Source organism: Mytilus galloprovincialis, chromosome 2 (genome assembly GCF_965363235.1).
Source record: "Mytilus galloprovincialis chromosome 2, xbMytGall1.hap1.1, whole genome shotgun sequence".
Lineage (NCBI taxonomy): Eukaryota > Metazoa > Mollusca > Bivalvia > Mytilida > Mytilidae > Mytilus > Mytilus galloprovincialis.
Window position 1 is genome coordinate 85,292,396 of NC_134839.1, and position 72,089 is coordinate 85,364,484.

The 72,089-nt window shown below is 33.6% G+C and overlaps 4 protein-coding genes across 7 annotated transcripts; all 4 read left to right on the forward strand.

The window, feature by feature from the left end:
- The first annotated feature begins 2,444 nt into the window (after positions 1-2,444).
- Positions 2,445-16,290, forward strand: LOC143064673 (procollagen C-endopeptidase enhancer 1-like). 3 transcript variants are annotated; one of them, XM_076237666.1, is made up of 7 exons: positions 2,445-2,645; positions 8,270-8,327; positions 9,998-10,113; positions 11,722-11,862; positions 13,364-13,457; positions 14,294-14,421; positions 15,788-16,290. In XM_076237666.1, the coding sequence occupies exons 1-7, from the start codon at positions 2,588-2,590 to the stop codon at positions 15,943-15,945; spliced, it is 753 nt and encodes a 250-aa protein (XP_076093781.1). In that variant the 5' UTR covers positions 2,445-2,587; the 3' UTR covers positions 15,946-16,290. The 3 variants fall into 3 exon arrangements, with proteins under 3 accessions (XP_076093781.1, XP_076093783.1, XP_076093782.1); XM_076237667.1 differs by having other exon boundaries at positions 2,630-2,645; positions 10,057-10,113; XM_076237668.1 differs by lacking the exon at positions 15,788-16,290 and having other exon boundaries at positions 14,298-14,421.
- A 13,297-nt stretch (positions 16,291-29,587) lies between these two features.
- On the forward strand, positions 29,588-30,868 carry LOC143062565 (uncharacterized). Its single transcript, XM_076234229.1, has one exon. It carries the CDS (start codon positions 29,588-29,590, stop codon positions 30,866-30,868), a length of 1,281 nt encoding a protein of 426 aa, XP_076090344.1.
- A 1,486-nt stretch (positions 30,869-32,354) lies between these two features.
- Positions 32,355-42,463, forward strand: LOC143064674 (uncharacterized). Of its 2 annotated transcripts, none has more exons than XM_076237669.1 (7): positions 32,355-32,473; positions 35,091-35,237; positions 37,815-38,191; positions 39,762-39,926; positions 41,064-41,150; positions 41,455-41,501; positions 42,312-42,463. In XM_076237669.1, the coding sequence occupies exons 2-7, from the start codon at positions 35,186-35,188 to the stop codon at positions 42,430-42,432; spliced, it is 849 nt and encodes a 282-aa protein (XP_076093784.1). In that variant the 5' UTR covers positions 32,355-32,473; positions 35,091-35,185; the 3' UTR covers positions 42,433-42,463. The 2 variants fall into 2 exon arrangements, with proteins under 2 accessions (XP_076093784.1, XP_076093785.1); XM_076237670.1 differs by having other exon boundaries at positions 32,407-32,443.
- Positions 42,464-55,030: 12,567 nt separating this feature from the next.
- LOC143064675 (carbohydrate sulfotransferase 11-like) lies at positions 55,031-56,026 on the forward strand. Its single transcript, XM_076237671.1, has one exon. It carries the CDS (start codon positions 55,088-55,090, stop codon positions 55,895-55,897), a length of 810 nt encoding a protein of 269 aa, XP_076093786.1. The 5' UTR covers positions 55,031-55,087; the 3' UTR covers positions 55,898-56,026.
- The last annotated feature ends 16,063 nt before the right edge of the window (positions 56,027-72,089 follow it).

Consider the following 72,089-nt stretch of genomic DNA (forward strand, 5'->3'; position numbering starts at 1 on the left):
GAAATTTCAAGAGTAATGAGTTCTTATTTGTTAACAGTTTCGAGATAAATTTAGCTTCTAACGACGAAAGGCTTCAAGGGGACTAGCTTTAAACGCCCAGTAATAAATAAAGAAATAGCGCAAATTTCCCATTCATAAAGACAGATTTTTTTGTTCTAACAGTGCATCTGTTTATGTGTTTCTCAAAACGGGAAAATGTAACTGCCTTGTAAAGTGTTTATGACAAAATCACTAGCGCCAATATTTTTCAAAAATTCAATATGTTTAGTATTCTGAAAAGTGCTATTATGTTCTGCATTTTCAGAAAAAAAAAAACTTTATTTGTTAAGCAATGCTCTTCGACTTATTTCTATTTGCTTAAGTTATAAGCTCTGGCACAATACTGTTAGTGGGAGAATCTAAAGAGGAGGCTTTCTTATGAATGTTCAAAAGTCTCTTCAGAATTTCTTAATTAAAATGATACTGAATTCTGTTCCCTTCTTTCTTGAATTTAATTCCGTTTTGTTCTTTTATTTTTCGAGTTTATTTATCTTGCTCAGAAGTCAAAGCAGTTTTTTTCAGTTACAAGTTTTTAGTCCAGATAGTGCATAATTAAGCGAATTTTCTGCACCAAGACTGAGTTTTATTGTACATAAATTAGGCCGTTAGTTTTCTCGTTTGAATTGTTTTACATTGTCATTTCGGAGCCTTTTATATCTGACTCTGCGGTATAGGCTTTGCACATTGTTGAAGGTCGTACGGTAACCGATAGTTGTTAATTTCTGTGTCATTTTGGTCTCTTGTTGACAGTTGTCTCATTGGCAATCATACCATAACTTCTTTTTTTATATGAGCATGGTCTAATGGTCAAAATATGAAAATTGTATTTTCAATATAAACTTTTACCGCAAATGACCAGTCCGTGTTATCATATAAAGAAACTATAAACTCGTGAACTTTGTTAAAATGTGACTTATTGTTATGCTAAAACAATTCAAATATATTTGTAAACAATGAACACATGTTCCCAATATAACAACAAATCCATGTGCTGTTGATAGTTAATAAATACATTAAATGTTTGATTTCTTCCGCTGCTGACCTGCAGTCAGAATGATCTATAGAGGAGCTTGCAACACGAGCTGTTTATTGTTATTGTCAAACAGTTCTATTAAAACATTTTTTTTAATATAAGACTGTTAGAAATTTATAAGTTTAGTTGTTGCATGGCTTTATTCACTTGTATGATCGATATAAGCAAGATGCTTTGTTTTGGTTTATTTTAGACACGTTATATGTACGGTTTAGGTTTATATGTTTTATTGTGGACTTACTCACTATATTCTAATTTTAACCGATATTTCGCTCTGAAATTTCTTTAACGTCATAAGTTTAGCGCATTTGTATCATAGTATTAATGAAGGGGTGTTTATATAATGGCCCTGTTATATGTTCAAGGTCTGTAATAATGGTCGAGGAAGTCTGTAATGGCCCGAGGCAACGCCGAGGGCCATTACAGACATTCGAGGCCATTATTACTGACTGAGGACATATAACAGGGCCATTATAAAAACACCCATTTCTTAATACATTTATTAACCAAATGAACAAAAGTGTTTGGTTGCTGCCTACTTGATGTACTCTCTACTCTTTTAATGACAGTTTAGTTTGAAAAAAAATAATTTGTACGTCACCATCAGAAAGCTTTTAATATACCATATATCCATGATATTAAGTTGACAGAAGTTATGTGTTGAAAAACAGGATGAACAGTGATCCCTATATTTGAAAATCGGCGGACATGTTAAATTTATTATATTTGATATTAACACTGTTTTTCTGTAATTGCCCTGTTTTTCTGTAATGGCCCTGTATTAATGCCCAGTTTGTCTGTATTAAGCCCAATTAGGGTTTATAATAAACAGTCATTTTTGGCAATAATGCACTTAGTTGGTTAATAATTAGATTTGTTCTCTTATTAAAGTCGTCATATATATTACTAAAACGGCCATTAAAAGAATAGCCAGATTCATTTAAGGTCCATTTTGCCTAAGGGAGTTCAAACCTATATGTTTTGGTTATTTTTTAATTTATCAATGCAGAATTTGAGAAATTTTTTTTTTTTATAAATGATGCAAGTACCGAAACACTGGTTACTGAGTAGATATATTGGCTATCATATTTGAGCTGTTGAAGAGGACTTGGTTTGACAAACATTTCCCTTCCCAATGTCAACATATTGAGCCATAACGAAGAGTCGTCACATTAGTTCTTTGTCGTGTTGAGTAGGGTAACTTACAAGCACATATATAGGGATACAAACATTGTAAAACAATTTTATGATTTTGGTAAATATGTTAATGACTTTAGTATAATCAAATCCAAAACATCCGTTATATTAGTTAAGTGTTAATCTTAGTATCCGCGTTGTCCGCTTAATAACATCTAAATATCCGAATCAGAAATTATACGTGTCCACTGGTTATTTTTCTCCTTAACACTAAATGTGCGGATAAAGTACCAATCAATAGTACAACCTAATACATAGAAACATAAAAACAACCTGTTACATGTATATACAACTTTTAATGTTTTAAATAAGATATAAATGGAAAATGTGATGTCTTCGTTTCAATTAATCTTCGTCTTATTACACATATTAAAGGGTAAGTTAAACCATGATTTTATAATTCATAACATTTTGTTTGTATTGTTTTCGAAAACAATTATTATATGTGGAACAAATTCAAACTATTTTCGATTTGAAAGTAGATTTTTCTTGAACTTTTTTGTTAAATCAATTGTCACAGTGCCTTAATTGTAAATATAAGTATTTCACATGCATTAGAAAGTCCTCCATTATAATTTTGATAATTTCGCTCTGGAAAAATCATATTTTTTCATTATGTTATAAATAATGTATAAGCAGTACCATCAAGTCTGCTTCATCACCGATATATGAAGCAATGAAAATTTAATCGATACTGATATCTGCATACAGTTCCGTAGATATTAACGGTGTATGGATAGATAACGACCAAATGGTTTCGGGAGGACTAAATTATACAACTGACGTCAGTCGTAACTTCCGATATTGCCTTACATGTATGTAACCCGAATAGTTCAGTGAGTATATTCAGTATGAGTATGAGAGCTTTCTATAAAACAGGCTCACAAAGAAGTGTTAAAATACTCCAACAAATGTGTATAGGTCCCGTAAAATTTATCAAATCAAAATGAGGGTATAATATGGTAAACTACACATAATGGCAAACAATATTTCTTTCTAATGGTTTCAGAGAAGTTGTATTCACAAAGTGTTATTTTCAGTTTCTATCTTAACTACTACAGCTTTTAAGAAATAACCTTGAAAAAAACAAAAATAGGAGACAATTAAAGGCAATATAATTCAATTGGGTTATTTCGGGTATGCTTTTCTTTTCTGGAATTGTTTTATCCTTCATAAGTTGTGCTCTATAAATTATATAGTTTTTACTATCCACACGCGTAAAAACACTACTGCCAAAAATCGTCTTGACGGGCGATAATAATATGGGTGGTTAAGGTCCCCGCTTTCAAATCAGTTGACAATAATAAATTTAAGACTCTTTCCGCAGCACTTCGATAAAATCTCATTAAGGAAAAGTCTTATTTACTCACATGGTCCATTGTAAAATCTGATTGCAAATATATTTGCTGCAACTCATATAAAGACTTAGTCTTCTTTTATTACTATGATAAAGGTAAACATGCTTGAGGCACTTCCGGGTTATTGTAAGTTGCACCTTTTGCATATTTGTAATTATCTTTTAACTATAACAGATGGAAACTTTCCTGCAAAAACGATAAAATCTACAAAAAAAGGCAAATAACAGAAATTGACAATCAACTCCATATATGACATGGATTATTGGCATTTACAATTACATTTGTTTCGGGGGGTTTTCTATCATAGTAGAAAGGGGTAAACTGTGGATGTAAACATTTCAAATGACCAAGAAGATAAGATTTTGACATATATAGGTGAACATATTTTAATGTATTGATCGCTCTCTACAGCCTCTTATTTTAGACAAAACTTTACGTTATTAAACATCAGACAACGAGAATCTGTAAACAACTAGATAATATCTACAAGAAAATAAATTAATAGAAATTTTCAACGGCTCCTTATTGAGATGAGAGCCTTTTAAAATTACTTTACTTTAGCTTTAAATATTCTCCATTCACTAGAGCACATCTGATCAGAATTTTGATGTATGAAACATGGCTACAACTGCTATTTTTAATGTGTCATAGTTGTGCCAGTTGAGGGATTCAAAATTCAGGGAAAGTTTTGTTCTTAATAACCTGGGGCCGGTTTCACAAAGCTAGCCTAAGACCTGTCCTAAGATGTGTTGTAGGACATGTCTTATGATCATCTTGTGACTATCCTAGGACATATCTCAGACCTCGTCTCCAAGCTGTCTTATGATGATCTTAGCTAAGAGATCCTAACCCTGTCCAAGTTCTTTAAATTTTCAAATATCAACATGGATTTATTGAAACATTCATGTAAATGTAGTATGTGGTTCCCATTAATTACTATAAGCGTATTGATTATTATTCCATTATTAAATAATGTGTACAACTAATATAAAATAGTATTGTAATATATAAAAATATTAATAATGCACCAATTTACAAAAATCAAATACATATTTTATTTAAGGAAAATAAATTTTATAAAGTGATGATCTTTTTTTTTTTTTTTTTTTTTTGGTAAAAGTGTGAGTTGAATTCAATTTGTTACTGTATCGGTTACAGTAAATGAATAAGGTTAAAGTACAAAATCGTGCATTATTCCTAAACATATATCGAATGTTGTTTTTTTTTATTGATGAATCATTGTTGATAATTCGTCAACCTATAAAGAATTAGTTAGCAGCAGTAAAGGCAATCGGAACAACTCGGCCTTTCTGGTTGCACGAAGAACTAGCGAGAATGGCCGAGTAGTTACGATTGCAGTAAAGGGAGATTTGCTAATTAGATAATACATAAATAATTTTCAAAATTAATATAGAAAATAAGTGTAAATTAAATAAAAGTATGACTATCCTAAGACCATCATAATGCACCTGTCGTGTAGTCCTAACTTTATGACCAATTTTATAGAAGAGATGTATTAAGTTAGGACCACTTTGTGAAACCCACTTAGGACTAAGATATGTCATAAGACCATCCTAAGACATGTCTTAGTCCTAAGATTCCGCACTTTTTTTTTTGCATAAAAAATAATCCTACGAAATTATAGTGTAGTTATTTGTTAATATATATTTAAAAGAATATGACAAATAATTTAGTATGTTGTCATAATTTTCAATTAGATTAAACGTTAGTAATTGAATATGAATTGACCAACACATAAAAAGGGTAAAGATAGCCATTTAATATTTAAGGAGTCAAATCAAATTTCTTGCAGCGTTGACTCATTTGTAGATTTAGTCTTGCTTATAATCATTTTTTACTATAACAGTTTTTTTCTTTATTTTGCATAGTGTTTGGCATAAAATATGATAATGTTTTACTATAACAGTTTTTTCTTTATTTTTCATAGTGTTTGGCATAAAATATCAAGCATTTGGGGGAAAACATGTACACCCATAGTCGTTAATTTCTGTGTCATTTTGGTCTCTTGTGGAGAGTTGTCTCATTGGTAATCATACCACATCTTTTTTTTTTATATAGTATATATAGAACAGATATATCATGTTTAGGAGGGGTATTTGCGAAAAAAATAACAGTCGAGAGAATGTAAAATTTCACGAGCCGTAAGGCGAGGGAAACTCATTCTCAAGACTGGTATTTTTCGCAACTACCCCTCAAGAACATGCTACATCTGTTTATTATATACTTAGTAGAACATACAGATAAATTGTATGTGTAATACAATCAATGGCCAGCGTGCTGTATCAGCCACCCGTGATGATATCGATATCAGCACGGTTGCAAAAGCTTTATCACACCTTTAATCTGTATGACGTCACGTCATCGATTGCAGTCACTGTTGAAGGCTTTATCAAAACCCTTATCTGTATGACGTCATATCAAACTTATAATCTGTATGCCGTCATTTCAAACCTTATCTGTATGACGTCATGTCACATAAAAAACATCTACTTGAGATATATGTATATAATAAAGTGTATATGATATGGCTTTTTCAATATCTCACACCGTATCAACCCTCAACCAATATAATCCCTCGAGCAGAGCTCTTGGGATTATATTGGTGTCTCGGGTTAATACGGATGCGATATTGAAAAAGCCATATGATATTCTCTATTTAATTACACCGAATGTTAATGTTGAAAAACCCATTGATGATCGTGACGTTACAACCGTCCAGTCGGATAGAGTATTTTTGTCAAATATCACGGCAGAGAGGGTAAACAAAGGCATGTCCTTTTTGCAAATACCACGACGGCGTTAAAAAATTATCGATATTCATTTGATAACAGAAAATTGGTGAAAAATACACTGGCTATCAACCAATCAAAACCAAGGATTCTTACATAAGATGTAATTATTGATAATATAAGTACTATCGTACAGCGTATCTTATGAATATGTCAAGAATGAATAAACATTGCTCCAAATCAAATCATGTGATGTGCTGTTACGCGATTATTTAAGTTGACACAAAATGATTATTAAAATGAGAAAAGGATTTATTTTTCTATTCAATATTTATGATATATAACTAATTTTAATGCGATTATTAGACATATAATGATATTGATTATTAATTAAATATCGTATTAATGAAATTGCAACAGATGTTTTTAAATACATAAATATAATATTTTTGTAATAAATTTTCTAGCTATAAAGATAAATGGGATTGGGGATGGAAATATGAAGTGATGAAAGATTGGTACATTATAAAGTTACAACTAGTGTCTAAGAAATATACCTACTGGTATTCTCACATTAAAGAATCAGTAAAAAAAATGAAGCGTTTATAATCAATTACATATATTTCGGTTAAAGCCGAGTGTTATGCAGCATAACATACTGCTGTTGAAGACGGTGCAATTTAACACTTTTTTACCTGTTTTGAAAATTTTTCCATCAGCGAACATCTTTAACCAAGCACGTATGTTTGTGTCTAAGAGAAAACATCAAATTTTATCTTTTCTACTGATTGTTTTACCTACTAAAAACTTGCCCAACATCCATCAAGACTACAGTTTTAAGCTATTTGTAGACATTTATAATTCGGTCCAACAGATAAGAAAATGGAACCAGACGATACCGACAATACCATAGCAAAAAGTGAATTGACGAACCATAAATCACTTTACAGAAATCCCTACGAAATCTTTGAGGTGAACTCGGTTCCCCGGAAGGGTATAAACTGCGCATGGCAAATACAAAGTAGATGATTCCTCAAACCATGACCAAATTCCAAAATCGTATAAGACAGTAAACGACGGTGTTAGTGAATCGAGACATGTAAGCAAAGACATGTGTTGCTTAATTTAAAGCAATATTATTCACATGTCAACCCTTTCCATTTCAAACTCTATCATTGGAATAAAGAGAGTACAGAACAGGTGTTTCACTCTATAATACTAGTAATTAGATAACAACAAAAACAAATATAATCAATATGTAATAAAAAAAAAACACTCGCAGTTACTTAAAACAAACTTAAATAATTGGAGTCGTTTATATTCAACCGTCTCGCTTTGTCTTTTAATTTCGATGACTGCATGCATTTTGGAGTAAATTGCCAGGGTAAGTTGGTAAATAGAAAAACGGTAACATAAACTCCCATCAGGAATTAAACAATGCTAAAACGGGTATTTTGTCTAGTTGGTATACATAATAACATCCAGTCATATTGGAATTGGCAAACTAAATCTGATGCATCGTGTTAGGAAAGTGTTGTTTTTGCATTAAAGAACACTTTCAACTACTTTTTGAGGTAACCTGTTAAATTGGCAAAATTCCCGCCCAATCCAAATACCCGTTTTCAGAGTGTCGAAATTATCCGCCCTTCATCGTGGTAGGAATACTTAGTAGAAACTGTCTATTAGATTATGTGTTTATGCATCAAATATTTGCCGCTGTACATGGCAAAATATTACGACACAATCTTTCTCAATGCACAAATTATGCAGAATTTTAAAGGAGGCAAAAAAAACAGACATTTAGGTCTTAAAAAAACATCAGTATAATTATTAATAAGCTTTTTTTTATTTGATAATTACAATTAGAGTTATATGCTTGTATTTTTTTACAGAAATCTGCGCTAACAATGTACAACTTCAGCTCTTTGAACCAACCATTATTGCAAATCCGTAAGTAATACATCATATACTTTAGTTATGCGTAATTTAGAATAGAAATGTCAATTTTTAACTTTTTCCTTTCATAACACGTTTTACATGTAAAACCTAATGTTACGAATTTACTGTTTAAGAATATAATAATAGTTCTACAGTTATATATTTTCCGATATCTCTATTAGTTTCCCATATCATCTTTTTATCGTTGACTGAAACTGTATCTAAAATCTTCCCTTTATCCTTGGTTGCTATCAGACGCTTTACCTGTACAGTTGTTGCTAGGGTGCTCTCTTCGAGGTCCGCGTTAGAAGTATAAATAGTGGGTCATTCTTATCGGAGACGTTGTAAGAAGAAGACTAAAAAGTTAGGACCGTTAATATTTAAAGACGAGTAGCAGGATTTTTCAAACAAAGTGGAGTGTTTGAAACCTGTTGAGAAAATATAGATAGTTTCGGTTCCGTAGAAGTTGTATAAACAGGGTTAGTGCTAAGGTTTTGCGTTCCACATCTCTCACTATTGCAGTGAGTGTTTGCTGTTAAACCATACCTTAGTGCAACCCTGTTCAAACAGTTTTATAAACATATTTTAATAAAGTTTCATACGTCGAACGTTTACAACAGTTTGAATAGTTTCCATACATTTGTTTTATATATTCAGGTTTCAGCCCGTTTGATACATTTCAGTTCAGCCCCTTTTTATACATTCAGGTTTCAGCCCGTTTGATACATTTCGGTTCAGCCCCATTTTTATACATTTAGGTTCAGCCCCATTTTTATACATTTAGGTTTCAGCCGGTTTGATACATTAAGGGGTAGTCCCGTTTTAAACATTTAGGTCTCAGACTAGTTCCAAACATTTACGTTTCAAACTAGTTCCAAACATTTCGGTTTCAGACCAGTTCCAAACATTTAGGTCTCAGACTAGTTCCAAACATTTAGGTTTCAGACTAGTTCCAAACATTTAGGTTTCAGACCAGTTCCAAACATTTATGTTTCAGACCAGTTCCAAACATTCAGGTTTCTGACAATAGTTCCAAACCGTCAGACCAGTTTCATACATTTAGGTTTCAGACCCGTTCCATACATTTATGTTTCAGACCAGTTTCATACATTTATGTTTCAAACCAGTTCGATACATTTAGGTTTCAGACTATAGTTTCAAACAGTTGGTTTTAAACAGTGTTAGACTGAAAGTGTTTTAAACAGTTTTCAATTCAACAAGTTCGGGTTAGGTTGATGGGTGTTGAAATTCGTTTTATGTAGTATAGTATTTGTTTCATATTTGATAGTGATAGTGTAAACTTTTTATTGACTTTAAAACTTTTGAATTGCTTTTCAAATCCCAGGAAACTGGTACGAACCCGAGGATAAAAATATCTAAACGTGCCCGCCCGGTTACACGTTACACTAATATTTCAAAATATCAACATTTGGCACCAGCATCAACTTTCAACATAATTTATTGTAGGAAATAAAGTTTCAACTTATATGAATTTACCTTTGATATATACTTTTTTGATACTTTTCACCCGTCGAGCAATTGCAAGTGTCGCCCATATGGATCGACCAATTAAAGTAATTTAATGAAATAAAACATAACTGAAAAATTAACAAATCGAAATTAAGGTAGCATATTTCAGATGCTAATGATTAAAAGTATGTACATGTAGTTCAAATTTGCAGATTTCATGAAGTTAAATACGTTCTACAAAAAACTGACGATAATGCTGCTTTCTTGATAGAGGCAATACCTGGTAAAGAGCCATGTAAAAGAAGTGGACATTTTCGTTTTTATGAAGGTATTCTTAATATACAAATTATAACGTTGTGTAAATAAGTTTATTAAACTGAATGATAATATTTAAGTAAATCAGTATAAAAAGAATCTCAAAACATTCAGTTTTTGTACTTAAGCATGAACCTAAGAAACAATCTTTTATTTTTAATAGGCTCTAAACTTTTAGTTCACCTGGCACTACGTGCGATGTTAGCTCTACTCAGCTCCTTTTTGTTGCATGCAGATGACAATGTGTTTAATCCATTTTGCTTTAATTCAGCAAATAAAATATGTTTAAACTAAACTAAACTAAAACTTAGTCCAGGCATTTCTTACAGAGAATGGTGAATTGAACCTGATTTTATAGCTAGCTAAACCTCTCACTTGTATGACAATCGCATAAAATTCTTACTACATGCATTCACGATAGCTGTTCTGACCCAGGTGGTTGATATGAATTCGAAATATTATAATTTCGAAAAAGGACGAAGTCCATTTGTTCAGTATGGGTAACAAATTTAAAGGAACCTTGAAAATGAAAGATATTATCTGCTAAGGCAGCAACCATTTGATTTTCTGGGGGGGGGGGGGGGGGGGCTATGGGTTTTTTTTGGGAAAAAAAAGTTTGTTTCCATTTTTTGGAGAAAAAAATAATTTGTTTTTGATTCTGAGAAAAAAAAATTGTTTGTTTCACCCTCAGCTGCCACTATATGTAATGCTAAAATTGAAAGAAAAAAATTGTTTTCGACTTGTCGCGAAAAAAATAGATTGTTTTTCGCAGCTGGCGAAAAAAAAAATTTGTCCAGAAAAAAAAAACATAGCCCCCTCTAGAAAATCAAATGGTTGCTGCCCAAAATAAAATAAAATAAAATTACATTTTAACGTTAAGATTATTTGTATTCGTCGATAGTTTTCTGAAGTTACTTTAGTATGCAAAAGACGACAACAAAGGCACATTAATATAGAAATATCAGGCCTTGAATTACAAATATTATTCTGGAATAGCTGATCTGAAATTCTAATATCACGTCCTTATTACGCTTTGTAAACAAAGCCGTGTTCTAATGAGCACAAAATATGTTTCACACATGCGCACGAACTAACTGTGTATATTACATTATTTCCATCGTTATCCTTTAAAATATATACATTTAAGCAGCTAGCATAAACTTTTATTATATATTTTTATAAAACAACATATATTTACCCTTCTCGTAGTTTTTAAACTTATCAAATATGAAATGTAATGCACAGACTCCTCGGGGAGGAAACGGGAAAAGCCAAACATTTTTACGGTATTTTCGTACGCTTCGACCTGTATTTGTCCTATTAGAATCGAACTAATTCCTTCGTGTCATGCTCTATGCTCATTTTAACATGGGTAGGCATTATATTTGCCACATTTTACACCTCGCTAACGCTCAGTGTAAAAACAAATATAATGCCTACCCATGTTAAAATGAGCATAGAGGGTAGGCATTATGATATTTGACCACATTTTACACCTCGCTAACGCTCAGTGTAAAAACAAATATAATGCCTACCCATGTTAAAATGAGCATAGAGTAAGACATGAAGGAATTATTTCTTAAATAACAAAAAGTTAAAACATAATATTTTTTTTCTTCAGGAAGCGGTAACAACGGAATACTTCGTTTTGAACATGGATGCATGGCCGAAGTGAAGACATGGGTTGCTGACAGCAACACTGTTTCTATGGATGTAAATAAACCAGCATTTTATGTTTGGACACTTTTAGCCAAAGATCAATGTAAGAAGAGGACACACTATCTTAGTGATGTATTGCTATCAGAAAAAATAACTAATATGAATATACAATGTATATGGTTTTAAAATTTTAACTTGACAAATTGTCTTTACACTTTAACATATGAATCTTAGTGATATTTAAATAAGGCAGTGGCTATTCGTCTGGCTAGCCGGACAAATAGTCAAAAATGTCTATAGCATTTTTCCGGTTTTTCGCTATTTGTCCGGTCAAACATATAATGATGAAGATATAACATAGTGTGTTGAAGGATATAATAAAGCATGAGTAGTTTTAAAATATATTGTCTCATCGTTTTATGAAAAAGAACTCATTCTAATAAAAAAAAAAAAAAAAAAAAAAAAAAAAAAAAAAAAAAAAAAACTATACATTTGATTCAGATTTTTTTTTTATTCTAAAGTAAGGTCCTCAAATGATTATGCACGATTTTTCATTTAAGTTATTCGGAGAATTTTAATTTATATGAAATTAGAGGAAATGATAGGCACGTGTAACCTGTCCCCAAAAGTAGGATCTCCGTTGTAGTATAACTTGACTTAAAAATAATGCATCCAAGCAAGTTTGATAATTATTTTTTTCCGAATGGGTTTTGCCTCCATAAGGTAAATGGAGGTAAATCATCATTTAAACTTTGATTTCAGGCTTATTCCTCACAGTTAATATGTATACTCTTTTGTTCTGAAATCACTCCTATGGAAATTTGTTTACAGCAATCACAATCTCTCTTGTTTTCTTTATAACATCTTTAGATATAAATCACGATCTCCGATTCTCAAAACGTCCATTGCGTACGCGCGTTTGTTATCCGACACCTCATCCGGGACACTTACCGCGTCACATGACACTTTTATTGCTATTGAAGATGTGCCGGCATCCGCAGACGGATGGCCGGACGAATAGACACTCCGTTTAAATAATGTGGTATGTTATAAAAGCAGCCAGTACAATGAATATTTTATTTCAATCCATATGTAGTCACGTCATTACAGCTGAACGGACGTGCTGGGCCAGCTCTACTTTACCCGCTATCTTCAATGAGGGTTTACAGTTAGATGATCAACGACTTACTACTTTAGACCTTCATTTCACTGCCTCGCGGCTTTGGTCCTGATAATGCTTCCTTTAATACTACGTCCACGATTCATCTACCAGTACTCCATCATCGAGGTTAGCGGGCTGCCAAGCTGACCAAACTGGCCCTGAAAGCAGCCGTTGTGAAGAATAACATCAAATTAGTAAACAAACCAAATCAAAACAGCTCACAAAACCAAGATGGCGACCTCCAAAATGGCGACCACCACCTCTCCCTGACCGATGGCACAAAATTATTTAAATGCTCACCAATTTCCTTCGGGCACCGAGCCGACCGTGCGAGGGCTGTATAGCCAGTCAAGGTCGTTAAACACTTCCATATATATATATATTATTTTATGTCAGCTTTGTAATTCAAATTTAACATATACATAAATATATTGTATTTCAGCTCAAGGTGCATGTTTAGGTGATCCGGTGAATTTATTAGCTGAACGAAGAGAAAAGTTCATCACCACTGCTACTTTTCCAAGGCAGTACCCTGCGTAAGATATATATATTTTTTATACACAAAAAGTACTGGAAATAATATGACTTGAAATATTGAACATATGTTACTAATGTTACAGTTATATCTTGTTTCGTTTTGTGTTAAATTACTGTAACAAAATCAAGATCCATGCACTAGAAAATCAAAAACAGTAGTATACTAGTATATATGAAAATAGGCTGATGTGGTATGGTTGCCAATTAGACAACTCTCCACCAAAGACCACATGACATGCAAATTAACAACTATATGTCACAGTATACGGTCTTTAACGACAAGTTAAACCCATACGACATAGTTAGCTACAAAAGGCACCGAAATGACAAATATATATCAAGTCACGAGAAAGCTAAATGCCTGATTTTTGACAAAACAATGAACGAAAAACGAATATGGTCATTTTCCTTGTCTATATATTTAATGTATGGAGTAGGACACGTCGTGTGTTTACATATTGCATGTGGATGTATTTATTTGATGAATTAACAACATCTGTCATTAATGATATACATATATAAAATTATAAATACATGTATGTGGAAAGTTGCACACGAGATGCACACACTGTCTTGAGGTTGGGCTGCTATGAGCCCGTTGTATTTCCGTTGGTTTCGTAGAAATACAAAAATGTCAAAACTTACTGTGCAACAAGCTGCCGATTACTAACTTTAAAATGAGTTGATTTATTGTAATTACATTTAAAAAGAACTCCTTTCAGATATCAGGTTTATTAATTTGTCCACCAGACATGCGCTCAAAGGAAAAAAAGTTAAATGGTAAAATACAGTCCGAAGTTGATATACTTACATATTAACAACATCTTCTTTCCAGACAGGTTAACTGCACGTGGAGAATAACATCGCCAAATCACAGAAATATAGTACTGACCGTTTATTATTTGGATGTAGAAGTAGGTCCTGAGTGGAACTGCGTGTTTGATTATATAAGAATTCAATCAGGTGAGATGATATGACCAGTTTTATAGAGGTCTGGAGTTGGCATGTCAGTAACTGTTAGTAGTCCTTTGTTAATTTATGTTCATCATTGTCATTTTGTTTAGTGTTTTCTGTTATCTTATGGAACATCGGACTCGGACTTCTTTTTAAACTGAGTATTATACTGTACGTGTTGCTTTGAGTTTTTTTGTTATTCCACATTGGATACATTGTTTAACCCCTCCGCATATTTGCGCCTGTCGAAAGTCAGGAACCACTATCCTTTATTTGATTTTTTTGAATTTTGGTTCATTTATATGTTTTGTAGTTTAGTGAGACATCTATTTTCGGCTCTGAAACTGGTAATATACGTTTAAATAAGGGGCCAGCTGAAGCCCGCCTTGGGTGTGGGATTTTTTTCGGTATGTTAAAGATAAGACCCATTGGTGGCCTTCGGCTCTTATGTCGAGTTGTGGTATATTTTACACCTTCCCCGTTTCCAATATAATTCGTTTTATTATTTTGTTTGCAGTCACATGTTTATATCATCAGTGAATGATGACAACTTGACAAGATGTTTGTAAATTGTTGATGGCTTTTTGGTGACAAATATATAAACCCAGGTTTTAATCCTCAATCAAAGGGTGACTGATTGTTACATATGTTTTCCCGTGTAGCGTCAATTTTACTGTGAGAGATGCATTAATGGTTAACCACGCCCGTTTTGGAGAGGTCGTAGAAGACATCAATACAAGACCGATGCCTTGTTATGTTGGTTCCCTCCGTAAAATATTCAGTAAGCCTTCGGGAAAACTATTAACAGTTATCGTCAAACTTGTCAAATAATTGCTGGGTACCAGCCTAGTGTATTGTATAAGGAGAGTATCAGGATATCGACACGGTATTTAGATAACCATTGAAACAACTCGGACGGTTACAGACCATATGATACCATCATGGGAAGTCAATGTTGTTATACACCCTACTTAGTTCTCTGACGATCCATAAGAAGGGTAGCCTGTCTGGCACAATGCAAGACATTTCAGCGCCTATTTTATATTATACATATACCTCTTTTTCGCGTCGAAATACTAGTTTTAACCTCTATATCCAATTTGACTTACTTTCAAAATTGAATAACACCAATCTTATTGTGTTTCGGTGCTAGTTAAGGGTCTGTTTTGTATGATCGTTGATGGTTACTGAAATCTCTTTATCAGTCAAATTTTTAGACTAGTTGCTTCATGTACGACATAATAATGTTTGACTGCGGCAAGATTTTTCTATATGTTCACCCAAATAAATCCTTTTTACATCTCGCCATTTTATTACCAACAAATGAATGTATTAACAAATGAATTTATAGAATTGTTGACTTTGTCTTTTTCAGATAATAACGAGGACTATTTATGTGGTGAGAATATATGGGAAAAAGAAACGTTTTATGGCGATCATTTTCATGTGGATTTTATAAGTGACAAAAGTGGAGTAAGAAATGGATTTTTAATTGGTTTTCGTGAACTGAATATTATACACGACGATTTATAACAAAAATAAAAAGTAGCATATCTTCCTGTAATTTTATAATATGTGTCTTATAAACAGCATAAAATCGAGCACATGTTTAAGCGAATTCACGAAGTGTTACAGAGGATAAACTTTATTTACTAAGGCGGCTAATTGGCTAATGACTGGTTATACTGATTGGTATTATTGAAGTGGCACTGTTTCCTCATTTACTGGTAAAAAAAACTGTCACTGTGGCACAGAAACTTGTTTTTGACCTTGCTGGTTAGAACGGCAAAATTTCAGCCGGTAAAAAATTATGACGGAAACGCTTTGTAATGTAAAATGTCGAATAAAAAGATGCATGTTGCCTTTCAATCAATTTGACATGGGAACAATTTTCGTTTCTTTCTACTAATTTGTCCGTTATAAACGATAAGGTTTCTTGAGCCTCTTCATACGGTATGTATATTTTACGTCTTGTTCGCTATAGTCGCGGTTTAGATTTCAATTAACGTAATGTTTGTATAACTAGTTAAGTCGGGGATTTCGTCGCCACTAATGAGTTAAAAACTGTTACTGAATTCATTTACAAATATAAATATTTGATTCAGAAATTTGTTGTAACTGTAGAAATCTTATTTAAAACTGTCGTCATATTCTTATGTTAACGGTGATGTTGTTAATAGAGCCCTTAAGTTTAGATACGATTCTTGTAAATTTATTATTCATTTGAAACTTTTTATTTAAGGGTTTAGTCAATTTTACAAAACATCTTAATCCTTAAATATTGTGTTAACGGTACTTACAAAGTATTATGTTCTGAAAGATTAAAACACAACAAACACATTTTGCAGTATGTGTGCAGTTATTAATACTTTAATGGTCCTACATCATGTCGATACTGTATACTTGTATTTTGGCATTTCACAAGGTCATGCATTTCTTGAAGTGTTTATGACGTCTTTATACTTAATCCGTTGGATGTGTACTGTTTAGTCTGAGTGAACATGACACATTTATTAGCTGTGATTGGCTTTGAACTAGCTTTTATCGCACCTCGGGTAAATTGACGATGTGATTGGTTTAACGCAATCACGTCGATACCCTCTATATATGTATCTCGTAAAGGGGGGGGGGGGGGGGTCAGTGGATACCATAGACATAATGTAAACTGTTATTTTTATTGTATTGAATTTATTGTTTAATTTACAACAAAAAAGGCTTTTCAGGAAACGATGCGCATGCAATAACTTTGTTATACGCTTCATCGCTTATGCCAAACCATCTATCGATTTTACTTTACCTCTGTGGATGCAAAGGGGGTCAGTGTCAAACTATATATTTTATATGATACCCATGGCATTTGAACTCGGATTGTAATTTTTCCAAACGGATAATTATACCACATATCCTTATTTTTATACTTAAAATTAAAATGTGATACGGTAATGATCCTTTAGGAAGATAATCAAGTCCATCGTCGTACAATCGAATTGATTGGTATTCGCTAAGCACCGCCTTAACACAAGACTATATTATGGCACAATAGCTTGATATAGCTTGATATATTTGGATTAAAAAAGACATGATGTCTACAAACTCTGACAGAATTCCCTTTATTATACCAAAAAAATCAAAGTACTGATGTACTGTCAACTCAGGTGAACCCAAGAGCTGATGTCTACGTGGCATATAAATTATACAGATTTCCATCTCCCTGCAGACAACTAGTAGAAAAAACTTGCTGTGTGAAATATTCCGGTCATATCAAACGATAAAATATTTCACATCTAATCGATTGGCCAAGTTCTATGAGCACAGAAGATCGAAAGGGACAACTTAACTAGCGCTGACCTGTATTTACTGATGCTTTGGCAATCATGTAAAATAAAGTTAAAATCATAATTTATAGTATAAGATATTGTCAGATACTATAATAATATCTAAGATAATAGCAGAAACCTGCAAAATTGCCGTAAAATTACTAACTCAGGGGCATCAACCTAACAACTGGTTGTCGGATTTGTCTGAAAATTTCAGGGCAGATATATCTAACTCTGATGAACATTTTTGCCACCAAGTCAGATTTGTTCTAAATGCTTCAATTTCAGAGTTATAAACCAAAAACTGCATTTTACCCTATGTACTATTTTTAGCCATGTTTGCCATCTTGGTTTGCGGGCAGGGTCATCAGACACATTTTTTTAAACTAGATACTCTTATAATGAATGTGGACAAGTTTGGTTACATTTGTCTCAGTAATTTCAGAGGAGAAGATTTTTGTAAACGATCACAAAAATTTAAGAAAAATTGGTAAAATTGACTATAAAGGGCAATAACTCCTAAAGGGATCAACTGACCATTTTGACTTATTTGTATATCTTACTTTGCTGAGCATTATTGCTGTGTACAGTTTATCTCTATCTATAATAATATTCAAGATAATAACAAAAAACGGCAAAATTTCATTAAAATGTCCTTAAAATTACCAATTCAGGGTTAGCAACCCAACAACCGGTTGTCCGATCCATCTGAAAACTTCAGGGCAGATAGATCTTAACTTGTTAAACAATTTTACCCCTATGTCAGATTTGCTCTAAATGCTTTGGTTTCAGAGTTATAAGGCAAAATCTACATTTTACCCAAATGTTCTATTTTTAGCCATGGCGGCCATCTTTGTTGGCTGGCCGTGTCACCGAACACATTTTTTAAACTAGATAACTAGATACCCCAATGATGATTGTGGCCAAGTTTGGTTAAATTTGGCCAAATAGTTTCAGAGGAGAAGATTTTTGTAAAAGACGGTGACAACGACGGACGCCAAGTGATGAGAAAAGCTCACTTGGACCTTCGGGCCAGGTGAGCTAAAAAGGTTAGTTTAAACATATTTATTTAAGGTGGATTGGGAAACAAGTTTTGCAACTTATATTAATCCCTTTCCACTTTGCGGGTGCGAGTGCTGCCTTGTAGCGGTATAAGCCTACTCTTTTTCGAAATCATCAAGGGTGTCTTTAACGTGCAAGAGATATGGCTCTCTCTTAACACGGGCAGCCATTTATCGTCACCTTCCGACGGCTAAAAAGGTTAAAAGTGGTCTGTAGAGTGGATAATGCATTCAATGATTGTTTATTTAAAAAAGTAAAACAAACACTCTTCCTCAATACGAGACGTTTTAGCGACTTATTCTATACTCCTGTTACCTATATGCTTATGTTAGCTTAACGAATCTCTGAGTGGACCTTTCCTGTTTTTAAATTGTCTTTATTATTCTTTAATAAGTTTTAAAAAGTCATAACTTTAAGAGAAAGAACTCATCTATTTTGTAAATCATGCCATGATTAAAATTCAGCAGTGTTGACGCTAGGGGACTACACTTTCAAAGGAGCCGAGGACAAAACTACTAGACTATTATCATGATTAGACTAGAAAAGGTTTGTTTTTGTATTTGGCTTTTGAATTTTAGTAGTGTGCCACCCAACTACACAAGTGCGTTTCAGTATAATCCTACACTAGACTGCAAGAAACATATATTTTTTTTATTAATTAATTAATTTACTATTTTTTGTTTGCTAAATATGTCATTAATATCCACAAACTGAACAAATTTGCATTGATTAACTTGAGGAAAAAGATGCATAATACATAAATTACCAGGTTAGCGTTGATACATTCGTGTGACGTTTAGTTTATACTTCTTCAATTTTTTGGTGTACTGATGTACTGTCGTAGTTTCATGAGGGGTGTCCGTTGTTATTCTGTGGTTCACATGTTTTAATGTACTAGTAAATTAATTATCTATGCATTTCTCTGTCCTGGGTGTTTTTGCGTTAATGTGTATGTAGTCTTTCACGTAATATCATTTTAGCGGTATTTTTTAATATTGCCATATAAGCAGGAGCTTTGGTTAGCCATAACAAATGGTTCAAGCTCCGTTTTTTCTTCTTTTTAAAATGCCCTATACCAAGTCAGAAATGTGGCATTTATTATCGAATAGTCGGTTTCTGTGTATGTTGGCGTTTGTTTTTGTTTCAGTTCAGTGTTTCTGTTTTCCTCTTATGTGTTTCTTTTGTTTTTAGTTTGTAATCCAGATTTTTTGTTGCTTAATCGATATAGTACTATCGAGCAGCGGTATACTACTGTTGCCTTTTTTAACAATATATTTGCTAACTCTAAACAGTCGATAAAACTCTAAATGCCTGAAGATAAGCACAAAACCGCAAGTTTGATTTAATTTGGCAAATTATGTGTATAAAAAAATGTATAAGAAATATATTCATAAACAAAACCCAAGTTATTTTGGAACTAATATTGTAAATTTCTGTAACAAATTACTTCGACGTCTTGCAAATTCAATGCATTTACTAAAATTCTCTGAAATCATCGCTTCAAAGACCGAGTTTGGTTGACTGTTATGGAATAACATATATTTTATAACGGTCAACCAAACCCGGTCTTCGAAGTGATAATTTCAACTCAAAAACTTGGAACTTTTGGTTCAATAGCTTCTTTGTAGCAACCCTATATCAAGGAATTTCCTCCCTGACCTTCCTATAAAGAAACTTTACTAACAGTCGCTCTCTGTGAATAGAGTTACTGTAACCAGTTCAAACAAATTTCTGGTGTATATTGCCAGGGCCGTAACTAGGGTTCGCATTCATGGGAGGCAGGGGTTTGGGGGCCGCCGATTGAGGCACCCAAGATAGGGGGGTTGGGGGCACAGCCCCCCGCCGATTTTTTTCTCTCAGTCATTGGCTAAAAATGACCCGTTTCCCTTCGATTTCCTTATTTTCAGAAACATCAGTATTGCTTGAACCTGGAAGCAACTTTTATGCAAAAACAAGCTGAGATTGCTGTTCGGGGTGAGCCAAGGCTCCGTCTTGAAGGTGTTCTTTGACCTATAATTGTTAACATTAAATACATTGTGACCGCGGATTTTTTTTCTCAAATGATATGGCTAAAAATTACCCGTTTTCCTTCGATTTCCTTACTTTAAGAAAGATCAGTTTGGCTGTATCCTTGGAGCAATTTTCATGCAATTATTATCTGTAAAGATATTTTTTTTAGAAACTGGTAAGTTCAAAAAACATATAAAGCAACATTATAGTACGCAAGATATTTTTTTATCGAGGATCTTGAACTTCAATATTTTTTAAAGCTGACAGACATGTATATAACTACAACCAGGGACTTTCTATACTAGTCTAGTATACAAATGTATATATAACCGGAAGAAAAGTGACATTGGGAACTTTTACTATAATTTTCAAAGTGCTTTATAGGAACTCTCGTTTTGAATTGAATATGTATATGAACTCTCGTTTTGAATAGTTATATGAACTCTCGTTTTGAATATTATATGAACTTTCGTTTTAAATTGATTATTTCTCGTTTTAGTTTTCAGTTGACATGGTTGAATATTTCTTGTTTTAAATGTTTCTTTATTCTTAAATATAATGTTTCTTATTTCAAATATCCAAAGAGATTATAGATTTACTATTTTACAACTTAATCCGATGGCTGTCAAAAGTGCTAAACTTACACTCAACTTCAAAAGAGGCAATTATCGCTATTTTGCTAAGTTAAGCCGGAGGACAATAATCCGTTTATTATTACATAAGATTAGACAATGATAAATATATTTCAGGAGAACCTTTTATAATGTTTTAATACCCTTATCTTGAACTTAATTTATATGTTTTGAAAACTGTTGCTGGGAGAGTCTTCCCCTAGCTTTTGAACTGTAAACTTGTGTTAATAAATTTGTATATATTTTATACGGTCTTGCGTTTAAAGCAGCCATAGTGTCAATAATAGACTTACAGACTTTAATGTAACCCGTGCCGAAGTTCACGGACTTATGTCGGAATTTCACGGGGTTATAATTGGGGAGGATTCCTCGATTACCGCAACCTTTGCAGCCAAGCGAGTGTTTTACTAATGAACTAGTCCCAGTATACGAAAATTTAAAAATGGAATTACCGAAGTTGGAACTTTTTAACGCGTTCGAAACAGAAAATGCAGACGTTTGGATAAAGAGATACGAACTAATGTGTGAATTTTCAAAGTGGGATGACGTACAAGCCACAAGAGCATTCACGTGTTTCATAGACAATTATGCTTTAGCATGGTATATGCTACTTGACGACGAAGACAGGAACAGCAAAGATAAACTATTCCGTAAGTTCAAGGACCGTTTTGGTAGAAATTGTATGCAAAAAGTAGGATTTTGGAAGGAAGCGGCCAATCTGAAACAAAAAGACGATGAAACCGTTTCACAATTCATATCTAGGGTTGAGAGACTATGTTTTCTAGCCGGTCAAACCGTATTTATGGAGCGTTTTATATATCAAGGACTTAGACCAGAATTTGTTGTTCCGTTTGTAACCGCAACTGGTCTCAAACAAAAGTTTACCATAAGTGAGGCTATCGATGCTGCATTGCTAGCAGACATGACAATTCAGTTGAAGTCGAAACCGGAACCAGACCAAGTCACCAGTGCTATTAAAGACAATCCTACACCGCAGAAACAACCCAGAAGTAATGGTAAGTGTGATACATACTGTCATAATTACGAACAATTTCAGAATGCACATTTTTACGTTCCCCCTGTCAATGTACTTAATCATGTGAATAGACAACAGATACGCCCCCCAAATAAAAGGCTTCAGAAAAACAAATTCAATTTTTATCCAAGAAGTGTTAAGTCCAACCTATCCCATAATTCAATCAAAAGCAGGTTGATGAATTCTAGAAATAACCCCCCTAATCCGAATATTGTTAATCTGTTCGCAAATTCAGGCTGTTCAAGAGCCGATTGTAAAATAAATGTTAGAATAGGTTCTTCAGTTATACATACTCTTGTCGATACCGGTGCAGCCGTATCTGTCATAAATACAAAAACATATCAGTCATTGCAAGTAGATACACTTTACCCTGTAGATAAGTCAGATTTGTTAGGTGTACGTGGTGTAAATGACAATTTTATCAGAGTGCTAGGCAAAGTTACACTGCCCGTTGAAATAGGAAAACTCACTTTATTTCACGATTTATATATTTTGGATGATGTCAATATGCCACTTATTTTAGGCCGAGACTTCATGCATGATCAAAAAGCTGAGATAAGTTTCCCCAAACAAGTTTTATCATTACAAAACGGAATGACAGAAGTTTCTTTAAGTCAGGGCCAAGATTGGGATCACACCCACAATTTTGTTCGTGTGCTATCTGATGTTACATTTCATCCAAGACAAAGAGTTATTTTTCCTGTAAAAATAGAAAATTTTAGCAAAAACACATCAGGAGTAATTGAACCAAATTTTTCACTTGCTGGCAAACACAATATTATGGGAGCGCGGTGCTTAATACAAACACATAACAACACTTCTGTTTTTGAAATCTTAAATCCTACAAATTCTGTTATTACATTGAAAAAAAATACTATAGTTGGAAATTTTATTAAAATTCAAGATGATAAAATTTTTGGAGAATTAAAAGAAAATTTCGAGTTTATAGATAGTATCAGAACTGGCGAAGCTTCAAATTCAAATAATAATTATATCAAAATTGCTACCGAGATGGATATTGATCTTTCAAAATCCGATTTAAGCGAAACACAAAAATATCAGTTATTGACTCTGTTAGGGCAATATAGGCAAGCTTTTGCTAAAGACATAACCGAATTAGGCTGTACCAAAATAGGCAAACACATCATTGATACAGGCGATGCAAATCCAGTCAGACAATTTCCGTACCGGACTACCCCAAAAACAAAGGAAGAAATAAATACACATTTGGACGAAATGGAGGAACAAGGTATCATTCGAAAAAGCATGTCACCATGGAGCAGCCCCATCTTACTTGTAGCAAAACCCAATGGCGAGAAGAGAGTATGTGTGGACTATCGCAAACTAAATCGTTTGACGAAAATATATACACAATCGCTCCCAAATCTTTCAGATGTCCTAGATACACTTGGAGAAAAGCATGCGCAGACATATAGCGTCTGTGATATGAGACAGGGCTTCTGGCAGCTGGAACTTGATGAACAATCCAAAGAAAAAACTGCTTTTATGACGCATCGAGGTCAGTACGAGTTCAACCGACTTCCATATGGCCTCGCAAATTCGCCTGCAACCTTCAACATGATCATGAATGAAGTAATTCGGGATCTCAACTGGAAAAGTGCATTAGTTTATGTAGACGACATTCTTATTTACAGCAAGAACTTTGAAGAACACCTGTGTCATTTAGCAGCCCTTTTTGATAAACTAATCGAAGCCAACCTGAAATTGAAGCCGTCAAAGTGTCAGTTCGCTTGTAAGGAAGTCCAATATTTAGGCCACATTATCACCAAAGAAGGCATAGCAGTAGATCCAGAGAAAACTGCATCTGTACATTCCTTTGCAGCGCCGAAAAATGTCAAAGAAGTACGTATGTTTCTTGGACTATGCAATTATTACAGGAAGTTCATTCACAACTACTCCAAAATTACTTCTCCGCTCAATCAACTGCTACACAAAGATCAACAATTTCATTGGACAGACGGATGTCAACAATCGCTCGAAACGCTCAAGACAAAACTCACTTCAGCTCCTATTCTAGTATTTCCGGACTTCAATAAAGAGTTTATTTTACATACTGACGCAAGTGGTACTGCAATAGGATATGTTCTAGGTCAACATGACAAAGACAAGAAACTCCGAGTTATTGCGTATGGCGGACGTATGCTACGAAAACCAGAACAAAGATGGGACGTTAAAGACAGAGAATGCCTCGCATTAGTTGTAGCTATCAAACAGTTTCACGTTTATTTGGCAAACAACAAATTTCATGTTTATACTGACCATATAATTTGCAATATCTTCATCGCATTAAAGAGAGTACCGGGCGTTTAGCAAGATGGTCCATGTATCTTCAGACATACAATTTTGAGGTTCACTATCAACCAGGAAAAGATAACGTTTGCGCTGACTTCCTCTCCAGAATTCAGCACCCCGAGAACCAGCGTCAGCGTCGACTCAGTATAGACGAAATCGAGGCTACATATGCAGCAACCGTTCAATCCAGAAAAGAAACCAATCAACAAAGTTCAGTCATCCAACCAGTCCAGTTAGAACACTCAGACGAATCAAAACATGAATCAGTATCAGCAATTAAGGCAGTCACTGAAGCAGATAATCAATATCGTAATGCAGATCCATTACTCATGATGATCGAAACCACAAACCTTACCCAGGGTAGAATCCAAGCAGCTCAAAATGAAGACGAAGAAGCAGGACAAATGCTACAATACATTGAACAAAACACGTTACCCCAAGACAAAAAGAAAGCTGATGTTGTAGTTCGTGAGTCAAATCACTACGTTGTTTCTAATGGTATACTATTTCACCATTACTATCCAAGAGGGAAAGGACACTTATCAGATAGGGTCATCAAACAATTAGTTGTACCAAAGTCATTACGTAACGACGTACTTTTATCGTACCATGATGCAATTATTGCAGCGCACCCCGGTATTGACAGAACTTACAACAACATCCGAATGAAGTATTACTGGAAGAGAATGTACTCAGACATTGAAGATTATGTGAAAACCTGTATTGAATGTCAACAGGGCAAAACGAATCCACACTCTAAAAGAGCACCATTACAGCCTCTTCCGGCAACTGGAGTATTTGAAAGAATACACATGGACATTCTTTGCAATTTACCGCATTCATCAGGAGGTTTCAATCAAATTTTGCTAGTAGTATGTCCGTTCTCCAAATGGTGTGAAGCCTTTCCACTTAAAACAGGAGGAGCTGTAGAAACTGCAAGAGTCTTGTACAACGAAATTATATGCCGATATGGTCCTTGTAGACAAATTCTTACAGATTTAGGGAAAAACTTCACTTCAAACCTCGTGAAAGAAATCTGCAAAATTTTCCAGATCACCAAGCTCAATACGTCATCCTATCACCCAGAATGCAATGCAGCAACCGAACGACAGAATCGTACATTAGCAACATCTCTGCGAATGTATTGTCATGACAACCAGTCAACATGGCCCGACTATTTACAAGGCGTTATGATGGCTTTCCGAAACACAATACAAACCGAGTCAACACAATATAGTCCATATTATTTGGTCTTTGGAAGAGAGCCTCGAGACATTGCACTGATTCCAGAATCAACAAAAGGTCTGAGCAAACATGCAGAGTCAGCCCTTAAATTGATCGTTGATAATCTCACCCAGGCCAGAAAAATAGCCAAGACAAATATTGAAGCTGCACAACAGAAGTATAAAACGCAACACGACAAAAATGTAGAGGAACCAAGTTTTTATATACTAGACAAAGTATGGCTTTACTGTACCCGGACTCCAGTTGGGTTGTCGCCCAAACTCCAACGAAAATGGACTGGACCATATTACATTGCGGAACACATAGGCGAATACACTTACCGTTTGCGCAAAGCTTCTGACAATAAAATATTGAAGGCTCCAGTGCACGCTAATCGATTGAAGAAGTATCTCGACCCCAAGAATCGCCCCACGAACCAACCCAATGAAGTTAATGAAGATCACGATCTAAACCCAGAGGAACTCATGGACATGCCTGAAATCCTTGACAGAGTCAATGACACAATTATCAATCATACACAAAATCAAGTAGGGAAAAATAATCAAAATGATCAAACACAATTACACAAAGATAAGCAACCGTCACAAAATCCAAACCCTCAACAGGACATATATGATGTCGAAAGAATACTTAAGTGTAGAAAACGAGGCAACATTAAGCAGTACCTTACTAAATGGCAAGGTTATAGTAGTTCACAAAATACATGGGAACCATCAAACAACATACCCAATAATTTAATCCAACACTTTCATGCTCAGAGTCAAAGTAAAAATAAGCGAAAACGACATGGATAACTTTTAAAATAAACTACATGTAGGCCAAGTGTTTTTTCTACAGAGCACGGTTTTTATCGAGTCTAGATAATCAACTCAATGAGAAAAGTCTATTTTTGTTTGTCATTTTCACATTTAGAATCATTTTTTATTAAGAACACTTCATTATTCTACTATGAATATTCATTTCTTTTCTGAGATATTTGCCACTGACATTAAGAAATTAAGCAATAAATTGAGCTAAAGTCTGTGTATCTTTGTTGTAGCATAGAACCTAGTGTTTTACACAAGTGAAGGTTGTAACTTTGAACAAAGATCACTGACTATAGTATACCAAATAACCACAATTATTGTTTAGTTGTCGTTATTGTTTTGTGTCATTTCACGCACCATGCTATAAGTAGTTGAATTTACACGTATGAGCTTCCGGGTGATTACATAGATTATCAGTGGAATAACAAAATCATTTTAGAATACAATTTTGGTTCGAAACAGGAGTGCAAGATGGACTCGTCACCTATCTTGTGTTCTTGTTTCCATTGGGTGTACAGAAGTGACGACCTGTATACTACATGTCAGAAAAATGCATTATTATGTTTGATCAAAACCTGCTTACAAGGTACAAATAGCCACTGATAATCTGATAATCGGTTTAAATTCTTGATAGTGTTTTCGAAAACCTTCCAGACAGTATAGTGTAGTTTGATAGAATTCTAAACGGGCCAATGATCATTATTGCCCCCCCTTTTTTTTCCGCGATTCATTGAACACTTAGATACTTAGTTCTACTTTTATGATTATAGTAAAAGCATCCCCTTCGTTGTTTTATATATCTAACCATATATATATAATAGAGCCATACTCTTTTGAGTTCTGAAGCTGAAATAGATATTTCAGTATAGTTATGTCAGTAGTCCCCCTCCTAGTAGTATTAGTATATTTATGTCAGTAGTCCCCCTCCTCAGAGTGATAATATATGTATGTCAGTAGTCCCCCTCCTCAGAGTGATAATATATGTATGTCAGTAGTCCCCCTCCTCAGAGTTAGTCATGATACTTATGTCAGTAGTCCCCCTCCTCAGAGTTAGTCATGATACTTATGTCAGTAGTCCCCCTCCTCAGAGTATAGTATATTTATGTCAGTAGTTCCCCTCCTCAGAGTACAGTATACTTATGTCAGTAGTCCCCCTCCTCAGAGTATAGTATACTTATGTCAGAGGTACCCCTCCTTAGAGTATAGTATACTTATGTCAGTAGTCCACCTCCTCAGAATATCTAGTATATTTATGTTTATCCCCCTCCACATACCCCCTTTGTATTTATCTATTAAAAGGTCCAATATGTGCATTTTCTATGTTCGTGATGTTTTCAGTATGTACACACTTTCAGCAACTAGAGAGACGAATTACCCATAGATGAATTACCCATAGACGAATTACCCAAAGACGAATTACCCAAAGACGATTTACCCAAGACGAATTACCCATAGATGAAATAACGTTAAAAACCCAAATACGAAATGTAGCCATTTGTGCTCGGGACGAGCACTTCGGGGAAGCAGTGGAGAATATAACCGGAAGAAAGGTGACATCGGGAACTTTTACTATAATTTTCAAAGTGCTTTATAGGAACTCTCGTTTTGAATTGAAAATGTATATGAACTCTCGTTTTGAATAGTTATATGAACTCTCGTTTTGAATATTATATGAACTTTCGTTTTAAATTGATTATTTCTCGTTTTAGTTTTCAGTTGACATGGTTGAAGATTTCTTGTTTTAAATGTTTCTTTATTCTTAAATATAATGTTTCTTATTTCAAATATCCAAAGAGATTATAGATTTACTATTTTACAACTTAATCCGATGGCTGTCAAAAGTGCTAAACTTACACTCAACTTCAAAAGAGGCAATTATCGCTATTTTGCTTAAGTTAAGCCGGAGGACAATAATCCGTTTATTATTACATAAGATTAGACAATGATAAATATATTTCAGGAGAACCTTTTATAATGTTTTAATACCCTTATCTTGAACTTAATTTATATGTTTTGAAAACTGTTGCTGGGAGAGTCTTCCCCTAGCTTTTGAACTGTAAACTTGTGTTAATAAATTTGTATATATTTTATACGGTCTTGCGTTTAAAGCAGCCATAGTGTCAATTATAGACTTACAGACTTTAATGTAACCCGTGCCGAAGTTCACGGACTTGTGTCGGAATTTCACGGGGTTATATATACTTAGTATAGAAAGTCCCTGCTTCAACGAATGGGAGTGTTTACCTACTAAGGCATTGACCATAATGTTCTCGTACGATCGCGAGACTTAAAAAAACGATCCAACAGCTGATTCATCCGGTAACGAATTTCCGATATCTTAAAAGATTCACAATACAAAAGGAACTTAATTCCTCTGCTTAATTGAGCCCCCAAATAAATGTGAATAGTTAAGTTTTTATTCACAATTATCGAAAGCAAAGTTTCTCGTACGAATACTGACCCCCTCAATAGTGAATAACAGACGGACAGCCACACGGAAAAAAAACCAAACAAATACTGAAACGGTTCACTTTCGATCAAAAATCAGAAAAATGACAGACATATCACGTATCATGATAACACTGTTAAAACTGTAAACTTGTGTTGTTTATAATATAAATTCAAGTTCTTGGTGTACATATTGGCAATATTTTATTTTATTACTTCAAAAAAAAATTTTGGTGTAGAAAATTCAGGGGTGCCTCCCCTGCCTCATAGGTAGTTACGGCCCTGATTGCACGTAGTATCTATGAAATGACAGCAACAACAGTCGAATCTATAGAAAGACAGATAAACAGCCACCTAAGAAGATGGCTAGGAGTACCACCAAGCTTTACAGCCATAGGCCTTTACAGTAGATCATCACAACTACAGCTACCTTTAACATCAACTTTGGAGGAATACAAGGTATCAAAGAGCAGACTTGTTATGACTCTCAGAGACTCGAAGGATAGCAAGATCAGTGAGGCAGGAATACAGACACGTACTGGACGCAAATGGTCAGCAAGAACTGCAGTCGATCAAGCAGAAAGTATTCTTCACCACAAAGACATAGTTGGCAACACCTGTACTGGTAGACAAGGCTTAGGAATGACACATTTCCAACAGTGGTCAAAGGCAACACCAAAAGAGAAGAGTAGCATGGTACAGTCAGAAATAAGAACAGTAGAAGAAGAACAAAGAAGGGCAAAAGCAGTGGAGCTAAGCCGTCAAGGTGCATGGATGAAGTGGAACTTGCCAGAAAGAAAGATCACATGGGCAGAGTTATGGAGGATGGAACCATTCAGAATCTCATTCATGCTTAGGTCTGTGTACGATACACTTCCTTCCCCTTCAAACTTACACCAGTGGGGGCTGATGGAAGAACCAAGCTGCAAGTTATGTGGTGAACGAGGTACTATGGCACATATACTTTCAGGCTGCAAGGTTGCTCTGACACAGGGAAGGTATCGATGGCGACACGACAAGGTCCTAAAACATCTAGCAGAAATCCTTGATATAGAGAGAAAAAAGAAGAGACCATCAAAAACAGAGGCAAAACAGATCAGATTCGTTAGAGAGGGAGATACTGGACATGCAACAAAGTCTCAACAGCACTTCATCTTGGACAAGGGCAGTGATTGGAACATGAGAGCTGACATTGGAAAGAAGCTTGTGTTTCCAGAATGCGTACAGACAACCCTACGCCCAGACATTGTAGTGTGGTCACAGCCTTCAAAGATGATAGTTGCAATAGAACTGACAGTTCCTTGGGAAGAGAGATGTGAAGAGGCATACCAGCGGAAGAAGGAAAAGTATACAGAGCTGATGACAACATGTAGAGAGAGAGGTTGGAAAGCATGGCTGTTCCCAGTAGAAGTAGGCTGCAGAGGTTTTCCTGCACAGTCAGTATGGAGGATGCTACAGGCAATGGGAATAGTTGGAAAGGCAAGAAAGACAGCAGTAAGACAGCTAGGGGAAGCAGCAGAGCGTTCATCTTGCTGGTTATGGCATCGCCGAGATGATCTGAGCTGGAAGCCGAGTGCTGATGAGTAGAGGTTTGGCCACCTCTACTGACCCGCCAACCGGAGGATGTAATGGTACAGGGTCGAAACATCTGGTGAAGGTTGGAACCATCTGAAGACATCAAAGCACCCGGCAGAGAGCGACAGGGATTCAAATATGAAGAAAGATGAGCAGTCAAGAGAATATGACAGCAGAAAAGCAGAATACCACCATCTGTAAGTAATAATCTGTCTTTAATTTACAGCTTATAACTGTGATCTTCTTTATTAGTTACAATAACAGCTAAGCATATATAACGTTACTTGGGTCTCCTTTTTTCGCAATCCGCATGGGGAAAATGGAATCAACCCATTCGCTTCAACCTCCTACTCTATCGTTCTGAGAGCATCGTGCTTTTTCATACATTCGGATGCATGACTTCTTCGATTTGTAATAATATCTTCTTCTGAACATAAATGACAAGTGATAGAATCAGCCATGCTTGCTTTGGCGCGCATCTGAAGTATGGAGTACTGTGCACATGTCGTACACTGAACATTCGAAAAACATGGGATTTTCAAAACGTCCTTCAGTGAATTACTCTAGGCACATTTATGTGGACTATTAGTCCCCGAGGGTATCTCCAGCCCAGTAGCTAGTACTTCGGTTTTTTTATTGTGTTAATAAAATTTGCTGTAACAAAATATTAGAAATTATTATAAATTAAGGAATGTATCTCCCTCGTGCAAAGCTCTGATTCCTTTCACGGATTTGGCTATACTTTTTGGACCTTTTTTATCATTGCTCTTTATCTTTTATATAAGCTTTGGATTTCAAATATTTTGGCCACGACTGAGCATCTCTGAAGAGACATGTATTGTCGAAATGCGCATATGGTGCAGGAAATTGGTACCGTTAATGTTATTACAATAGCTTAGAACAGGTAACAGGATTTACAACATACTAGTTTCTTCAAATCGTCTTCAGTTGGATAAGTTTAGATATTATTAAAAACAAGTTTATATTATAAGGTTGCAACTCATTCAGGCAATGATATGTTTGATTTTTTTGGATTTTTCAAAATTTGTCCTCAACATTCCGGCCAAAATTAAGAATGCGCCAGACTGCAGTCACAACTATATATAGGTTATATCTGAATTGAAGCTTAGCAAAATAGGAACAGAATATTTCATCAGGATTCCAGGTTCTACTGCTAATGGAATAATGTGGGTTTTTTTTTTTTTTTTCTTTTAATATAGTGCTAATAAACGAAATTATATCTTGTTTTAGCTGATTATATTTGCACTCTTAATATTAATGGGGGGTAGGAGGGGTCCTGATCCCGAAATCATGGCACGGGCTTTAAAACACAAAATCCCGAGGTCCGGCGAATTTAACTGAATAAATATAAATCCCGACATCCCGAAATTCGAAAAAAGAATTCCCGGATCCCGAAATCCCGCGCTTAAAAATACCCGATCCCGGAGTCCCGTTAAAGGTCCGATCCCGCTCATTAATCGGTACAATCGATATGTATTGCACTCTAGGACGAGATTGTAAAGGTACGAGTTTATATAAGCTCGTACAGATGGCGTTATTTTCAAGATGTCTGCCCCCATGTAAAAAGTATTTACTGTGATTTAGCTGCTGTTTAGGGTAAATAACTATCACCGGAGTTTAAAATCCTATCAATCAGGGGATAAAAATATATTAAAGTCGACTATCACAGTAGAGCTTCTGGCTCTACTGTGATAGTCGACTTTGGTATATTTTACCCCCTTATCGATAGGATTTCAAACTTCTGTGATAACTATCAACATTGACAGCGGATACCGCTGCTGGTAGATTAAAGTAAAGTAATCTTTATTTAAAGTCGGGTTGCATATATACATAATAACAAAGAACATGAGCTCTTAAGAGCTCTTTAACCGACTGGCGTAGATTGTAAGTCACTAAGGGTATCATGGTCTATTTCGCCTAGACGTTCCGTAGGCAACATTGTTGTAAACAAAGCAATATAATAACTGTTCTCTCCTAGAACTAGAATACGAATACGAAAGTTTAATATAAGAAAATAACAACATTAAACACACAACACATTACATGCAGACAAGTTATATAACATTCATGACATTCAGGTTCATCATAACAAATGGACAAAAATGGCTCTATTTTCACCTCAAAAACTACTCTGTGTACAGACTGGTATCAGGTCTGTTCGCGCCCAATACACTTTCCCACCCTACACGTTAGCACCTCACATGTTCGCTCCCGAAGTCCGTTCCCTCCCTACAAGTTCACACCCAATTTATACCAAATAATTTTATTTTCTTGAATAAAATTTGAGGCATTATAATATAGATTTTTTTCTTTTAATTTGATGATTAATTATTATACACAGCTAAACCTGTGTTATTGTTGAGTGTTTATTAATCATGTTTGTTGTTTTAACTTGCAAATTGCCAAAAGAAAAAAAAAATTTTTTTATATAGAACAGTACACTTGGCTAAACATGATTAATAAGATTTATTTAAGACATTAAAAAACGTTGTCAGAATCTCACTATATGTAGAAACAATGAACAAAAAATATTTATAGCAATACACTTACCAAAACTCGATTCCAAATTATATAAATAATACCAATAAAAATTGTGCGCGAACAGACTTGGGTGCGAACATGTAGGGTGCGAACGGACTTTGGGTGCGAACGTGAATGGGCGCAAACATGATTGGGCGAGAACAGACCCGGATTCTTACAGACTTACCTGTGCTCCTTTGGAAAGTTTAAGGCCTAGCATCCACTAGATATATAAAAGTTAAATGCATTTTGTGTTTAAGAAAGATAAAATCTTTTTTGGTTTTTGAGGGGCATCTTTTTTTCCTTTATGCTGTTCTGCAGAAGGTGTAAAAATAAACAAACACCTGAATTACTTTGATACTGTCCACTCAGATAAACTTTTTAACTCACCTATGTGAAGATACCTATTGCCCTTGTCAATAGGTCATTTCTGGAATCATGTCTTTCACTGGAAAAGATCGTCAATTTCGCACGCCTTTATGTTGTCATTTACCAGATAGATAGTATCCCTGCTCTATTAAAATTTTCCAGCACTTTCTTAATCCTCATTCTGTAGGGTAGTATAGATTTAATTAATGTTCTGTAAGTACATAATCGTGATTGCCGTATGATCGAAATCTGAAACACAAAATGCATTTAACTTTAATATATCTAGCGGATGCCAGGCATTACCACTTTTCCAACTGGACAGGTAAGTCTGCACTCAGAGTAGTTTTTGGCATGTAAATACAGCCATGTTTGTCTGTTTTTTATGATGAACCTTAACATTAACAGCACAGGCATATTGAAATACAAGCTAGATACATTGTAGATATAGGAATATGTGGTATGAGTGCCAATGAGATAACTCTCCATTCAAGTAACAATTTATAAAAGTAAACCATTATAGGGTAAGGTACGGCCTTCAACACGGAGCCTTGGCTCACACCAAACAGCAAGCATTACTAAAATACATATCTCAACATGCCAAAAGGCAAAACTGAAGCACAACTACAATTAAAAATACAAGCACATGTGAAAAATGTCAAGCATAATTAAAATTTAAAGCAATAACTTAAGTATGAAAAAGCTTATTAGAATAGAACAAGTCGCTGGAATATTGTATACTTAAGAAGAAGAAAGAAGAGCATTACATAGACCTGTCACCAACTTACAGAATTATTGGTCAACCAGCCATCAGACTTGAACTTTGACTATCATAAAAAGGAACTAAAATTTGGCCTATGACATGTATGATCCAATGTACAGATTAACATAATTTAACCGAGAATTACAAAATAAAATTTGTACAAAGGAACATGATTTCCCACAAAATATTAGGGAAATAACTAGCTTTTTTCTCCTATGGTAGTTGCTGATAAATTATTTATAGAAAATAAGTTTTGATTTATCATTTCTTTTAAACATACATGCTGAGGCACAAATGTCACACATTTTTCATGTTAAAGCCTTTTAAAGCAATCGCAAAATTTCATGAAAATCAGACAATGCTAAGAACCACAACACACAGCCATAGTTTGAATTTGGGTTGGGAGTTATATACTGTTCTATAGTTACATATATGACCCTTTTTCAACTGTGAATATTGAAAAGCTTGAACTGGGGCATTCATGTCCTTGGATACATTCTTCTTTTTATTTTTATATATTTTTCTCCTAATTATCATTGATTGTCATTCAAAATTACTTTACAGGTGGGACAAGTTCTTAGTCTCTCTGAGTTAAATTTGTTTTACCAGGAATTATTTTGTACAGTGGTGAATATTTTATGAAGTTGAAGTGAAAGAGAATGGCCGATGATAATATCACAAACAGTCTTTTAAAGAGGTTACATGATTACAGTAAGTAGTATAATACAGAAATTTTTTGATAACAATGATCATGATGATTGATTTAAAAACTTTACAAGTCTATAAAACCTCAAAAATTACTATATCCTGTCTTACCTCCATGACAAATACACATGTGTGTTGTCACAACAGACAACTCCCCCAAATTGTGTGTGTAAATCACATTATCATGATTATAGAAACTAATTCATTACAGATTAAGGTATTGACAATTCACTAAGAAAACCATCATATAGATATGTTCTACCACAAGACTTTACATTCATAATTCTGTTTACTGTACACATGTACATTTAAAATTTCAACCATAGATGAATGATTAAAAAATCATTCATTTAAATCATTCATTCCTACAGAAAAAAAACATAAGTGACCTCACAAACAGTATTATGTAGTGTTGCTCATGTTGCTTGGTCTGTAAAATTTTACATGAAATATTTTCTAAATGACAAACATTTTTATCAACTATCAAAGCTGGCCTTTGTTGTTACTGTGAAACTATCCACTTTTGAGGTAAGTGATTGAAGTAAAAACAAATAAATAACAAAAGATCTATTTGATTACATTCAATCTAAGTCCCTTTTTGTGTGCAATAGCATGAAAACAATTTTAAAACATCTACCCTTTACACAAATACTCCTCAGTATCTAAACACAACTTTATTTCATAGATAAAAAAAAAGAATAAAGTATATGTAAAACAAGAATGTGTACAAAGTACACAGATGCTCCACTCGCACTATCATTTTCCATGTTCAATGGACCGTGAAATTGGATAAAAAATCTAATTTGGCACTAAAATAAAAAGATCATACCATAGGGAACATGTGTACTAAGTTTCCTGTTGATTGGACTTCAACTTCATCAAAAACTACCTTGACCAAAAACTTTAACCTGAAACCTGCACTTTCATTTTCTATGTTCAGTGGACCGTGAAATTGGGGGTCAAAAGTCTAATTTGGCTTTACAGTTAGAAAGAACATATCATAAACAACATGTGTACTAAGTTTCAAGTTGATTAGACTTCAGCTTCATCAAAAACTACCTTGACCAAAAACTTTAACCTGAAGCGGGACAGACGGACGGACGGACAAATGAACGCACAGACCAGAAATCATAATGCCCCTCTACTATTGTAGGTGGGGCATAAAAAGGTATCTTGTTTTAGCAAAGGATATCTTTTTCTTTATGAAAGAATGTTATTTGAAAAATTTTCTTTGTTAAAGAATGGTAATTGAACAATTTCCTATAAACTGACATCAGCAAGATGTCTTTGTAGGGGTTTCCTTTAATTTACGATAGTGATGAAACAACAATACTTTAATTGTTTTTTAGCTCACCTGGCCCGAAGGGCCAAGTGAGCATTTCCCATCACTTGGCGTCCGTCGTCGTCGTTGTCCGTCGTCGTTAACTTTTACAAAAATCTTCTCCTCTGAAACTACTGGGCCAAATTAAACCAAACTTGGCCACAATCATCATTGGAGTATTTAGTTTAAAAAATGTGTGGCGTGACCCGGCCAACCAACCAAGATGGCTGCCATGGCTAAAAATAGAACATAGGGGTAAAATGCAGTTTTTGGCTTATAACTCAAAAATCAAATCATTTAGAGCAAATCTGACATGAGTTAAAAGTGTTTATCAGGTCAAGATCTATCTGCCCTGATATTTTCACATGGATCGGACAACCCGCTGTTAGGTTACTGCCCTGAATTGGTAATTTTAAGGAAATTTTGCCGTTTTTTGTTATTATCTTGAATATTATTATAGATAGAGATAAACTGTAAACAGCAATAATGTTCAGCAAAACAAGATCTACAAATAAGTTCTCATGACCAAAATAGTCAATTGACCCCTTAAGGAGTTATTGCCCTTTATAGTTAATTTTTAGCATTTTTCATTAATTTTTATAAAAATACATGTAGAGGTAAAAAAAAATATAGGTCACCTTACATACTCCAACCATGAGAAAATAAACAAGAATATAAAGAAAGAAAAAAACAGGAATATGTACATGATGTAGCCATGAGACACCATATTTTTTTTTTTTTTAAACTTTAAATCATCTGTGAATTGGAAAAGGTGTAATCACAGTAAGACCCGGCCCCCTTTTGGCCCAAAATATAGCATTTTTACAAAACTTTCAACTATTGATTGGAAAGAAGAATACTTCTGTTACAGAAATATGGCTGGGTTTTTTTTTTTTTAGAAAACAATGCACATCAGGTACTAGTATCTTTAATTCATGCAGATATACTCAAATCTTCACAAATTTGCATTTTTGCTAATATTAACAGCTTTGTCTAAAATAAAAGAACTCATTTAGATGGGTTTGGTCATAGGACTTATTGATATTTGAAATGACTGTTTTCATCACATTTATTCGAAAACATTTTATAATTTGAAGATATTGTATAGAAATATTAGTTTAGCTGGTCAGATATTTTTTTCAATACCATGACTATCTTATAAAACTATTTGGATATGATCCAATAAGTTTTATGTTTCACATTTGATTCTTGGCTTGTTCTATTTTTAGTGCAAGGTTAATTTGTGTATTTTCAATTGCCAGATGAAAGCTTTCTGGATGAAAGTTTCAATAAGAAACAAAAGAGAAAGAAAAAACAAAGAGCAGATGAGAATGATTTAGATAAAGATTCATCAAACAGTAAAGGTAACAGACGACAAAAGAAAAAGGAAAGAAAGAAACAAAAGAAAGAAATTTTACTGAATCCAAGAGTGAATGAAAATATTAAGAATGAAGACATATGTAAATTAACAGGACAAAAAAGAACTCTTTTTGAAATGAAAAATGAACTTGGGTTAAACGAATTAGAAGAGAAGTTAGAATCTGAAAAACAATCAATCTCACAGAAAAATAAAAATGGAAAACCCACAAAGGGTCCTGAGGTTGTTGTGTATGAAAACCCTAGCAAACGAAAAAGAAAGGTAAATTATAATATATGTATGATATATATCATGTCTTTAGAATTTAACTCAAATATATATTGAATGTGACAATGGAATTGTTTGATATTTTATCAAACTGTTTGGTAAATTCTAACAGTTATATAGAGTTAATTATTGTCTCAAACTACAGACAGCTGTCTTTGAAAAAAACTTGTTATATTTAAGTATATAGGTAAAAAAAAAACTGAAAGACAACTGCCTGTGCTCAAAGCACATAGGAATTATTCATTTGATAATTTTTAAAAGTTCTTTTTCATTACAAAAAATCAACTTTTTTTCCTCTGAAAAATAAAGGAAACAAGGATATGTGTCCATAGGACACCATGTCCTGCTTGCACTATCATTTTTTAATGTCCAGTGAACCCTGATATCAGGTTAAACACCCTAATTTTGGCATATGTATTTTTAAAAGTTCACACCATAAGAAAATATGTGAACTGGATTAAAGAGATAAATGCATTCAATTTTCGTTTGATCACCAGCCAAAGTTGTATGCAAAATCTGTTACATACTGTGGATTCATTTATTTTCGTGGGTATCAATTTTCGTGGATAGAGAAAAAAAGACGTTTCGTGGTATACGTAAATTCGTGGATTGCTGATTACAACACCAAAAAATTAGATACGTAATTCGTGGATTTCCTTTTGATTTAGGAGATCAAATAACATCCTTGGTTTGATCAATAATAAAACAAAACAATAAAGAAGGAATTCATTGAATTGTCAAAATCCTCGCTTGGTCATTCTAGGTTAAAGTGCTCATTGATAACTTCGATTACAATAATGGACAGAGACAACTAATTAATTGTTTGTTTTACAATTTATAAATTCCTGTCTGAATTCTATAAGGCATTCAAAACTTTATGATTGATAGCTCATTTCCCTAATCACGATATAATAAACAGTGATATAAGTATAAGGTGTGAAAATAAATGTTCCTGTCATAAACAATATTACTTACGGGCAATATCTCCGTACTTAATCCTATTGATTTTTAATCACTGGTAAATCAAACTATGACACGGTAATTAACAACTTGCAGTTTTAATCAATTTTAAAAAGTAAATTATCACTGATATTCGATAAATTTATTATAGATTTAATCAAATACTTGTACCTTCTTTCAATAAAAAACATGTGTTATGTTACTATGTTTATCGCTAGTCAACACTATGCTAGAACTGCCTAACATAAGCGGAAATAAATATCCGACTCCATGCACATTTCTCGGGATTATTCTTCGTTGAATTCTTAAATTCGTGGTTCGCTGTGACCCACGAAACCCACGAAAATTGGTATACCACGAATAAAAATGAATCCACAGTAGTCCATTTACTGTAACTTGACTTTAAAAGGAGTGAATTTACTGCCCTACTTTCCAAGTTATCTTTATTGTTTATAACCATATTTGACTACATTTATTTCAAAGTAAACATACATAGTGATGATACATTGTTTTATTCAAAAGAGGATCAATTGAACGAATAATATGTATTTCAAATACTTATTCATGAACTTGTCCTAAATTGTATTGAAATGTTTTATTCTAGAATAAAGGATTAGGAAAACATACAGGAATGAAGGATGGTAACTCAGATGAAGAATTTGACATGAAAAGAGCAAGATTTGAAGTTAGAAAGTTTGGTATAAAAGGTTTTGAAGGAAATAAAAAAGATGAAGCAATGGTGGCTCTCCTCGTACAACTTGGCGCCAAGGTATAGTAGGGTTATAGTTTTGAGGTTAAAGACAAAATCTAAGCTAAAAAATTCACTTCAAAATTGGAGATTTAGGAACAATTTTTTGTTATCTCCCCTGAAACTGTATTGCATCCCTTTTATGGTACTCATAATATCCTACATGTTGTTGAGTTATACTCTACACTTGAATATACATGTCATTGTCAGAACACCTTCGTGTTTTCCTTAATCTACAGGAATATTAGACAAATGTTAATTTTTTTAAATTCACATTGAAAAGCCACTCTTATATAAATTTTAGAAAAATAACGATTAAAGAATTTCTTTAGCTGTTTAATAATGGTCACCAAAGGAGTAGGCTGATTATGGCCTCAAACTTCAGGTTCATCTGATGAAAGATTTTTAACACCTTTTAAACATTTTAGTGTCTTCTTCAGTCGATTCAATTAGTTTATGTGAAAGATTTGAACTGGCTTAGTCATTAAAGACGACCAATTTCAAGCTGAAATATAAAAAATCTTTCAAATATATATATATATGCCATAATATGTCTCTTATCAGATGTTTTTTGTCAAAAATGAAAGTGGCCACATCCATGTTCACTATCAACCTTTATATATGTTAAGTATTATCATCAAGTACAACTTGCATTTAAATATTAAGAATGAACACAAATGTGGCCACTTCCATTTAAGACTGAAACCTTCTAAAATTTAACTCAAATGCTAAAATTATGAAGATTTCAGTAATTTAGCATGATGTAATGATATTAGTACCCGATATATATGCATTGTATTGTCAAAACTGTCCATATTTATGTAACAGGAGTATTCTACTTTCCAATAAATAGCTAAAAGTTTACATTTCAACAATTTTGTAAAACTGTTATATTTTGGGCTAAAAGGGGATCTAACTGGACCTACTACTTTATCATTGTCAGTAAGCCTCAACAAAACAAGTGCAGGTTATGGGTTAGTAGCCAATACAAAAAGTGTATAAAATCAAAACTAATGAACCATGTTTCATCTTTTTAAAATATTTTAACTAACTCAACTGGAACCAGAATGTTAAACAAACTTATGTTTGCGAGAAACGTTGACTGGATACAAATTTCTATGATTAAAACTGACAAGACCTTAATTTCTTGTGTTTCAGCCACCAAAGAACAAGTTTTACAATTATAAAGAGTTCATTACTATGAAAAAAACTGAGAAGGCAAACGAGAAAATACAGAGAGAAATAGTAAGTAAAAAACTCAACACCTCTTAATTTAGTGTCTTTGAAATTGATAATAAAGTTTACAATAGTTATATATAAATTAAGATTTCATCTTTAAAGTATATTGTTCAAAAATAAAAATAAGCAAAGGAAACCCATTCTGAATAAAAAAAAAAAAAATTGTCTTCATTTTATTTTTAAATTCTTTCTTTTGATGCTTCTGAATACAATATTTCTCAAACTTGTTAATTTTTTAAGAAAACTGCTATGCATTGAATAGTTGTCATTATTAGTTAGTGTTATAAATATGAACCACGTTTCCTTACAGGATAGAAGCTTAGGGTATAAAGTAGCACCAAACAGAGGCAAAAGAAGGTATGGTTACAGTGTATCTTAAGCAAAGGTTACATCGATTCATTAGACATAAACACGTTGAATGATTATAAACATTATTCTTGAAAACCATTTAAGAGATTTACCTCAAAACAAAAATATTGAGCAAGACAAGACAAGATCTTCAAATAGATCACAACTGAAATTCTGAAAGGACCCAATCATAGAAGTTATTGCCCTGATATGACAAAACTTCTTTTTTTGGGGTGCATTTTGGGTAAAAATAATAAGAGAGAGATTCTGTAATCAGTTAAATTTTCAGTAAACCAATCAAGAAATAGGTAAAAAATTTCAGTCCACTTCTAGGAAATGCTCACCCAAAGTATGTCTGCACCAGTGACAACTCTACAACAGATTTTATCTAGTGATGGTGATACAAGCTAAAAACACATTCTGTATATATAATACGTCTAAATATCAGCCCAACAAGTTAGATCTATTAATTTGCGGAAGCAAGTTTTTTGTTCTTCACTGGCCAGGATTCAAACTCATGCTACTGAGATATCCTGGCACCAAATTTGCATTGCACTATGCCCGATACACTTGACCTCTCTAACTAAACGCTAGACCACTCCCCCAGATTTTACAATTTTTTGATAAAAGTGAAATTCAAGGTCATATTTAGCCTAAAGTGAGCATTGTCCCCTATAAATTGTTATTTTCATGACAAGTGAATTATTAAATGAAACTGTCTCAAAAGGAGAATACAATATCTTATTTGATACACTGTTGGAATCTACATGTCACCATTCATTTTGATAAAATGTACTCAACCATTTTTTTTTATTTTAGACAAAAAGACCGGAATGATGTGGGTGGCTATGTGGATGGACAGGTTGGAAAGTTTAAAGATGGAGTACAGTTTGTTAAAAAAGCTGATCTTAAGGGATTCACTAGCAAAAGAAAAAAATAAAAGTATAAAAAAAAATATTTTATTCAGTTATCTGCCCAACAACCACTGACAAGTTACAGGACAACAAGTATAAAAAAAATAAATGGTTTTCAATGTTTTATAACATTTATACTCTTCATTACAACACTGGGTATTCAGATCCGAATTTATGGATAGATCCAGATCATCAGGAGCAATAATATGAAAATTATAAATGGGTATAATCCTTCCTGGGAATTTGATAGAGATTTTGCCTACCCACCATTGGAACAACTCAATTCCATGGACATTATATGTCACTTGCCCTTACTCAGTCATGGTACATTGACTTTGAAATGTTGGCAAAATTAACGTACTTCTTTTTTCCCAGCATTTAAGTCATATAGGAGAGAAAAAATGTAAAACAAGATCTGTTACAAACCCTTGTTAATTGGTCGGTAAACAGCTGAAAGAAAATGAGAATTTATGTATAAAAAGTCACAGAAATACTGCACTCTGAGGAAAATTCAAAATTGAAAGTCCCCACACCAATGGAAAAATAAAAAGCACAAACACATCAAACATAGGGATTCACTGAAACACAGAAATCTTGATAATTTTTCTTCACAGGTCAATTAACAGTGTTAACTAACAACATATTAGATTTTAGCGAGAGAAATTTATGTATTACTGAAAAATTATTACACATGAGTTATCCATATCAGAACATTTTCTAAATTTTATCATCAGTACAAGGACATCATTCGTAAATATAACTGAACATGAAGACAACTTATACGTTCAGGTATTTCACATCCAATCTTTTATGGTAATATTCTTTACAAAGCACAAAAATGTCAGTATTCACCTCAAAAGCTTACAAAACCTTTAAACAGACTTATCAAGAAGGGATATAGTTACGATACTGTTGTTAGGTCATTAAAGATTGCATATTTTGGCTTTAATATTGATTTACTTATAGGGTCTTTGCATCGGAATTAAACACATTTACTGTACGTATTGTTGTGTGTTTGTTTTTTCTACATTGGCTAGAGGTATAGGGGAAGGAAGGGTTGAGATAAAAAAAAAAAGTTTAACCCCGCCGCATTTTTGCTCCTGTCAAAGTCCACTTGCAGTGTTGTTGTATCTGCATCGGTTGTTATTGTGAGGTAAATGATGGTGTCTTCGGCAAACAATCTTGTTCTAGATTGAACTCCCTCTGATATATCATTGATGTAGTAGAGGAAAAGAGCGGGACCTAGGACTGTCTGAACCCTGTGGTACACTTGATTCAACATCAATAAGGCTAGAGCTTACTCCTTCAACCACTACTGACTCTTGTCTCCCACTCACGAAACTGAGAATCCATCTGTTGGTTCTACCTTCAATCCCGTAGTGCCTTAGCTTATAGATCAGAAGTAAATGGCTTACTTTGTCGTTTACTTTCCTTCATCTAGGTTTTGTGTTATGTCATTTAATAACTCGATGTTTTGTTTATCTGAATGGGACATGATGTTGCTGGTAATTATGCGTTCCATGATTTTGCAGGCTATACACATATTAAGAAACTTGACGGTAGTTTACTGCCTTATACTTTTGACCTTTTTTGAAGATATGACAGACGTTGGCCAATTTCCAGTCTATTGGAAATTCTCCAGATTCATACGAATTTTGGGAGATGATACTGAACATTGGTGCTGTCAGCGTATATTTGTTCCGGCTAACAGAAGTTCCAATGAAAACTTTGTTAAAAACATTGTCAGAATATCTATTCCTGTTGGAACAAATATTCTATACCGTATATTCCGTTAGGAACATATACTGTAATATTTATTCCTGTGGAAATTATATTCCAGAATATGTTTTCCCTTTGGAACTTATGTTATGAAGGAACTTCTATTCCGTGACACTGCTATGTTGGTGGCTAGCTCGTTTAGAATCTTAGACGTAATTTGGTCTAGACCGGCTGCTTTGTGTGGATTTAGATTTTTTTAGGATTTTCAGTATTCCATGAAATGTGAATTTAACTGGCATATATGAATAGTTTTTGTTTAAAGATCCACATCTATTTTGGGAATTCAAGGTTTGAAAAGCTTGCTCTTTCACACTGGAACTGTTGATTAAATATATTTGCTTTATCTAAAAGGATCTGAATGCAGTAGACCATCTTTTTCAGTGGTGAGACTTCATTTGTGCTTAATGAATGTCCACAGAATCTTTTCATACAGTCACAATATTCGATGATGTCATCTTCTGGGGGAGTTTGAATAGATTCCACATACTTCCAGTATGATTTTATCCCAATTTGCTTTGCTGTATAGAGGAATCTTTCTTGCCGCTTGTTTTTTTTTCTTGACGGAATGACACTTATTTCGGTAAAAAAACGATGTTATGATCATATACCCTTGTTTCCACCCTCGTAAAGGTATTAGGATGATTTGTTATTAGCAAGTCCAGTGTGTTTGTCTGCTTTGTTTGTTCTTATACAATCTGTGAAAGACCATTATCTTCCAGTATATATCCGAATCTTTGATGTATTTGATAGTCAGTGATTTTCTCCGGGCACTCCGACTTTCTCCACCAATAAAGACTAACTACCACGAAATGGTATACTAGTGTTGAAAGTTGCGTTAAACATCAAATATTCAATCAATCAATATTAATTGAGTGTTGGTGTTCAATCATATGCGTGACCAGTTTGGTTGATTATATAGGAAATCACTAAAGCATGACTAGTGGGCCCTCTCTTATGACAGTCAGTGCTCCCATTTTATAAAAAAAGTTTTGGATCCGCCAATGTTAATGCAACTTCGAGACCTTGGCTATCGTAGAGACTAGTTTTAATAGGTGGAGGAGTACCTGGTATGTTCCACCGACATTCGGCAGGAAATCTGACATAACCGTGTCAAAACTGTCGAATGATTGAAGTCGAACGCAATTGCCACGTACGGAGTTCCAATACACAACACCATTGTTGACAGGCTAGTCATACTGTATTTGAACTGCTTAGGACACCTGGACCCCCTTTTATATTGATCAAATCACCAAATGTTTAAAAATATAATTTACTGTAACAATCTTGATAGAGTTACAATGTACAGTAGACGCACAAATTTGATTTCGAATATAAAACTATGGTCATCTCTAGACTCCTCACATTCATTAGTACAACCCTTGCTTGTCTTGCATTCGTTTGATTGTGCGAGATGTATAAATATGCAGCAAGGTCCGGCGGAATTTGATGATAAATCAAAAGGTTCGGTGAAATGTGAGATACATACTCTCTTTACATTGAAAGAACCCTTGCAACAACTCTTTTGTCAAAAGTTCGACCTCTATCAAACATACCCTCATTTTCCATTGGCAGACGTTTTCGCTGTTCATCCCAGTCGACATACCTTTCAGATCATTACTTGCCCTTATTTTTATGTTAATTGTTAACTTTTTTCTCTCGTCGTGAATTTGCATAAAATTATATATAAGACATGCGACAATAAATGTAATCGATCAATCCAGTAGCACTTTATTGACAATGAGTTGACTTCTTTTCCACAGGCACTTGTCTCTGAAACAAAGTGTTATATAGGGTGTTTTTTTTTCACAGACTAGTGCCTGTGTTCTTTTCTCTGTCAAATAAGAGTTACATATAAGTTTAATTGACCCAGTATCGTGACAGTAATTATATTTTCAGCTCATTTTATAACTTGAATAATGGCTTCATAATTGTAGAAATGCTACTCTATGCAATTTATTGTATCTTGATATTATGTTTTCACCAGCATGCCTTGATAGAAGATTCAATATGGGTGAATTTATGCATACAATTCTATCACACTTTGCGCAAGTGAGTTCGATCATTTTGGTGTCTCTTTCTAATATACATAGCATATTCTGATCTAGTTCGTAACGTTAAGATTGAGGTTCTGAGGCTCTTTTCACACAAAAAAAAAACCAAAAAAACTTAAAGAGTAAAAATACTCCTGGTAAGTCACTATAAATAAAGGCAACAGTAGTGTACCGCTGTTCGAAACTCGTAAATCGATAGAAAAAGACAAATCCTGGCCTCAAACTAAAACTGAGGGAAGCGCATTAAATATAAGAGGAGAACAACGACACAACATTAAAATGTAGCATACACAGAAACGAACTAAGCATTAGACAAAATCCGATGAGAATAACAAATATAACATAAACATTTCAGTATAACTTACGATCAATTTTAATCGTAAGATATGTTTTGTGAAAAGAGTGGCTGGACTATACAGTTGACTACTATTTGATTTGTATGGGTTTTATTTCTTTATATATGATCATATCTTATTTGTTGGGTTATGGAACCGCTTTGTCCTTAAGGAATGAACCCATGAAAATCTCAGAAAGTTCGATTGACCTAGAAAAATTTGCAAGAACTTGTGTCAGTCAATAAACAAATTACGTTTATTTGTCTTAAAATAAACCATTTGACCAAGTTCCAATTTTGATGTGTGCAGCTAAGCAAAAGGAAATGGGATTTGACACATACGAAATCAATATTAACTTGTATATCAATTCTGTATGAATAATGAATAGCTATTGCACTAAAATCATTTCATCTGTTCAGTTAGACATGCAAATCTCGTCGGTGTTTCCTTTCACACTCATTCATTATTTGCCAGTTTTCATTTCTTATTTAGATGTGAATAGGACTTTTCCGGTTTCTTTACGAGTAAGTGATTGTATTTTTGAATATATTTGCTTGTATATATGTAAGACTCAAATCTATGGTGGGTTACAGATTAATGGCAGATTCCATTCTATGGTAAATAGGGCGTCATTCCATCACAAATCTGTGGCATTTTTTAAAAATCCTAATCTATAACAAGTTTTGTAATTTCTAATCAATGGCGGACTTGTATTGTTTCCAAATCTATGGCAGATTTTGTTCAAATGGAGAACAAGGCAGTACATATACGGTTAATGATTTATCTTAAACAAGTGGAAATGTAAGACAAAGGGAGCATGTCTAAAAATATCTGTGGAATAAACATTTCATAATGGTCAACCAAATCTTGAGGGCAACCATTAAATTCTTATAGTAGAAGTTATACCGGTATACCATAATACAGAGTTCAGGATTAAAATCATGTGCTCCGGAAAAATAGGCATTTCCCAATCTTTGCATGGTACCTGTTTAATCCCTTTATTAAATCAAGGAAAATGGAAACCACTTTACAAACAAGAAAGCACTTTCTATAAAAAGAAATAAACAGTTAGACTTTTCACATAATATTTATTTGAGCGTGAATCAATCTTTTTTTACTAATGACGATTAAAGTCAAAGTGGTATACTGTAATTTCATCTCATTCTTTACAGCCGTAAACGCTAAAATATTTACTATAACTCTTTTCTTAAAATATTCACTACTAAAACAGCGATGTCTTTCTTCGTCGCAGGATTCGGGCGGTACAGCATAAGGTCACATCTTCCCTGTGTATTTGTTTGTAAAAATCTCTGGGACCGTGTTAAATATATGTGTTTTTGATTTACAATCGACAAATAAAAAAAAATCTATAAATGGTGTGCAAATCTATGGGTTCTGACCTCGTCGGTGACGGCGATGACGCAATATCACGTTATTCAATCGTAATAACAAAATCTGCCATAGATTTAGATAAGACAACAAACTGCCAAAACTGTAACGTCATATTTTCCATAGATTAGGAATCTGCAATAAATTTAGAACCCGCCATAGATTTGACTCTTATAGTTTAAGAACATCCGTTGTTCGACTTGCTATTAAAATGCGTTTTGTTAAAATATACGTTTTCAGTTTGTTGGTCTTTCGGAAAATGTTGTTTGTGCTGTATTAAGACCCCTCTACCATGCAATTTGTTTTGCATTCACACGTATAAAAATTGCGGTTTCAAGTTATCCAACGCAACATTTTTTTTCGTTTGGGCTTGTATCATATTTGCCTTCGGGTTTATATGATCTGTTCCCCATCCTCTTTCGACTCTTCAAAATTCAAGTCTATCCTAAATTGAGGTAAATTATACGACCCTCCTATTACCGTTTCGATTCCAAACATCACTGAAGAGACATGAGTTGTCGAAATCCAGATATGGTGTACTACATTTTGCACCTTTTGTTAGAAGTATACTATCTTTTCCGCAAGTTTGTTGTTTTCTGTTTGGTATTATATTAATAATTTAGATCCATTTTGTTACATCTGGTGATCCGTTTATTTGGCAATCGCCAATGACAGTCAGAAGGGTTTAAGAACATCCGTTGTTCGACCTGCTAGTTAAATGCGTTTTGTTAAAATATACGTTTTCACTTTTGGAGAATGTTGTTTGTGTTGTATTTATACTCATCTACCAAGAAATTTGTTTTGCATCCACAAGTATGAAAATCGCAATCATAGGTTTGAACGCCAAGTTGTATTCACTTAGACTTGTAAACTAGTATACATAAGAACGTCTGAACCAGTGGCAACTCTACGACAAATTTACCTTAAGGTCGAGACATATAACCCATCCTCTACTTTCCTAATGGACGAGACATACAAATCATCTTTAATATCACCTCACGGATCAGACACATCCTGTCTTAAGTCAAGAACCTGTTGTTCGGTTGTTATTGTGGTTCATAAGTGTTTCTCGATCCTTTTACATATTGATAAGACCGGTTTGAACTGTTTCACACTAGTCAATTTGGGGTTCTTTATAGCTTGCTGTTCGATGCGAGCCAATACTCCGTGTTTGTACTTTGACCTAGACTTGTTTTATATATATGCTATCTTCTATATTACCTCACGGACCAGAAATATAAACCGTCTTCTATATTAGCTCATGGTTCAATTTTAATCGTAAGATTTTATTGTGAAAAGGGTTGCTGACTCGTATTTGGTATAGTCCTAGTTTTTTGTAGACCTCGGGTGGTCAAACTTTATTGTAAGCGATTAAATTTTATTCTCTGAAAATAAGCTAAGGCTTAATTGTCTTGTGAGTACTTCCAAAATTCCAAAGAAATACTTCGAATTCATTTACATGACACTAAGTCATAAAACTTAAATAAATCCCTGATTTTAACTATCAAAAAGAGAAAATAAAGTTTAATAACAGCGCCGTCTGCATGCATGACATTTGTAAATACAATTATGTACTCTTGTACCAACATAAACTTGTACATTATTCAACTACTATTCACCTACTATAAAATTAATAAGTTGAAGTAAGGAAGCGCTACACTTGGTTTTATAACATAAATCTTACTATTACATTAAAAAACGATTTTCTCATGAATTTCAATATAATTTGATAATATTAGCATAAGACTTATGTTTGCATTGTTATAAACGTAATCATGTATGGAATGCGAAACATATGTATATCAATTAAGTTAACATACGCGCGTATTACGGGGCGCCGAATGGGACTCTTGTGGTTTTGTACAAAATTCAATTCTGTCATAACAAAATCATTTTTGTCTTACAAAACTATGTGATACAGACTTGTTTTATGAGAAGTTCAATTTTGTGATAACAAAATTCATTTTTGTCATGACAAAAGTAAATTTTTTGTCCAAAAGGAATGCAAATATAAACTTATTACAAAATTGACTTTTGTTACATGATATGAAAATTAAAACACAAAAGTCAATTGTGTGAGACAAAATTCAATTTTGTCAATTTTGTGATGACAAAATTCAATCTTGTGACGACAAAATTCAATCTTGTGACGACAAAATTCAAGCTTGTGACAACAAAATTCAATTTTGTGACGACAAAATTCATTTTTGTGACGACTAAATTCAATTTTGTCTCTTTTGTGAGAAAAAAATCAATTTTGTCAATTTTGTCTCACAAAAGTCAATTTTGTCTCACAAAAGTCGATTTTGTATGCAAATTAGTTCACAGAGTACAAACTAAACTAATTTGCATACAAAATTGACTTTTGTCGCCCAATTTTCAAAGTAGGTAACAAAAGTCAAGTCTGTGTAACAAAAATGAATTTTGTCATGACAAAAGTGACTTTTGTCCACTGAAAGATAATTTTGTATGACAAAAATTTAAATTTGTAGTATGCTACAAATTTTGTTAAACTAAACTCATTTTTGTTGAACAAAAGTCACTTTTGTCCGTACAAAATTGAATTTTGAGTACAAAACCACAAGAGTCCCATTCGGCGCCCCGAACATGTTATATTGCTCTTAAAATAGGCAGTACTTTGGAGCTTAACACAAATGGAAAATCTAGATTAAAATCAATTGAAATTAAACAATAGAAGTGTAACGCTCTATACTAAGGATACTGTGTATTCAGAATTGATCGTGGAATATCAATGTTGTGTGTGTGCACAATCTAATTAAAAACCGATCTCTCATCGCTCCCGTTTTCTGATATGTCGCGTGGGAGATCTAACGAAACCCGCTTTGAGGTCACATGTGAGTGAACTAGAAGTTTTGAATTTATAACGATATGCAAATGAGTTGATGACCTATTTATAAACCAATCAAAAAAGTTTATGAATTATTTTGACTGACAATTTCGTCGTAAATAAAATGAGTTACATCCCTTTGCCTTACGATAAACTTTCAAGATCGTGGAAGACTCAATTTCATTGGCCGAAAAGGACACACCTATGAGGTCACTCACATGTGACCTCAAAGCGGGTTTCGTTAGATCTATCACGCGACATATCAGAAACAGGAGCGATGAGAGATCGGTTTTTAAAAGAAAAATTGTCGCCATATACGGGATGACCTGGTCGTGTCGGAACGCAATCCTATAACTTTCTACTGTACCGCATTGCACACAGCTTTGTCCGGACGCAGTCGTGTTGTGTTCTGTGTTTTCTGTTATTGTCGGAATTCTGTCGTTGGTATCATTGCCGAATTTCGTATTAATAACGGGACTTTTTCGGAACGGTTTCGAAAAAGACGGTTTGTGTTCGGCAAAATCTAGATGCAATCTGAATCAATCGGCTAAAAAAACAGCAATGACAAATTTCTCTAGATCATGTACGTTACAGAGGACATGTCAACGTCCAGAAAACACAGAACATCGTCACGATTTTAATCCAACACATTACAAACTAACTGTTGGGGTGCTTGGCCGATTTCTCCTGACTATTCGCGATCCGAAGGAATCTGATACGAACGTATACGACTTCGATAAGACAATGTTAGGACATTCCAGATCAATGATGTTAGTTATCCGACTTTTTAACTTTTCGTGTCTTAGCTCTGTATGATCTTAAACGGGAGCCATTATCGGCACTGTGTGAACGCCGCATAACTGATATCTTCCGTCAGCGTCGGCTCGCTGTCTGATCACTCTCTAAATTCTGTTGGATCACATTTGGTATAATCGGGACGCTGTCGGTTTTTTTACCATGTGAGGGATACAAATCGGATAAATATCGGATTTTGAACCCCAAAATCGGGACAAATTCGGCTGGAAACGGCTGAACTTGGACGCTTCCTGAACATTATCTGATTGATGTGATAAAATAGATATTTTTACACAAGTTTCAATTTCCGGCTACGATTCTCAGGATCTTAATCAGACTGTTGACGAATCGAAATCGTGAATGGTCCTGTCAAGGACGGCAGAAAAATCGAGAATGTGTGACCCCAGTTTTGACGGATATATTTCGTCAGCATCGGTTCACTGTATGTCTCGTGAGTGTTTCGATTCTTTTTCTAACCCGACCAACGTTGATTTTTAAAATCAAGGTGAGACAAACATGCATGATGTCTCAATTTTCACTATCATAGTGTTCATATTTCATTGAGGATGTGCATAAAAAACATAAACATTAAGCTTTAATAAGACTTCAGTTGTTGTACACAATTAACCTTGTATGATCCTCTGGTTTGTTTAATTAAAAACAAAAACAGCTACTGAACCTTTTTCTAAAGAATTTGTGTCTACTAATTCGTATATTACATGTACAACCGAGTAGTTAACCTCACAATGTTTTCAATAATTTGCAATACTTACACTTCACAAAACAAAATAGCATGATATTAGAGTATTCATCAAAGTACAACATTTAATCGGCCGTACACACTACTACATTTTGTAGACTGAAATAGTGGGATCATTCTATCGTTTACATTTGCTGAGATTTGATACACATGTTGCCAATTTAACTGGGAAACAAATGTAAACAGAAAAAATCTGTTTCACTTGAAACAATAATTTACCAAGTCAGGAATATGTGTTTGATCTTTTGATTTTCTCATATGATTAGGGACTTTCCGTTTTGAATTTTCCTCGGAGTTCAGTATGTTTGTGCATTTACTTTTTATATTTCAGAAATGGACACCAAAAAGAAGTTGTTTGTATTACTAGGAAGTTTGGTATTGATATGTTTTACTTTCACGCATTTAACAACAAGGACGTTTAGAGAAATGAAAAAGTCAGGTACTTTTAAACTTAGCTATATATAATTGCTTAATACAAATTTTAAATAACACTACTACTCTGCACGTTACGTGTCCTCAGTAGTGCCGCTATGTTCAGGCATTCTTCATCTAATTGGCTCTCAGGCATGTAAACAGTCATTGGGTCTATCGAGAAAAAATATCGTGACAAGATATATGTTACAGTGGTCAAGTATTGCGATAGGGTCGTGAAAGATCTGGTATTGGATCGTGGGGGAAATCGTACCGAGAATACACACAAAATGTCATGCATTGAGTTATAAAGACAAAATAAAAAAATATGTATACCGTCTGTCAAAATGGTTCCACACTATTGGTATTTTAGAAAATCTGAGTATAAAATATTTCCGTTACAAACTACAGTAGACACATTGCTCTTCAACATTTCAATGATATGAAAAAATGCAAAAACACATCATTTTAATATAAAATTGAGAAAGGAAATGGGGAATTTGTCAAGGTGACAACAACCCGACCATAGAGCAGACTGACTAAATTACTATTCTCCGAACACTATAGTTCTTCATTAACAATAACATTTTTTTTATATCAACAAACCGTGAATAATAGAAACAACCAAAGCAAATGGTTTTTGAATAAATTTAATAAATTTACGGATATCCTTTTTGTGAATAGATTTTTCTTTTATGTTTTTCAATAGTTGTTTAATCAAAGCTTTGAATGACTTGAATCGCCCAAATTCACATAAATTGCTAGAATTTCTTTTCTAGCTGCAAAGAATTCGTCACTTTACAGCAGATTGGAAGTACAAAGAGTATCTAAAATAACAAGAAAGTATCAGGTTTGAAAAACTTATAAGCATTGATAAAAAACTAACTTTAAAACATTGTAGTATGACATTATATTAATGAATGAAGATATGTGTAATGTCAGCGAAGCATCGATATAACAACACACGAAAACCACCCCCTTTTTATAGAAAGCTTGACAAGGAGTAAATGAAAAGTATAGTCTGCCTTGCAAAGTTCTAAAATGTTATCTGTACATAACAATAGTAAGCAAAATTAATTTAAATGAAATCATCATTTCGAATGGTTGAGTGTATGGGAATAAGTGTTTGCCCTTGATTTTTACTTTGGACATTTGATAAGACATAGTAATATTTAAATGTTTTATACATTCAAAAATTGATTGTGATCTTTGAAAAATGTATTGCAAACCTGTTTTGGTTACGGAATATTTTAAAAATCATGCAATATGATAACGACTTTTTGGCCTTTGACTTTATCTGCTCTTTGCCCTGTTTTTGTCTCTTTGACACATTCATCGTTTCCATTCTCAATTTTATTTGGTGATTGTGCGTTGTTATTGATGCATTGATGTCTCATTGGCATTCCCAAATACAAATCTTGTCTTGATGTCTCATTGACATCCCCAAATACAAATCTCCTTCGAGCTCTGTAGCATCGCGATGCAGACTGATAATATATTGATAAATATGATAGATAAACTGCAAAGTCTATACTTTTGTAGATAGAAACAAGAGAATTTGATAGAAAATATAATTTTAACAGCAAAATGCATATAGTATGTACAATCATAAAAACGACAATATTACAGCAAAATACATTAAGTGCGTAGGTAAAGGTAATATCTTTGACTAGCTCTCTTGCTAGCTGAACCATGAAGTCATTATAAGGTCAGGTATACTACTCTCCTGTCGGAGTAGTCTAGTCCTACAGACAGATAGATCTGTCTAGTCTACTCTTAAAAGAGGTTAGTATACCTAACATAATAATGACTTTATGTTTCACCTAGCAAGAAAGCTTGTCAAAGATAATGACTTCATGGTTCAGCTAGCAAGAAAGCTAGTCAAATATATTACCTTTACCTACACACTCAATGTATTTTGCTGTTATAGTGTCGTTGTTTTTATGATTGTTATAGATGATATTGTTATCGTTGTTATAGCGACAATTTTTATTGTTTTATGTCATATTGAATGTGCCATTTAACTATAAATCTATACAAAAAATAATGGATTATTTTATTTTTCCAAATGCTACTTTTGGATTTCTAACACAACATTATCATAAGATCTTTGATGTGCAGTGTCATCTTTAATGTGAACAATATTTCATGCAACCCTATAAGATAAAAACTATTTTGAAAGATTTTGATAGGTTTAAAAATATCTATATGATTTTTAACCCAACTTACACGTAACTTTCCTTTCAGCATTGCTATAATTCAACATTGGACTTCGATAAGTTTAAAGTGGAAATCAGAAAAAGATTTGACCACATGCAAAGAAAATGTGACAAATTCGAGAAAAAACGAAGATCGGTACATGCTTTACCTAAGCACGTCTTAGGTCGTATCATTGTGAGCGATAAGTATCGTTTCTTGATGTGCTTGATTCCAAAAGTATCGTCTACATCATGGAGAAGGATATTTTTACAATTATCGGGAAAATTTACAGACAAAAGATTACAAAAACTAACCAATCGTGCCGTGTTTTATAGAATGTATAAACATTATAAAACATTGCTACATTACAACAATAAAGGAATCGATTTTCGATTAAACAATTATACAAAAGTAGTTTTTGTTCGCAACCCGTTTGAACGAATATTATCAGCATACAGAAGTAAATTCGTGAACAGTAATCAATTCCATAAAACTTATGGTACCCAAATTATATCAAAATTTAGACCCAATGCTACAAAGCGTGAGAAGAAAAGAGGAGACAATGTTACTTTCTTGGAATTTCTAAAATATATAACTGTGACTAAGAATCACAATTTTCACTGGGCAACATTCTGGAATGTATGCGCTCCGTGTACGATCAATTACGATTATATAGGGATGTTCGAAAACTTAAAAACGGAGTCTGCTGATTTTCTCCAACATATCGGCGCCAAAGGAGTTAAATTTCCAAGACGAGCTTTGTTCTATAAAAAAGGCAAGACAACAACAAAGGTTACAAAGAAATATTACTCCCATATACCACCAAAATATTTAGCAGCTATACGAAGAATTTACAAAAAAGATTTTACTTTATTTGCATTTCCGAGTTCGGCCATTAATAATTTAACAAGTAAATACACTTAAGAAAAGAACATACAAGCAAGTCTAGCACTCAATCTAATGAGAATACTGATTCTATGCGCATGAGCACGCTTGCCAGATTCAGAACTGCTAAAGGTTGGTGGAAATGTATCTATAGGCTTGTATTTTGTTACTGGGGTGATCATACTGATTGTATATATTTATATTTATATAATAAACCCATTCAAGTTGATGTTGTTAAAACTACATTTGCCATGGCTATAGATAATCGTAGATGGTTGTCAACTTTTAAAGAAAATATGCATTGAAGACTTTCAAATTTGACAGACAAAAATATTTTACACACGATCCGCATAAACTTATCGATCCTTTAAATAAACTTATTCTAGAAGTTTCCAAATCAATTACCTCTTTGAAAAAGTGTTTTTGTCGGTAGAAATATTGATTTGATTATCAATATAAATAATACCCACTCAACTAAATACTACATATGTATTTTATACACATATGTATATTCACGGTCCTACAATCTGTCGATACCTATATTTTGGCATTGTACTAGGTCAAGTCTTTTTTAACTTTTTTGGATTCGAACGTCACTGATGAGTCCTTTGTAGTCGAAACGCGCGTCTGGCGTATATACTTAATTTGGTCCTGCTATCTATGATGAGTTTACTTTAACATCTACTGACATCTTTACACAAAATCTATTTGGTGTGAACTGATTGATATTTTTGTCCAAGATACATGATTTTTGTTTCATCACTTGTTATAAGCTTGTAACTAGTTTGAGAGAACTTTTAGGTATGTACTTCGTGTCTTTGTTTTTGTTAGTTACTTAATCCTTTTTTCGATCTGATGAGTGAAGCCCTTTTCAAACGATTTTTGTCGAGTCTGTGAGCTATTATAGATTCCTTCGTCGGCGACTACATGTAGTTTCAGTCTTGGTTTTTTTTTTTTAAGTTTTCTTAACATCAATAAAATTTATCAAACCTTTATGGAATTTTTTAACTTTGGACAGAAGCATGATGATGATCAAGATAAGATACAATATCCAGAGAAAAATTTGAAGATTTTCCGTATTTCACTTAACATGCTTTTAGTAACAACTAATAATAATTTCTGTCTCTGAATAACTAACACCAAAAAAGGTGGTGCTCACCGAATAACCCACGCATTTAATTTTCTGGTATTTTATTTAATATATAGATCTAGGTTTTAATAGTTATTATTCAGATTCAGTCTGAGGTTAGATTTTTCAAGCAGGTGTCACATGACGAAGGCATAATCTTTCAATCAGTTCAGTTGATGTCTGGGGCTGGCATGTCAGTAACTGCTTGTAGTTATTTTTGTCATTAATTTTTACTGTAAGCTATTCTAACATTGAACTCAGGACTTCTTTTGAACCAAATTTTAATGTGTGTTTGTTTACTTCACATCAGCTAGAATTATAGGGGAGAATTGAGATATAAAAAACATCTTATTAACCGCCGCATGTTTCGCCTATGTCAAGTCAGGAACCTCTAGTCTGTGTTAAAAAGAGACGAAAGGTACTAGATCGACATTCAAAAAGTCGAAAAAAAACGTCAAATCCATGACTAAAAAATAGACAAACAGAGTACACAAAACACAACATAGAAAACTAAAGATTATGCAACATGAACCCCACCAAAAACATGTTAGTATACACTCCGTCAAAGGCCTCATTCGGTAGGTCACAATCGTGAAAAGAGGTCGGGATTGTATAAACAATATTAGGAACATGTCCGCTATCTTTTATGCAACGGATATTCCATAACGGTCAACCAACTCGTGATGGCGTCCGTAAAATTTAAGAAGGGATGGTTTTAATCTTAATAGTTGGAACTCTTGGTCCAATAGCTTCCTTGTGATCAGCAAACCTCTATCAAGAAAATCAGGGTAGGAAATCCAGCTTTAAAATAATAGACACAGTGAAAATATGTCTGCATTGTCCTAATCATCACGTTATCCCTAAATTACAACACAATGATTTTATAACACCTGTAACATAGACTACTACTTATAAATCATCAACACAAATTTCTAGGAATAATAAAAATTATTAAGATGTGACATAAGACAATCAGGCAGTCATATAAACTGTTTAACATTGGTAGTGTGTGGGTTACCTTTTTTTTTTTTTTTTTGATCTCAACCCTCCTCTTTTAGAATAATTATCAGTGGGTAACAAATGGTAAAGAACCAGTGCAGCAAAAGTACAGAACTATTTATTAACAGTTTCATAGATACAAGAAATATACTGTAACAAAAAATCTCCCATTAATTGAATACAGATTCAAAGTACCCAACCAGCTAATATGAAAACATGCTTCCCAATATATTTCAGAAAATCACAAACAATGAGGTGAAACATTATAGTGGGTTATGCCAATAAACAAATTTGAGTATTTGTATAATGTATTGCAAAATGGTATACATCTTTGTAATTCAATTCCAGCTTTAACTGATATTTTGGATAAATACCCTTTACTTTGCTGAAATATTCAACAAGGTATGAGAATAATAACTACATACATAAGAATATTATTACTTCCTGTACTAAAATATCTTTATGAAGAGAAAAATCTTAAAACAATTTACAAAGTTTCTTTTGTTTTTTGAAACTTTGGAACATGAGTAACAATTTATCCTCTAGCATTAATGCACAAATCAGGATGTAACTCTGTTCACTAATGCTTTATTCACCTGAGATCACCCCCAGTTTTTGGTGAAGTTCGTGTTGCTTAGTTTTAGTTTTCTATCTTGGGTCTTCTGTACTATTATTTGTCTGTTTGTCTATTAGTTTTTAGCCATGGCGTTGTCAGTTTATTTTCGATCTATGAGTTTGACTATCCCTCTGGTATCTTTCGTCCCTCTTTTATTAAAAAAAATCTTCCAATATTCACAAATGAACTGATAATAAGGGTTATTCTCCAGTATGCATTTTGTAAATTTGATAGCTTTTTATATTAGTAAGTGCACTGTGACAATAAATTTTAGCTTGATATCTGTAATGACAAACACAAAATTGAAGGGTGCAGTTATTAATTGAAACTCTTTCACTTTCATGTTAATTGAATGGAATGTCTCTGATAAAACTATAGACTCTTCACGTCCACCAGTAAAAGCCTTGCTTGTCGTGCATTCGTTTGACTGTGTGATATGTATGAATATGCAGCAAAGTCCGGCGGAATTAGTTATCAAAAGTACCAGGATTATAATTTAGTACGCCAGACGCGCGTTTCGTCTACATAAGACTCATCAGTGACGCTCATATCAAAATAGTTATAAAGCCAAAGAAGTACAAAGTTGAAGAGCATTGAGGATCCAAAATTCCAAAAAGTTGGGCCAAATACGGCTGAGGTAATCTATTCCTGGGACAAGAAAATCCTTAGTAAACAGGAAATTTATAAAAATGACCACATAATTTTATATTCATATCAACACCGAGGTGCTGACTACTGGGCTGGCGATACCTTCAGGGACGAAACGTCCACCAGCAGTGGCATCGACCCAGTGGTGTAAATAGTTATCAAAAGTACCAGAATTATAATTTAGTACGCCAGACGCGCGTTTCGTCTACATAAGACTCATCAGTGACGCTCATATCAAAATAGTTATAAAGCCAAACAAGTACAAAGTTGAAGAGCATTGAGGATCAAAAACTCCAAAAAGTTGTGCCAAATGCGGCTAAGGTAATCTATTCCTGGGACAAGAAAATCCTTAGTTTTTCGAAAAATTCAAACTTTTGTAAACAGGAAATTTATATAAATATGAATTGTGATGATGAATCCAAAGGCTCGGTTTAATGTGAGTACCATACCCTCTTCACATTTAAAGAACCCATTAAAAAAATCGTCATAATTTCGACCTCTATCAAACAAACCCTCATTTTCCATTGGGAGACAAACTTTTTGGCTGTTCATCTCAGTCGACAGACCTTTTAGATCCTTACTTTTTATGCTGGGACTATCACAATAGTCTCAGTATAATGTTAATCTGGTAGAACTTTAATGAAAATGTCAGAGTAGACTTCTTTTCCACAAGCACTTGTCTTTCATAAAAACCTATATACCTTATGTGCAATATTAAAGTATATTGGAACACATTTTTTTCAGAGACAAGTACCTGTGTTCTTTTCTCTGTCAACGATGAGTTACATATAAGCTTAATTATACCCCACGCAACGAAGTTGCGGAGGGTATAATGTTTTTGACCCGTCATTTCGTCTGTCCGTCCGTCGGCCAGTCCTGTTTTTGTCATCGCAACTCCTCTGAAACCACTCAACAGAATTTCATGAAACTAGATAATAAGGACATACTATTAAGATGTGCGTATCAACAAGAAATTATGATTCAATTTTTTTTTCTTGCAGTTATTTTATTTGTCCAGTGACAATGTGGGGACGTGGTGTATATGAGCACGCTCACTAAGGTTCTTTAATTGACCCAGTATCGTGACAGTAATTATTTATTGCTTGAAGAATGTCTTCATTATTGTACAAAAAAGTAAAATCACAAAAATACTGAACTCAGAGGAAAATCTAATCGGAAAGTCCATAATCACATGGCAAATTCAAATGACAAAACACATCAAAAACGAATGGTCAAGAACTGTCATATTCCTGACTTGGTACAGACATATGCTATTTCTTGTATCTTGATATCATGTTTTTACCAACATGTCTTAATAGAAGATTCATTATGGGTAAATTTATGCATTCAATTCTATCACACTTTTAACAAGTGAGTTTGATCACTTTGATGTCTCTTTCTAATATACATAGCATATTCTGATCCAGTTTGTCACGTATAGATTGAGGTTCTGAGACTTTTTTAAAAAAAAAGAGAAGCTTTAGAGTAAAAATATTCATAAGTCATTTTTAACATTTCAGTATAACTTACGATCAATTTTAATCGTAAGATACGTTTTGTGAAATGAGTGCCTGAACTATACAGTTGACTACTATTTGACGTCTAGAGGTTTTGTGTCGAGTCTGTGACGTTTGTTGCAGACAGCTCGACATAGGGATAGTGATCCGGCGGCGGCGTTGGCTAACTTCTTCAAAGCTTTATATTTTAGAAGGTGTAAGACCTGGATGCTTCATACTTTGTATATGGATGCCTCGTGATACCAAGTTTCCGTCTGTCACATATCTATCGTTCTTGACCTCATTTTCATGGTTCAGTGATTACTTGAAAAAAGGAAGTGACTACTTGAAAAAAAAGTTTTTTGTAATGTTTATTTCTCTCTTACTATGAGTAATAGGATAACAATATCTAGTATGTGTGTATCTTACAAGGTCCTCATGCCTGTCAGAGAGTGTTCACTTGACCTTGACCTCATTCCACGGATCAGTGAACAAGGTTAAGTTTTTGTGGTCAAGTCCATATCTCAGATACTATAAGCAATATGTCTAGTATATTCTGTGTATGGAAGGACTGTAAGGTGTACATGACCAACTGGCAGGTGTCATCTGACCTTGACCTCATTTTCATGGTTCAGTGGTTAAAATGAAGTTTTTATGTTTTGGTCTGTTTTTCTTATACTGTATGCAATAGGTCTACTATATGTGGTGTAGGGAATGATTATGAGGTGTACATGTCTATGTGACCGTTGTCATCTGACCTTGATCTCATTTTCATGGTTCAGTAGTCAAAGTTTAGTCAACTATATTTGGTGTATGGAAATATTCAATGACGTACATGTCAGTCTTGCAGGTTTTATATGACCTTGACCTCATTTGTATGGTTCATTGCTCAGAGTTAAGTTTATGTGTTTTGGTCTGTTTTTTTTTAAAAGTTAGCAATAGGTCAACTATATTTGATGTATGGAAGTATTGTAAGCTGTACATGTCTACCTGGTGTGGTTCATCAGACCTTGACCTCATTTCCATGGTTCATTGGTCAATGTTTAGTTTTCTTGGTTAAGTCTGCATGTTGGAGAAACTATAAGCAATAGGTAAACTGTATTTTGTATATTGAAAGTTTGTAAGGTGCACATGTATTTCTTGTCGGGTTTATATGACCTCGACCTCATTGTCTTGGGTCATATTGAGTTTATATGATAGTTGTAGTAAAGCTTTATATTTAGAACTATCAACATAATATCAATGATTAGTAAAGAAAGTGAGACATTTTAGCGTGTGCACTCTTGTTTGTCGTTTTTTTTTTTGTTTGTTATTGAACCGTTTTGTCCTAAAGGAATGAACCCATGAAAATCTCAGAAAGTTCGATTGACCTAGAAAATTTGCAGAAACCTGTGTCAATCATAAAATACAATTACGTTTATCTGTCTTTAAATAAACCATTTGATCGAGTTCCCATTTTGATGTGTGCAGCTAAGCAAAAGGAAATGGGACTTGTAAATTAACTCTGTATGAATAATGACTCGGAGCTATAGCACTAAACCCATGTCATCTGTTCAGTTAGGCATGCAAATCTCCTCGGTATTTCCTTTTACACTCATTTATTATTTGCAAGTTTGTATTTCTTATTTAGATGGGAATAGGACTTTGTTTCTTTACGAGTAAGTGGTTATACTTTTGAATATGCTTGCTTGTATATATGTAGGACTCAAATCTTTGGTGGGTTCCAGATCTATGGCAGATCCCATTCTAAGTATGGTAAATATCTAAAATCTGTTGCATTTTTATTTCAAATCCTAATCTATGGCAAGTTTTGTAATTTCCTAATATATGGCAGATTTTTTTTAAATGAAGAACAAGGCAGTACATATACGGTCAATGATTTATCTTAATTGAGGTGGCTCGGGAGTCTTAATTAAAATCCATATAATATTTTAATAATTTGTCTAAATGAAGTTTTTATTATGCCTCTTTCAAAAATATATACAAAAAGTATTGGTCACCAAACTTTTTTCACGCTACAGGTTGTGCAAAATTATTAGATTTTGTATAGATTATGCATGGAAATTTGATTTTGTTTGATAGAATTTTAATATAAAATCGGAGAAGATAGCTCTAATAACATGCTTTCAAATAAAAAAAAAGAAAAAATGGGGTCACCAAACTTGTGATCTTTCTAAATATTAAAAAAGGTAAATTCACAACACTTTCTATTATCTGAGTTATCTCCTTTACCATATAAGTTATCTCCCCTTTTTTGGCAAAGTTAGAAAAACTTAATCTCAAAAGTTGCACATTTCATTTTAAACTATAGGAAATGTAAGACAAAAGGAGCATGTCTAGAAACATCTGAGGAATAAATATTTCTTAATGGTAAACCAAATCGTGATGGCAACCATGACATTTCCTAATTATAGAAGTAGTAGTAAGTGCCATATCACTTGAGGATTAAAATAATGTGCTTCGAAAAAATAGGCATTCTCTAATCTGTGCATGGTACCTGTTTAATTCCTTTATTAAATCAACTAGTATAAAACTGACATAAATCTCTGATTTTAACTATTCAAAAAAGTAAAATCCATTTTTAGAACAGCTCCTTCTGCATGACATTTGTAATTGCAATTCTGTATTCTTGACCCGACGTTAACGTTAACCTACTATTCACCACTGCTATATTCACCTACTACAAAAATAAGCTGAATTTAGGAGGAGCCACATACACTTGTTATAATAACATAAATCTTACTATAAGTAATAGTTATCCCATTCGGAAGCAGTGTGTCAGTGTCAGACCCCGATGGACGGAGGCCAAAGGGTGATCTGACACTGACACACCAAGTCCGAATGTGATAACTATTTTAAATCCAAGCTGTTTTAAATTAGACGAAAAAATATTTAAAATTCATGAAATGTAGTTTAGAACGCCACACAACCATTATCACATACTTTATATATTACTATATAATATATACCCTTTATGACCCCCAAAAACATATTAATATTCAGGGCATTGAAGTTGAATAAACTTATTCAGTTATTTCTATAGTATATATTCTTGAAATTTATGGAAACGGGAAAATATTTAAAAGTTTATGGATTGTTTAGGATCATTAATTGTTCAATGACAAAATAATTCGGATCACTGATTATTGTGATACTTGTCTTTTGATGGATTATTAATAAAAATCAAATGTTTTGTTTTGATAAAATATTCAGCTTGAAATTAATAAAAACAATGATGTACGAACTGTAAATCATGAAACGGATTTACAAGTTCATTTATTATTATACTTTGAGACTAGTCTCAGTTATACTGCATACATTCATGATTGACTGAATAGAATTATTTTGTAAACAAATATCAATAAAGAGAAATACATTGTATTCAAATATTCTACTCTGTAAATCAAAGGGAAAATGATAAATTGATTGCGGCAATATAAATATTCTGTCAATTTTTCAACAAATTTTGTTCAAATACTTAAAATTATGCGACTGGCAACAATTAGAAAAAAATAAAAATCAGGCAAAACAGGTACTAGGGCGAACGTGAATCAGGGCAAAAGGACCCTGATTCAAACACGATGTTTAATTTTGAAACCATGTCAACTCGCCGCACTTTCCAATCGGCCCACACTAAATCGCCACTTTCTAAAAAAAATCGCCCCACTTATGAAAAGGGTAAAATACCATTGAACAATCAGTCTGACGACTCGCCTTATGTTTTTAAAAGGGTTCAAAATCCACTGAATAAAGGTCAGCTTACTCGCCTCCACTTATAAAAATATCTTGCTTCCTTTAAATATGTTAAATTACTGAGAGTAGGTATCATGTCGTCCTCGTGTAGGGGTATGCGTCGCGGTTTGATGTGTTAAAGGTCTTAAGATCGAATCCCATCATAGACAATTGATTTTTTTTTCTACATAAATTAAGAAAGTGTGTCTCTTCTCAATAAATAATTCTAAGTTTTTGTTGTGGATAAGGCATTCCCACCTAAATGTTACAAAACAAAGGAAAGTATGTAGTACAAAGAAACTCAAGCTGGAGTGATCTGTTAGGCATGATTCGGCTCAGATCACCCCTGGTAGAACAAAGGAGCTTGGATGTAACATTAAAAACCGATTTTCTCACGAATTTCAATATAAATTTGATAATATAAGCATAAGACTTATGTTTGTATTGTTATAAACGTAATCAGGTATGGATTGCAAAACATATGTATATCAATTACTTTAAAATACGCGCAAATTAATATATTGCTCTTAAAATAGGCAGTATTGAAATTAAACAATAGAAGTGTAGCACTCTATAACTAAAGATACTATGTATTTAGAATTATCCGCGGGATATCAATTTTTGTTTGCATTTTCTGGTAATAGGTAAATCACGAATTTAAACCTTCGACGAAGTATCCATTTTCTAAAGAATTGAATACAGTCCTTGACAAAGCCACGAAAAAATCTAAATGAAAACATAAGTATTCCTCAATTCTCGAGAATAAAGGAATCTTCAGTATTTACCTATTCCAACACCACTTTAAGCTAGTACCATATATCACTGGTATTAAACTGATAATCTTTACTGAAATTACGACTATCCCAATATGGCGAAGGCAGATATAGGTAAAATCTTTACAGTCATTTTTCTCAAATGTAGCATGTTTTGTCAATAGTTACTAAGCTGCAAGATTTTTTCTATACCATTACATCATATTTGAATCGTAACGGTGCACTGTAATTGTTTAAGCGCTTTGAAAATTGCCGTTGAAAAAATCGGGATGATAATCGTAACTCTATGGCAAGTTTTTCTTGCTTGATAATCGTAATTTCTTTATCGGATAATAATAACAAATAAAATAATAAATGTGTCTTTAAGGCATTTCAATGGTGTTTTGTGCGGTGCATTACGTTTGCGCGCATTACCATTACATTTGCGCGCAAAAATCATTACGTTTGCGCGCAGCTTTTTATTACAATTGCGCGCATTTTTTTGACAGGTAAACCCAGGTAAAATACAGGTAATAATACTTATTTAATTAGAATGAAATTCAAAACAGTGTGGCTGTGGCCATTGATTGACACATTAAATTCATCCATTGGGACAATTTAGGTGAACGTTTGTATGTAACGACCACTGCTCACTATGTACTTTTTATGTAATCAAAAACTGCGCACAAACGTAAAACATTTTAATCCCCAAATGTGCGGTGCATTACGTTTGCGCGCATTACCATTACATTTGCGCGCAAAAATCATTACGTTTGCGCGCAGCTTTTTATTACAATTGCGCGCATTTTTTTGACAGGTAAACCCAGGTAAAATACAGGTAATAATACTTATTTAATTAGAATGAAATTCAAAACAGTGTGGCTGTGGCCATTGATTGACACATTAAATTCATCCATTGACTGGGACAATTTAGGTGAACGTTTGTATGTAACGACCACTGCTCACTATGTACTTTTTAAAGACACTTAAACTATGGGGTCACCAAAGGTTCTCAACACCTTAATAAAGTAATTCGAAAAATTAATGAGAAATAACACGATGTTTTGATTATATCAATTATATAAATCAAAACATAAAGGTTATTCCTGATTAATTTTTCGAATTATTTTATAATTAAAGGCGTTAAGAAACCTTTGGTGACCCCACAGTTTAAATGTCTATCGCAGGTACGTCGTGAACAGCGGTCGTTACAGAAAAACGTTCACGTAAATTGTCCCAGTCAATGGATGAATTTAATGTGTCAATCAATGGCCACAGCCACACTGTTTTGAATTTCATTCTATAATTTGTTCAATTATTAACAAGTATAAGTTCTCTTCAGTTAGTGTTAGTCGCCAGCTCACCAACGATGAGGTTAAAGTGGGATTTCGAGAAAGATAAGTCCGTTTTATGATGCACAAGCACTAAATCCTAGAAATATATAAAGATAAAATTCTAAAATGCTAAAACATACCTAATCTTAAAGGTTAATTTATTAATAAATTCATTACTTTATATGTCGGTATACATGCCGATTCTCCATGTTAGTGCCTTGGTGTAACTTTACAAACTGACTTAAATTATTTACTAATTTTAAAAACGATCACTATTCGTTGAAACACTTTTCACTCTGAAATATTCGCAATGAAGTTAGATGTATGTCTTAAACTATACGAGTTTATAATGATCACTGTATAATTTGTTTTAGAATTTAACATGAAACTATATATTTGAATTAAGAAATATTTTCAACATTAATAATTGATAGTCATATTTATTATGAAAATAAAAAAAAATATAGTCAATTATAATTAATTTAATTTTTATTTATATTTTTACCTGAGTTTACCTGTAAAATGAATGCACGCAAATGTAATCAAAACGTAAAACATTTTAATCCCCAAATGCGCGCAAACGTAGTGCGCCCGTTTTGTGTGTTAAAATGCAATTGTCCAGTCAAACGATGACAATAACCCAAAATAAATATAAATGAAGAAACTTAGAGGTTAATATCTAGGACAAATTTACTTGTATATCTCGATTAATGACTTACAGCAATTTTCAGAGCGCGTAGACAATTCCAGTTGGGATAGTCGTAATTCCAGTTACGGTTATCACTTTATTACCAGTGATATATAGATATAGATTCTACCAGACAGTTAAATTTTCAAATTTAAAACGCGAGGCTCGCCGAGCGTTTTAAATATTTTAAATTTAACTGTCGAGAGTGGATAGATATCATATTACACGAGATTTGGTGGTGGAATCTGTTTTTCTTATGATTTTCAAACAATACGCAGGCAAAGTTATTCCTTCTTTGCGACTAATCTGCAAAAAGATGTGTGTCATCAGACATGGTCGCCTTTTTCCATGCCGTCACAATAGGAAAGTCAGAGGGAAACAAGAAAATTCGACGTCATAATCGGATTTTAACCAATGAAGAACTGAGAGCAAACGAACCACACGATGATTAAATTTTTTTATACAATGGGTGCAGAAAGGGAAGGATTGACGAAAAATTAGAGAAATACATATTATCAATTCCAGTATATCATTCGGGAATTTCTAACTTTAGTAGATGCAGGCAGTGGTGTAGCAAGGCCTTTTATAAGTGTACGCCCGACCCTCGGCGAGGGGTTTTAAGGGCATGCGATACAGTTTTGCTCCCGTATTTATATTTTGATAAAACTTTCCACAGGCTATTTTTTACCTGATTAAATCAAATATATGATAAATAATATACCTTTATGTGCTACTTTTAAAGTAAATTGAGGTAAAAATTTTGTATATTTGCTCAAAATTCTGATTGGTGGCCGTATTTTCCCTTCCGAAAGAAAGACATAACTTTTTTTTTAAAAGATAAACACAAATTGTTTTTTGTTAAACAATTTGTAATTTCTGTAATTTATAAGTATCCTAAAAATTTATACATTTTCTAGTCAGAAATAACTCATATTTATCAATTGTTCATGAATGTAGGAAAAAAACATAAATTTTTGACGTATATTTATCAAATTTAAAAAAAATTGCACTATTTACGTTTTCATGAGAATTGGCACACATAATCTTCTTACGTGATAAAACCGAATGGCATTTTAAAAAAGTGGGGTCCATAAACTCGTTTTCAAGTTAAATAAGTTTGAATGATAAAAATCAGTCAAAAACTGATTATTTTCACGATAATTCATAGCGGACCCATGGCAAAGGATATTCTGGTAGGGGCGAACGCGATATTGTGAGAAAAGATGCCATTGTTGTCATTCAAAATGCATAGATAGCAACATACTTGGTTGGTTGAGAACAAAAATTTACTACGTAAAGCAATGAATTTAGCTTTCCAGTTGTGGAATGCCTTAACTTAAGGGCTGGCAATCATTCTAAAATTGGTATAAGATTACCTTGTGTTACACTCTTAGTCATTAAGAGTCTTAAGATAATCTTAAGTGCTAAGAGAGCTTCGTTTTACCGGCACCAGGTTCCAGATCTTCCCAAAGATGTCTTAGTCTTGTGAGTGTTTGGATTCTTTTGCCAACCCGACCAAAGTTTAATGTTCTAAATCAAGGTGAGACAAATATGATGTCACAATAGTCACTACCATAGTGTTTATATGCATACATAAAAACATAAAGATAAAGCTTTTATATGACTTCAGCTGTTGCACATAACTAACCTTGTATGATCCGTAAGCCTCTGGTTTGTATAATCAAAAATCAAAACTAAACAGTAAACCTTTTTCTAATGTAAAGAATTTTTGTCTACTAACTTGTATATAACATATACAGCCGAGTAGTTAACCTCACAATGTTTTCAATAATTTGCAATACTTACACTTCACAAAATAAAATAGCATGATATTTGAGTATTCATCAAAGTACAATATTTAATCAGCCGTACACACTACTACATTTTGTTGACTGGAATATTGGGATCATGATGTCGTGTACATTTGATGAGATTTGATACACATGTTGCCATTTTAACTGTGAAACAAATGTAAAGAGAAGAATTCTGGTATATTTGAAAAGATAATTTACCAAATCAGTAATATGACAGTTGTTACTCATTTGTTTGATGTGTTTGAGCTTTAGGTTTTGCCATTGGATTCGGGACTTTCCGTTTTGAATTTTCCTTGGAGTTCAGTTAATTAACTTTTTATATTTCAGAAATGGGCACCAAAAAGAAGTTGTTTTTATTACTAAGAAGTTTGGTATTGATACGTTTTACTTTCACGCATTTGACAACAAGGACGTTTAGAGAAATGAAAAAGTCAGGTATACTTTTAAACTCTTCCATATATAGTTGCTTAATTCTAATTTTATTTCCACTCTGCTCCTCTGCATGTTATGTGCCCTTAGCAGTGTCGCTATCGTTCAGGCATTCTTCATCTAATATAGTGTAAAAAAAATATTGAGACAAGATATATGTTACAGTGGTCAAGTATTGTGATAGGGTCGTGAAAGATCTGGTATGGGACCGTGAAGGAAATCGTACCGAGAATACACACACAATGTCATGCATTGAGTTATAAAGACAAATTAAAGAGAAAACATCCACTGTCTGTCAAAATGGTTCAACGTTATTAGTATCTTAGAAAATATGAGTATAAAATATCTCCGTTTTTACACAATAACAGTAGACACATCGCTTTTTAACAAAATTACTAATCTCCGAACAATGTCGTTCTTTATTAACAATTAACAAATGTTTTTTTCGCTATAGTTGTTTAGTCAAAGTTTTTCTTTTATGGCAGAATCGCCCAAATTCAGATAAATTGCTAAAATTTGTTTTCCAGTTGAAGAGAATTCGTCGCTTTCCAGCAGATCGGAAGAAAAAGAAGTATTTAAAACAACAAGAAAGTATCAGGTTTATAGAATTGTAGTATTGCATTACTAGTATGTTAATGAATGGAGATATGGGTAATGTCAGCGAAGCAGCGACTTAACAACACACAAAACCCATCCCCTTCTTATACAATGTCTGACACTGAGGAGTAAATGAAAACTTAAAGTATAGTTTGTCTTGAAAAGTACTTAAATGTTATTTATACATAAAAAAGTGAGCAAAATAGGATTAAATACATAAAAGTCAGTTAAAATATAAAATGAAATAATAAAAAAACATGGAACAACAATTGAAAAAGTGAATTATCATTCGAATTGTTGATCAGTGAATTGGGATAAGTGTTTGTCCTAAATTTTTATTTGAACATTTGATAAGACATATTTAAATGTTTTATACATTAACAACCTTGACATTGATTGTGATCTTTGAAAAAATTATTGCCAACCTGTCTTGGTTTAGGACTATTTTAAATAGCATGTAATATGATAGCCGTCGTTTTTTTTTTTTTCTGTCCGGTTATTGTCCCTTTGACATATTCCCCGGTTCTATTCTCAATTTTATTTGGTGATTATTAATCGATGCATTGATGTCTCATTGGCATCCCCGAATACAAATCTTGTCTTGGTGTCTCATTGGCATCCCCAAATACAAATCTTGTCTTGATGTCTCATTGGCATCCCCAAATACAAACCTTGTCTTGGTGTCTCATTGGCATCTTCAAATACAAATCTTGTCTTGATGTCTCATTGGCATCCCTCAATATAAATCTTATCTTGATGTCTCATAGGCATCCCCAAATACAATTCTCTTGATGTCTCATTGGCATCCCCAAATACAAACCTTGTCTTGATGTCTCATTGACATCCCCAAATACAAATCTTGTCTTGATGTCTCATTGGCATCCCCAAATACAAATCTTATCTTGATGTCTCATTTGCATCCCCAAATACAAATCTTGTCTTGATGTCTCCTTGACATCCCGAAATATAAATCTTGTCTTGATGTCTCCTTGACATCCCGAAATATAAATCTTGTCTTGATGTCTCATTGACATCCGAAATACAAATCTTGTCTTGATGTCTCATTGGCATCCCCAAATGCAAATCTTATCTTGATGTCTCATTGGCATCCCCCAAATACAAATCTTGTCTTGATGTCTCATTGGCATCCCCAAATACAAATCTTATCTTGATGTCTCATTGGCATCCCCAAATACAAATCTTATCTTGATGTCTCATTGGCATCCCCAAATACAAATCTTATCTTGATGTCTCATTGGCATCCCCAAATACAAAGCTTGTCTTGAGGTCACTTTGACATCCGAAATACAAATATTGTCTTGATGTCTCATTGGCATCTCTAAATACAAATCTTTTCTTCATGTCGCATTAACATTCCAAAATACAGATCTTGTCTTGATGTCTCATTCACATCCCCAAATACAAATCTTATCTTGGTGTCTTGATCCCCAAATATAAATATTGTCTCCATGTCGTACTATCATCCCCAAATACAAACCTTTTATTGATGTCTCATTGGCATCCCACAATACAAATCTTCACTTGAGGTATCATTGACATCCCGAAATATAAATCTTGTTTTGATGTCTCATTGACATCCGAAATACAAATCTTGTCTTGATGTCTCATTGGCATCCCCAAATACGAATCTTGTCTTGATGTCTCATTGGCATCCCCAAATACAAATCTTATCTTGATGTCTCATTGGCATCCCCAAATACAAATCTTATCTTGATGTCTCATTGGCATCCTCAAATACAAATCTTATCTTGATGTCTCATTTGCATCCCCAAATACAAATCTTGTCTTGAGGTCACATTGACATCCGAAATACAAATCTTGTCTTGATGTCTCATTGGCATCTCTAAATACAAATCTTTTCTTCATGTCGCATTAACATTCCCAAATACAAATCTTGTCTTGATGTCTCATTGACATCTCAAAATACAAATCTTTTCTTGGTGTCTTGATCCCCAAATATAAATATTGTCTCCATG

Coding starts and splice junctions, on each gene's coding strand:
- LOC143064673 (XM_076237666.1), top strand. CDS start 2,588: ATGGAAAATGTGATGTCTTCGTTTCAATTAATCTTCGTCTTATTACAC. Junction 11,863..13,363: donor ACTTTTAGCCAAAGATCAAT/GTAAGAAGAGGA, acceptor ATTGTATTTCAG/CTCAAGGTGCATGTTTAGGT. Junction 13,458..14,293: donor TTTCCAAGGCAGTACCCTGC/GTAAGATATATA, acceptor TCTTCTTTCCAG/ACAGGTTAACTGCACGTGGA.
- LOC143062565 (XM_076234229.1), top strand. CDS start 29,588: ATGACAGCAACAACAGTCGAATCTATAGAAAGACAGATAAACAGCCAC.
- LOC143064674 (XM_076237669.1), top strand. CDS start 35,186: ATGGCCGATGATAATATCACAAACAGTCTTTTAAAGAGGTTACATGAT. Junction 39,927..41,063: donor TCGTACAACTTGGCGCCAAG/GTATAGTAGGGT, acceptor CTTGTGTTTCAG/CCACCAAAGAACAAGTTTTA. Junction 41,502..42,311: donor CCAAACAGAGGCAAAAGAAG/GTATGGTTACAG, acceptor TTTTTATTTTAG/ACAAAAAGACCGGAATGATG.
- LOC143064675 (XM_076237671.1), top strand. CDS start 55,088: ATGCAAAGAAAATGTGACAAATTCGAGAAAAAACGAAGATCGGTACAT.